Source organism: Solanum dulcamara, chromosome 10 (assembly GCF_947179165.1).
Source record: "Solanum dulcamara chromosome 10, daSolDulc1.2, whole genome shotgun sequence".
Lineage (NCBI taxonomy): Eukaryota > Viridiplantae > Streptophyta > Magnoliopsida > Solanales > Solanaceae > Solanum > Solanum dulcamara.
Genome location: NC_077246.1, coordinates 39,525,934 through 39,598,022, shown reverse-complemented (window position 1 = coordinate 39,598,022; position 72,089 = coordinate 39,525,934). Strand labels below are relative to the sequence as shown.

Below are 72,089 nucleotides of genomic sequence, written 5' to 3'. Positions count from 1 at the left end.
GGTTACTTAGAAATTTGAATCACCCAATTTGGAGAATCCTATGAAAAGTTATGCCCAAAATATAGAGGTTGTATCATTTTTAGGCGAGAATTGAAACATCGTATACAACGTTTTTAGGGGATGTTACAAAACAGATCAAGAGGATGCATTACAACTACGAGCCATTAACCAAGCTACAATGTAAAGCAATGGAACATCTTCTTTTTTTTGTACTCGTAAGTCTTGTAAAAGTTTAACAAGAGCAGATAATAGTAGTAGTGGTACTAATAGTAGGTTAAATAGTAACCGGCAGTAGTCGTAAAATTATATTGTGCAATGTCGCGCATCCTTTAGCTCTCCTGTATCAGTTACTTAAATTAATATAATATTATCTTTTTTATAATAAAAAAATCAGCCTTGCGTACAAATTTTCATCTCGCTTATTTTTTGATGGTTGAAAGTATAATATGAATTCCAATCAACAATATTATCTTGTACTTGCTCTAATATTAGAAAATATCATGCGAATATTTTCTTTTGAAGTTTTCTTTTACTGAATTCCTATTGACGTTAACTGCTCCTCTCCTGAGCATTCTCCATTAGCGTTGTTGTCTGCTCCTCTCCGAAGCATGAAGCTTTCTTATTTTCCGTAAGAATCGTGACTATTAACATTCATATGAAGCATTTTATTGTGTGTAGCGTTAAGGTTTTTTTAAAAGGAGTGGGCGATGATTTGTTAAAAGGGTATATTTTTCATAATGTAATTGTTAAGTCTACATGGAATTATGTAATGCACAATTTCATAAATTAGTATCATATTATTAAAATAAAGTCTTGATAAATAATTTACTTAAAGATTAAAGAATAAAGTACAAATTTCAATAAATAATAAATATGAATCACTGTTTGATGACTTATCATCATTTTCTTCCGTGATTGAGTTATGCCTATATGCGAGATTGACTTGTTCCAATCTTTGTTTAATTTGTATTTTCTTTGTTTCAATTTATTTGTCACACTTTTTTAGTTCATTTAATTAAAAAAAATGTCTCTTTCTTAAAATTGTAAAATAATAATTAAACAACGTACTTGGCACACTAGTCTTTATATGTAGCAATTAAAATACTACCAAATACGATATTAGCAATGCAAATTTATACATAAATAATTTATATCATAATCAGGTATCAAACAACCATTGATACCAATGTGCTTTAGCCGACTCTGAATACTCCATTAAGGTTTCTATGGTAGACTTCTTCGGTGAATTGATTGTTACCCAAATATATTTTTTCCTTGACAACATATCATTTTTTTGGTTTCCTCTTGAAAACCTCAATGTTATTTTCTGCATGAGTTTTGAAATGGTTAATATGCCATGATCCAAGCTTGATCCAAGCTACACCCTACACGTGATACGGTGAATAGGATTCTAAAAGATTCTAAACAAGCCTCTTGGCATAAGCATGACTAAAGAAAACACGAGAAATAAAAGTAAATTGAAAGCAAAAGCTAAGTCTCAAAATAACAAGCTCAACATAAGGAAGAAATATGAGTATAAAATCTAAAAATGTGGAAAAGAAAAAAACATACGTCTGACAACAAGCCTCTAGTAACATAAGTGTGGCATAGGACAAGCCCTAACTCACAAAATAACTTGAAACTAAACCACATGAAATAAAAGACATCAAATGTGGTCATGCCCTCAAACCATGATGAATCACCAAACAGTGCAGCATAGATAGGATTCAATACTAACCGTGAGCGATGGGGAGCGTCTTGACCTATATTATAAAACAATAGAGAAAAAAGAAGTATGCGGTCAGCACTATGGGATGTACGGAGTATGGAGAATGTGCAATGTATGACATAAAACATAGTAATGAAATGACCAAGCTAAACATGAAGAAAGCCTTTAAAAAGATCATTAGAAACATAAAACATGGTCAATGCAATATTTGTAAGTAGATCATAATCAAACATAGCATAATGAGAGATACCGTAACAAACTTAAATCATGTGAGCTATAACATTGAGTCCGGTGTCATTCTACCCACACCGAAAAGAGATTGTCTCACTTTCCAAGGTAAGGGTCATTAACATGAGCCATTTGTGGATCTACTACCTTAAACTGTAATTGTTCGCTTGGGATATTCTACAGGGGCACGTAGTTATGAGACCTAGATGATTGCTCCTAGTCCACTCGGTGCTAGGTAAACTCACAACAAGAATAGTCATAATCATAACATAGTTTTTGAAAAAAGTAATAATCTTGTAATAATATATATAATCATGGCTTCCATACCATATTTCCAACTATTAGTGAACTTTGATTTATATGAAAAACTGATCCACGATCAAGAAAATGGAATTAAAAGAGAAATCCTAAACCCGTCACATATACAATTCTAATTCACATGCAATCTATACTAAATATTATCTAATAGAGTACAATCTATTCAAAGTAGATCGTAGCCTGATACACCCAAATTATACCTCCCCAAAAAAGTATAAAGTGGTCGTTGATCAAATATAGAATCTAACATAGGTTAGAGTCGATCCCACGAGGAATATGATTTAGACTTAGGTTAATCGTTTATTATTTATTTTCATAATCGAATTATTTTTTTAAAGGGAGGGTGTTTTATAAAAAATAATTGATTGATTCAATTGCAAGTATCAAGTAGCAAAGTAATAATTTAATGTGATTTATTTCAATAGAAGACGAAACTAGATTATGTGTGTTCCCCACCAATCGTTAACTAAGTAGAACCTTATATTGGTAATTCTTGACTAGTGTGTTACATGCAATATTGGTAAGTTAATTTCACCTAGGTCCTTGGTCCGGTAAATAAGTAATTATCACCACGCAACTTGGTCCGTCTATGGGTGTATGCCTTACTAACCCTTACCAGTGATCCAAGATTAGATATCCCTCGTTCCTCTCTATTAGATGAGGGTTGATAGCCTTAAATCTCATTGAATAATCTCTTTTCCCATTTGTTACCTCCTTGGTACTGAAAGTAAAGATAAGGCGAGTTCTAACGCGTACATTCGTTAAAAAGAAATCAAAGCGAAGGGAGAAACAATACATGTATGCACACTATTTAAGAATTATATTTTATTAGGTCTACATCGTTAATTTTTTATGGTTCCCACAACCCTAGCTGTGAAATTAGCTACTCATAATTAGGGGATCACAATTCATAATAGTTTGGTTTAAATAAATCATGCACTTACAATAATGAGTATGAAAACTCAAAATTTTCAATTGAATCAGAAAGTAAACTTCGATAGTAAAAATCTAAGAATTCAAGAATTAAATCCAAAAGTAATTTATGCTTCAATATGAAACCCCAAATATGCGTAACATAATAAAAAAAACAAAATACGTATTTATAGAAAACTAATCCTAAATTAAAAAAAACTAGAAAAAATAGATCTGTTAGGATTCTACTACTCATTCCTACAGATCGTAAGTGACTGGATGAGTCGTAGACCCAGTCCTGGTCATAGCTTCAAGCCAATTGATCATCTCTTTTGTACGGGCTACTTTCTACGACTCATAGGAAATACTATGAATTGTAACTTCTAATCGTAGGCCAAGTCTTTATATTTTAGTCATTGCTCATCTTCTATGGTTCGTTCTACAGTTCGTAGACACCTTTCATACGGAAAAATACCATCAGAAGATACAACCAGGAAAGCACGCGAAGGCTTAGACTATCACTAACCACCACCAGTTCGCATCTCCATAAGAAGGGTAATCAATAGCTATATCACTATAGAAGATGAGTCTGCTGCTTCCAACAAAAGGTCTTAAGTATTTGATCGACTTGGAAAATCAACCGCAAAAACTTCTGTGTTTGAGAAGTTAGGTCCTTTGAAGAAGAAGAATTAGCAAGCACCAAAAAAGTTACCTAAGAGTGACAACGCTTGCTTCACCTATGATTTAGAAGGATTTCAAAAGTTTGATTCTTTCTAGAATGAGGAGTCGAGTGAAACTTATGGTTTTATGTAATGAGGTGCTGAAGGAGAAGACTCACACTGTGGTTTACATCAAGGAGAACAAGGAAGATGAAAAAAGTGTAGGCTTCACATATCATGTTACTTACAACCCCGAGTGAGCATGATACCTCACCTCAAATGAGGATTGATGGAGAGTTGGGAGATATTTCCTGGTGCTATCATATATTTGTTAATGAAATTGATCCTCAAGAAGAGGAAGATGCTGGAGATGCTCTGCCAGAAGTTTAAGAAGGAGTGAAGAGCACAACATATCCCTTAAAAGAAATTAACCTTGGCACTAATGAATATCCAAGGCCAACTTACCTGAGTGCCTTTTTAGAAGTTTATGACAAAATTGCTTATATAGATATACTCAAAGAATATAGGAATGTCTTCGCTTTGAGTCATAAGGAAATGACTGCTTGAATTCTAAAGTAGCACTCCATCAATTGGCAGTCAAGAATGGTGCTTGTCTTGTTAAGCAGGCCCAAAGACATTTTAGACCAGACTTGATTCTATTAATAGAGAATGAAGTTAACAAACTTATTGAAGTAAGCTTAATTTGTGAAGTCAAATAGTTTGAGATTGTGTAAATCCCTTAGAAAGTTGTGAAGGGGAAAACGTTGGCAGACTTCTTGACAGACCATCCAATACCAGATGATTAGGAGTTAACTGATGAGCTTTCATATGAAGATGCGATAGTTATTGAAATTCAACCTCCTTAAAAGAAGTACTTTGATGGAGTTGAACATAGTGGAGGAAATAGTGCTGACGTGGTGTTTGTCACTTCACAAAAAGAGGTTCTACCATTTTCTTTTACTTTGAAACAATGTTGCTCCAACAATATCGCTGAATATCAAGCATTAATACTTGGACTAAAAAGGCTATCAACATACAACAATTATAGTTATTAGTGTTTGAGGAATCTTAGTTGGTGATCAATCAACTTTTGGGAATCTATTAGGTAAGAAGCCTGAACTATACCTCTATCATTGTTATGCTCAGAAGTTGATAGGATGGCTTGGAGATGTGACCCTTCCAACATGTGCCAAGGAAGGAAAACAAGAAAGCTAACGCCCTACATGCCCTCGCTTCAACTCTGACTCTTTCAGATCAAATGCAAGTTACTATCTACCAAAAAAAGGTAGTACCATTGCCTAATGAGGATGAATATACAGAAAATGAACTTGAGCATCTCGTCTCTGTTCTAAGGCTGCAAAAGAAGATTGACGACAACCTATTACTGACTATCTTCTTCACAACTCGAAAAATTAATAAGTGTTATAAGATACTTCCAGAAAATTCAAGGAGAAGGACTGCCATTCGTCGTCATCCGCCTCGCTTCCTATACTACAAGGACACATTATATGGAAGATCATTTCTAGGAGTACTCTTGTGATATTTAGAAGAGTAAGAAGTAGTCCAAGTTCTCCAACAAACACATTTAGGAGTATGTGGATCACATCAATCTAGACCAAAGTTCCACTGCCACATAAAAGAAAGGGGTATTACTGGCCAACCATGGTGAAAGATTGCTTCGACTATGTTCGTAGGTGCAAGGCTTGCCAATTTCATGCATCAACTGCCCAAATTATTACATATGACTATCACATCTTGGTCATTCGATGCTTGGGGATTGGATGTTATTGGACCACTGCCAAAATCTTTTAGTGGACACTTATATTGCTTGGCTACAACAGATTACTTCTCAAAATAGGCCAAAGTTGTCACTCTTAAAGAAGTGAAGAAAGAGAATGCTACAAATTTCATTCGGGTGAATATTATCTACCGATTTGGCTTTTACACTCAAATCGCAATAATTGAAGACAAGCCCAAAAATGAGTTAAAACAAAATTATAGGATTGACTCCGTCATTTGTTCTCAAATAGCTCAAGAAACTTGTACCCTGAAAATAGGCACAATTCAAGCTCAAAAACTATTTAAAACAATTCATGCAACAATATTAACCAAAAATCACCATTAAAGAGCTATGTGAGGTCTTTGGAGCAATAATTTACCTTCAAAATGAGCCCATGATGCTATCTCGATGACCCCAACCCGTGTCCTCGACAATATCCAATAAGTAGCAACGGAAATGACCTCAGTCAGAGCTCAAGTTACAGTATTTAGAACTTAGAGGAAATGACTAAAATTTTGGGACTGATCTGATTTAATAGAGGCTGACAATCGCGGCTAATTTGCATGATCGAGCTGAACCAGGACCAGCACTCCTTCGGGATCGCGGCCAAGACGTGTGACCACACTTAAGGAACTATGCTTGCACTAGATTTTGTATCAGTTGATTCAACAAGTTAGGAAATTCTTCGATGGGGTAATCGAGATTTGTTCAAAATTCCATGCACATAAATGAACTATGCTAGTCCATTAAATTCGATATTTCAGACTCAATGAAGATGTCAAAATTTCCAAAGGAGGTCATCTTGATAAAAAGTAAGCCCCACACTCAAGATCAATTTAAAGCCAAAATCTATGAGGTAGCTCAGAATGAGCCGGAAGTTTTGAGATACATAAGGTCCTTCTAGACGAATCTCAATGTTCCAAAGTTAACAGAACTGACAGAATTGTATTTTGAGGCCGTCTACCTAATGTTTTGACCATAGTCAACCATTCAAACTTTAGAAGCTCCAAAATAGGAAAACTTGCACAAAACCCAAAGAAATGACCAGGCGACTGAACTGTTATTCTTAGGAAGTCATAAATGACTTGGAGTCACTTTAGAAAAGCTCTAAATGCTGAGAAGATTTGGAAACAGAAGAAATGGCCTAGAGGGTCATTGCATACACTTATCGGTTTTAGTCCTTCATATATTTAGAAATTTATCATGTTCATTGTCAGTCCATTTTTATACAAATTGTTTAGGTTTATATTAACGTAATTCATACCTTAGTGAAATTAAATCATTAACCCATTTTCTCAATTTTTTCTCCCTCTCCGCTACTTTTTATTCAAATTACTCTTATTGAAAGATTGCTAATCTCAACGATTCAAAATAAAATTCACAAGAAAAGAAAATATAAGCATTATTTTATTCCATGGATGATAAAATAAAGCATATTATTGATGCTAATGACTTGTATATGCCAAAGTATTTTTATAAAAAGAAAAAGGTTATTACCAATTAGGTGTGGGAGAGATATATTTATATTTAAAAAAAGGGACAGCCCGGTGCACTAAAGCTCCCGCTATGCGCGGGGTCCGGGGAAGGGCCTGACCACAAGGGTCTATTGTACGCAGCCTTGCCTTGCATTTCTGCCAGAGGCTGTTTCCAAGGCTTGAAACTTTTTATATTTAATAGAAACAAATTTCTTTCAATTAAAATAAAATTAAAATTTCTTTTCTCATGGGTGTAATCATTTAAAATTTATTAAATATAAATTTATAAATAATTCGAATTATATTAAATTCAAGATATATTAGTTCAAATACGCATTATGGATTAATATAATTGAATTAATTATTTAAGTTCAATAAATATGGATTTAATTAAAGTCCAAATTCATTGATTTGGGCTATAATAGATGATCCCACTTGGCTAAAGTCCAATATCATCTCATCCTAGAGTTCCTTCTTGGTGCCACATGTCAAGTGATGTGTCATGTCAAGTCATAAAAATAAGACAATAGGATCAAGCCATATGTCCAAGTGATTTATCATTCCAAGTCAAACAAAGAAACCAATAGCATCATGACATGTCACTTAAATTTAGTTGGCTGAAGAAAACCTGTTCTTATCACTACTCCTCCGCCATGTCACTTAAATCTGATTGGTTGAAGGAAAGCCTATTCTCATCATAACTCATCCATTCTACAACTATAAATAGGGGTCCTCACAATTCAGAATTCACACCAAAATTATAACAACAAGCCAAAGAGAGCTCGTGGATCAAACACCGCAGGTTTCTTTACAAGCTACAAGTTCAAGAATTTAAGCACACAAGCATTCAATTTCAAGAACAACTCAAGATCAAGACAACCAGATTAAAAAACAAGCTCAAAATCTCTTGCATTCAAGTATAAGTCAATATCAAGTTCAAGAACATGTCGAGATCATTTTCATCAAGTTCAACCAAATTCAAGATCAAACTTATAAGTCCTTGAATTTATATTTTAAAAGTTGAATCAAAGGATTCATAGAGATCATAACACACATATTTGAAATCAAATACTAAAATTGTTGCGATACTTTTTCGATCTTGATTATTATTTTCTTGATGCATATTTTATTATCTGTAAATTTTGGCATGCATGATGGGACAATCTTTACCTTTTATCTAAACTTTTCAAGTATCAACGAATATCGAAATAACTTTCAAGAAGATTAAATCTCAATCAACTGCCTCTAAGGCTGCTGACTCCAAGTTCTCTACTGAAGTATAAGAGATCCTTAGTGTTACCTTTAGAAATTTTTGAGTTGTTACGAGAAGCAAGGCCACTATGCTGGAACAACAAACACTTCGAGTGTCATCCACATTAACTCCTTTTTTTGGGTCTTCAAATCCAAAAGGTTAAAGGTCCTCCATAAATACTTCAGAAGGAGGAATCAGTCTGGTTCCAAAGACTCTACTACAAAGGAGAATTATGATTTAACTAGTAGATCCTCTCCACATGCATCACATAATATGAGTCCATTGAATATAAACTTATGCAATAATACATGCTACTCTCTTATATCCCTAATGATCATGAAAACAATAGTAACAGACACTTCATCCATTGGAGGAATAACTTGCAAATCTGAGAAGCAATTAGATCATGCAAAGTTGGTTGAAGGATTGACAAAGCATGTATACCACCAAGAATCTAGAATTGATAAGTTGAAGGATAGGATAGATGGTTTCTTATATGGAGAATCCATTCATGCGCCTGGAAAGGGTATTGAAGTATAAGAAATCAAAAATCCTATGAAACAAGCATTGCTTGTCATGGAGATACCGATTTCTTCCGAAGGAATAATCCTACTAGATTGTTTAAAGGAGTTCATCGAAGGGACCATAAAATATAAGTATGAAGTCTCCACCAAGTCTTCTCATATGTATGACAATCCATAAACTACAAGGGTTGATAGCTTCAAAATGTCTGCAAGTTATCAACCTTTCAAATTTCAATAGTTTGAGGGTAAAGGAAATCTGAAGCTACATATTGCACACTTTGTGGAAAGATGTAATAATGCTGCAATCTATGGCGGCTACCTTTTTAAGTAGTTCATACTCTCTCTGAAAGAAAATGCCTTTAATTGGTACACCGAACTCAAGCCCAATTCTATCGATAGTTGGGAGCAACTAGAGCACGAGTTTCTTAATTGATTCTTTAGCACAAGGTGCACGGTGAGTATGGTAGAACTCATGAATGCTCACCAAATAAAGGATGAACTGGTTACATATTTCATGAATCGATGGAGAAATGCGAGTCTAAATTGCAAATATAGACTTAATGAAGCCTATGTAATAGAAATGTTTATCTAAGAATGTACTGGGAGCTTATTTACATCTTACAAGGAATAAAGGCAAAATCCTTCAAAGATCTTGATACTCGCGCTCATAATATGGAGTTGAGCATGTCCTCTACTAGAAAGGATATGGTGTTTGTCCATGATGCTCACAAAGGAAAGGAAAAGCAGGAACCCAAGAGGTGGAGAAAATCTATGCCCAATAAGGACAAAAAAGAATCCATGAATGTCAATGTGTCTTTGGTAATGTAACAAAGGAAAGCAAGAAGCAAAGTATGAAGGTGACTTTTTCAGAGTACCCAAATCAAAAGTCGACCTTGAGGGAGATGCAAGAAAAGTAATATCCATTTCTAAATTCTGACGTTTCTAAAAATTTTGATGAGTTTCTCAAACTAAAGCTCATTGAGTCATCAGAGATGAAGTGACCTGATGAAGCTAGAAAAATATAAATCTATCTGATGAAGCTAGAAAAACGAATAATCCAAATTGGTACAAGTATCATATAATTGTGAGTCATCCTTTTGAGAAATGTTTTATCTTCAAGGATAGAGTTATGCAATTGGCTAACAAAAAGAAGATTTTCATTGATTATGAGAAGTTTAGTTCTAACCAAATTTCTATCACATTCGGCTCGCTCGATCCAGTTCAAATATGTATCTCTAGAAAGCATGAAAAAGAATCTTTGAAACAAGATAAATCCCAAGTTGATATAGACAGTGATGAAGGGTGGATTTTTGCTACTAGGCAAAGACGCAACAAGAGAAGTTTGTAAAAAGAATTGCCTGAGCAAACAATCAGAAGAAAGATGGTGAGGAGACTAGAGAAGCAAAAATTAGTCAAGCATCTGAAAAGGGCAAAGGTTAAAGTGCATCACCACCAGAAACCTCGACGTCCTATGACTTTAGGGGAATTCTTACCAAGTTGGTTTTGTGCAAAAAATAATCAAGACAGTATCGATGCGTCATGTTTCAATGCTGATAAAGAAGAAAAAATGAGTTAAACCTCACCAAAGGTGTCTCCTGCTGACAAAGAACAAGCAACAAGTGAAATCTCATCAATGGTATCTCTTTCACCTTCTGAAAATCCTATTGAACCCTCTTCACAAGAAGTATATACGTGTGATACAAGAATCACATTTATAGATGATGATTTTCTATTATGGTGAAACTATATTGACCTTGACAGTTATTTTTAGAAATTCTTGATAAATTATCATTTTACCCCTCTTGTTAGTTTCCTAGGTATTAATTGATTAGATTGTGTAGTTGGTTTGGTAGATTCTTAAAAGGATGTGAATTGAGGGAGTTTTTGAGGTTTAGAGGTTTTACTGGATCAAAATTAGTTTTTGGTACCAACCAGAGCTATAGGTCTCAAAACAGGATTTCATGAGTTCCATCAGCTCTGAAATATGGAAATTGGTCTGTAAGAGTTGTCGGAATTAAATTTGGGGTTAATATGTGGATTTGAGGACTTAAGTTGGAAAGTTTGGTTTTAAATGAGCCAAATTTAACTTTGGCTAACAATTCAGGTTTGGAGACATGGATTGGATTTATAATCATTCCTTTGGTTTTAGTGGGTTATTTTAGGCCTAAATGAGGCTTCATTATATTTTTCAAAAGTTTCAACTGTAGTTTGGTCTTTTTGAAAATCAAGTTAGTTTAGTTGTGACTTATCGAGTTTTAGGTCAAGGAGACCTCAAATTCAAATTTCAATAGTTTCATTGAGTTCAAAACGTCGAATTTAGTTAGAGTGCATATAAGGTTTGTATGTACAAAATTCCGAACGAATCTCGAGGATCCAATCGGAGGCATTTTCTTTGTTGGTGATCTAAAGTTTTCTGGTTTTGGTGCAACACATCTTTGCTTATCGTGATCGCGAACATAGGCCACGTAATCATGAAGTGTCAGGGCTAGGGCTGCTTATCAGGTGGATTGGATGGATTATTATGCTTAATGATTTGACTTAACGGTTATCGGCTTTTAAAAGTACTAATCCACTAGCCAACCTATAAGATATCGGTTGGTTCGGTATCGGATTAGCAATTATCGGACGGTTATCGGATGGTGTATCAGTGGTAACATGTAAAATTTCTGCCATTTACTTCAGGTAAGCAATATGTGAACAAATTTGATGCCAGTCAAGAAGATTAGAAGAGTAAACACACCTACGCTCATGTAGCTTCAATACAGAGATGAAGACAGAAATGAAAACAGATAAGTTCATGTTCTTTCTTTAAACCATAGAAAATAGAAATGAAAACAGAAAAACAGAAATGAAAACAACATCCAGTGTCCACAACTTTCTGCTCATTTTTTTTTCTTTTGGAAGCACATTCTTCTCCTGCATTCAACAAATGATTACAAATCATATTAAATCAAACAATTCTCAAATGTCTACTCCTGTTTCAAATTAGATAACACAATGCTAAGGAATTTCAACAATGTATGACTGTATGTTAAACAAAAAGAGTACTCATTATTAGATAGGACTGAAAGGAGTAGCAAGTGCATTAGTTTAATTTAATAACTCCAAAATCAGTGAAGCACATACTAACATAAAGAACAACAACATACCCAGTAAGACAACCCTACTCTACCTACTTTTTTGTAAACATATAATAGCAATATATCTTAGAAGAAGAGAAATTATTAGGAAAAGTGAGAGCGGAAGAATCAAGACCACAATTGGATGGAAAGCAGCAAAATCACATGTTGAGGCCTATTTCTCTTTCCCCTGTACATAAAAATTCTGTAATAGACTTTGAATCGTCTTTAAGTTCTGCAGACACATCTCGAGCTGGTTCAAAAATTGAGAATCTTGAACAAGATACTCGTGATTCAAGATCTGCTGCTTTAGCTTCTAAGGTATGTTTAGTGGTTTCACAATTTAAATAAAGCATGTTAGTTTTTACTTACCATTTGAAAATTAATTAATTATAAAGCATCTGCTGGCCTGGCCATTGTGGCATACAGGTTTAATAGATACACACTAATTTTCAATGAATTACAACCCTTCATTTTTCAATGAATTACAATCTTGTAGTGAGTATATCAAATTTGTTGTTGTATGAAGTTACTTTTGGCACGCAAAGCTACTTATGGATCTGCAATGTAATGAACATACATTTCTCCCTAGATTATTATTTAATCTCATGATTATTTAAGAAAACAAACCTAGACTAAAACGGATCTTTCCAGATCTATCTTTAACATGCCGAAATCTCAGGCTATAGTCTAGGTCGGCGTTCACTAGCTGTCGCTTTCTTATTGCTGTGATGGTTGGCTCCACTGGAGTCGTATTTGCTGGTTTTTGCTACTGATGTTGGCTCACCAGGGTTTTGCTAAATGAAGCGTTACGAGTAGAGGAGGACGGAACGAGAAGAAGTGCAGGCGGCGACATGGTCTTGCTTGTCTCGATGGTGAAATTTCGCCGGAGACAGTAGATGAGAGAATGAAAGAATCTGAGAATGGAGATGAGACAGAGAAGTAGAGCACAGAGGCGAGTGTAAATAAAATTAGGGTATAGACATTAGACTGTGTAGTAAAAATAATATAGTGACCTAAATTCTAATGTCTTGGGCTTGGCTATTTAACTAAATGGGCTTGGCCTATTTAGTTAAATGGGCTTGACCTATTAAGATTTATTTTTAAGTTTATAAATTATAATAAAATATACTAAATTTTTAACGGGTTAACGGTTTACCCAATAACAAAATTGAGTAATCCGTCCCCTACACCGATAAGCCGTTAATTATAAAATTTAAATCCATTCCCCACCCTTTAATCCGATAACCCAATACCAATAAGCCAATAAGCCAATTATGTGGTTGGGTTATCGGTAGCGGACGATTTTGAACAGCCCTAGTCAGGGCCATGGTCTTCACAATCTCGAGTGGGGGGGTTGTGATCCTGATAGGTTTTCTTTCCCAGTACTCTTCGTGATTGCGAGGGGGTTGTCTGCGATCACGATTGACCAGTCCCTAGTGCTTCGCAATTGCGATGCATACTTCTCGCCTAAATAATGTCAAACTCAAGAAATTTCCCCATTTTCTTCATTCCACCATTTTTATCAAATTGGAGCTTTGAGAAGGCGATTTTGAGTCAAGTTCTTGAGGAATATTATGTGGATAAGTTCCTCTTTCAATCTCACATCATTTATTTAGAAATTCCTCTTCCTAAATCATTGAAAAGTCAAGTTTTTAAATAACATTTTGGGGGTTTTGTTCTTAAGTTTCAAGTTTAATTTTCCATTGATTTTTACCTTGTTTCTTGGCCTATTTCTATGGGCTTTGCACCCACAAACTCCCCTCAACGAGTAAACCATATGTTTTAAAAAAAAATTAGATTCGACCTTTTTTGAGATTAATCAATTTTTGGGCCATTTTATCTCCAATTTCGAAACCTATCAATATGGGTGTCATTGAACTCCTTGTGACATATATGTTTTATTATTGATAGTAGGTTTTCATTCTAGGCCTTGAATTCGAAGGTTGTTTGTAACACCCCCAAAAAACGCTGTATATGATGTTCCTATTTTCAATGAAAATGATACAGCTTCTATATTTTGGATATAAATTTTCATAGGATGGTCCAAATTAGGTGGTTCAAATTTCTGGATAACTCCATCATTATTACCTACAACTTTTGTGAATTATATTTTAAGTTTTGGAGGTTAAGTAGGTCAAATAAATTAATTATTGCAAGACATGGTGTTATGATAAAATAGAGTATTTGTAGAAGAAAAATCATATCTCACTGCAGGATGATCCAAATTGGTTGATTTTTAAATGACATGAAAGTAGACTTCTAGATTAATAATTCATATGTAGACACCAAATCTTAATGAGAAATTTATCTTATTCAAACGCAATTCCGAAAAAGGGTATTCCGTTAAAAGAAGGTTCATCTTGGTAAGATCTAGATCCATTTGACATCACCCATGACATCAATAGTCCTCCATTTGACATCACCCATGACATCACAATCTTCCATTAAATTTTCAGATTTTTCTTTATAATTATTTTAATTATTGTTAGGTCCCTCCTTCACACCTATAAATACACACTTTATTTCATTATTTTGTTAATCAAACTTTCTCAAGTAACTTTTCTCTCTATACACTCCTTTTTTCATTCTGAAAATATAGTTTTAGTTCTTAGTAGTGTAGAAATACTATTCTGGTGATTCATATTCTCTGGATAGTACACAAAATGCTCCAACAAGGAGAAAAGGCTAGGATTCAAGAGTATTCATTAGGTCCTTCGATTCTAAGCAATGCCTCAGAATCCAGATATGTAAGGTTTTAATGAGAGTATGCCTTCCACTATCATGCCTAAAGTATTTTGATTATATGATAAATTATATTTATTTTCTTTAAGCTTTACTCTAAGGTATGTGTGTATTGATTCATGGATCCTTTCATCCATTAAGACCAAATGAATAATCAAAGTCTTTTATTTAATTTAAGTATGAAACTTTATGAGTTTTCATATCATGATTTCAAGTGCATAGTTTATTAAGTATTTGAAGTTTAATTATCTATCTTATTAAGTTAGCGTATGTAAGGTTTCAATGAGAATATGTCTTCCACTCTCATGCCTAAAATATTTTGATTATATGATAAATTATATTTATTTTCTTTAAGCTTTACTCTAAGGTATGTGGGTATTGATTCATGGATCCTTTCATCCATGAAGCCCAAATGAATTATCAAAGCCTTCTATTTAATTCAAGTATGAAACTTTATTGGTTTTCATATCATGATTCCAAATGCATAGATTATTAAGTATTTGAAGTTTAATTACCTATCTTATGTTAGTGTATGTAAGGATTCAATGAGAGTATTCCTTCCACTCTCATGTCTAAAGTATTTTAATTATATGAGAAATTATATTTATTTTTTTTAAGCTTTACTCTAAGTTATGTGGGTGTTTATCCATGGATTCTTCCACCCATGTAGTTCAAAACTCTTTCAACTAAATCTCTTGATTTCAAGTAAGATTTTCTTATGGGTAAATTCTTATTTCTACTTAATAGCATAAATCATGGTTAAACTAATAATTATTGGTCTATTTTGATGCAAAATAATTTCATATGTATGAATTAGTGGTTTGAAAGTATTTTCTCTATTTAGCTCTTTAAAGGTTCTTGAAATGCATGGTGAGTTGTTTAAAAAATAATTTTTAATTGATGGATTTCAAAGTATTTATGTATAATTTCATTTACATTCATGTTTGAAAGTTGAAGTTATTTGAACCCACCTAGTTTTACTATGTTTTCAATAAAGTTTGAGCTGAAAGTTTTGACTCCAAATAAATATTTATGAAAGCAATATTTATGATCAAAAGGGAGTCTTATGAAATGATATGAATGATGGATTCTTTATGCAATAAGGTCAATTCTTGCATATTTGAATTTCCAAAGGTTTTAGTGAGCTATTCTACCGAATATGATGTTTTGAATTCTCAATCTATGTGCTAAAACTATTTTAAAGTATTAAATTATTCCGTGGGATTGACTTAGCACCGAATAGGTCATTGAGGTAGAATTTGATAAGAGAATCCTAGTAGAAACCCTTTGTCTCATTAACTATGTGCCAACATAGGAGCCCTTGTAGGCTTAGAATAATGGATCCACAAATAGCCCTTATAGTTAAATTTTAAAAAATGAATGAAGTTGACGGAGTTCTACCCGGCAAGTAGTCTCCCCGGCCAACATAGGGGGTTATGTTGGATTCCATGTGATAGCTCACATGGTCTTAAATGTCAGTTATGGTCATTTTTCCACAAAATGAATGTTTTAAAGGATATATATATCACAGATTATGCATGCATTGCATTATGTTTCATATTACATAAATGTTATAATATTTCCTCAATGTTCATGCATGCTTACATTCTTAGTATATTCAAAGTACTACCGCATACTTTTTTGCCTTGATATCACCATGTAGGGACAAATGCTCCTCCCCATTCTCCTCTACGTGGCTAATTGAGATTTCGTTTGAAGACTACTTTTGGTGAGTTCCCATGTTCCGAGAACAATACTCATTTCTCTTTCTAGCTTATGATATGTTGAGATCTTTAGACACTTACTATGGCATTTCTTTCTATTATGATTGAGGGTGAGCTAGAGACTTGTCTTTTCCCCATTAAATCTAAAAGTTAGAGGTATTATTGGACATATGTAAGTTGAAAATTTACTATTAAGATTTCCTCTTGTTTATTTATTATCATTACCTATGAAAGGCTAAAAGAATGCTAAGAGGTTTGTTTGAGATAATTTCGGTTTCCTCATTCTCCATGTCATGTCTAGGCGCTAGGCTTGGGTCGTGACAATCATCTAGTAGAAATATTCGGATGCGGCTTCAGAAATTGAGGTAGGTTTGGCTAACTTTCTTGAGATTAGATTGGGGTAATTTTTTAATATTATAAATAACTTCCAAGAAAAGATGTTTAATAGATTCACAGAAAAAGATATCCATTACAAACGAGCATAATTAAGAGACTTCTCAAACTCAACTCATGCCCAAACTCTTTCTCAATCAAAGATGAAAATAGTCATTATTTAAACTCAAAATAATGCATAATTTAATAAATGCAAAACGTTCACAAATCATTATTTAAAAACTTCACCAATGCATAAAATACAAATAAAATGTCACTTAGGGTCATGTGAATACAAACACGAATTCATACTCTCAACAATACTCAATTCAAGAAACTCATCACGAAATATAATACATATACAATAACACAATGGAATTCATATACCAAAACTCAATAGGAATTATAAATAGTTCAAGAACTCAATTTATGGAACTTTGAAACTCAACTAGGGTTCATGTGATTGAAACTATGAACAGATTTCTCAAGAATTCGAGGTGTCAAATCAATAATAATATCAATGCATAATTAAATAGAATTCAATGAACGAAGAAATTACTCATTCAAAAATCAAGAAACTAGGGCTAAAACTCAACTCAACTGTTTAATGATAGAATCTAGATGTAGGGCACGTGGACAAACTCAATTCAATGATATGATTAGCCTTCCATACCTGGAAGATTGATATTGCAATCGAACTCGAAAAACAATAGCTTTATTTGAGGAAATGTTAGATCTTGGAACCTCGATGCTTGATCTTAAGGAAAAAACTCTTTTATGAAGTTCTTAGAGTGGAATAACTTGGGAAAACCTTGGGTGAAGGGCTTCTCTTTGATTCTTTAATTTTTGACTTGAAAGGCTTAGAGTTCTTGATGAAGAACAGGAACCCTAGGTTAGCTTTTAGAGAGTTTGTTGAGACTAGATCATTTAGATTGATGATTATGAGAGGAAAACTAATTAGATGGATGATATACTCAATTAAAACACTCAAATATAGATTAGAATAGGGCTAAAAAGCTTGAGAAAGGATCAAAATAGCCCTGAAGGAAGTGTATGACTTTTCTGAGGATTTGGCTTCTATGGCTCATAGAAAACTTTACTGGTCGTAGATTTGAGTCGTAATTTTTGGTTTCAGGCAGCCTCTAGTAAAACGTTCAGTTTTTAGTCCTAACTCAGAATGAGGAAAACTTGGTGGAGTTAGAAAGAGGACTCAAAGAGCTTTAATATGATAGGTCATGGCTACCTAATTCTTTATATTCTAGGAGATATAATCATTTGACGTTGACCCACGTATAAGCTTTTATCAAAACTCAATCCGTAAGGAAGCTGTCAACTCTACTTTGTGTTAGAGGATTCTTATGACCTTTAATTCATCTCCAAATCTATTCTCACACAAAAGAATTAACCTCCATATATGCACACAATTAATAATCATTCGGTACTGCCCCATATCCCTATAAAGTATGTCTTGGTATTAGCTTACAAAAATTTTGGGGTGTTACATTTATGTCGAGCTTCAAACTTTAGAGGGTGCTATGATTGTGGAGAGTTTGATCACTGGTCTAGGGACTACCCCAGGAGGGAGATGATTTTTCAAACATTGCATACTTTTCCTACTTCCCAGACTAGCGCAGTTGAACCTTGTTGCATCTACGGGGAGCTTGGCCACCAGTCTAAAGAGTGTCCCCGGTGTGAGACTAGTGTGAAGTTTATGTATCCAAGTCAGTCTCATGGGTTTATGTAGCCTCCAGTTAGTGGTAGTGCTTAGAGTGTTGCTGGTAGTACTTCATGTGTTCAAGCCGAGGTCGGTCATAGTCTATTCTATGCTTCTATAGGCCGGTCAGAGGCTGAGGATCCAGGTATCAATTATATTATGCAATTTTCATTGGTTTACAGTTCACTGCATATATTGTGTGGTTTTGGATATTTTCATACCCACACGTGCCTATTTGTTTTAGATAAAAGAAAAACAAAGTTACAAGAAAGGGGACATAGACCTAACCTCCAATCCTATGGTGGTTCCTAAGTCGGCTAACCTACTAAGATCGGCTAACTCATCCCCGATATAGTAAGGTGTCTTCTAAATACAAGAAAAGAGAAAGAACCTATGAGAGGACTCCTCTCTATTCAAAATATCTAGAAAAGCATTAAACGAGGGAGACTCTCCCTTTACATAAACAAGAATAGAAGATGATTGCCTATTCCTATCTGAGTAAGCTATATCCTAATCAAAGACATAGCTAAATTGAAAAAGTAAGTAGCAAGCAACTTCTTTGGAACATAAGTCGACTAACTTATTAAGGTCGCTCGACTAATGTCTCAAACTAAAGTGAAGGGTGAAGGGACAACAACACATCTAATACTGCTTCCACTATGCAGTTATTGTTGTTGTTTGGGTGTTGTTGCTGATGGATTAGTGTCTTCAGCATAGCATCACAGCAAGATGGGAGCTCTTGTTGGTTTCTTTATCTTCTTGAGTATATGTTTGCAGTGAAGAAGTTCCAAGAGTATCTTCAAATTCAAGGATGTTGCAAATCCTTAGTGTACCTGCACAAGCAAACAACCAAGAAAGGACCTCCAAAAGTGCTTTAAAAATGTTTGTAGCTTCATGATCAGTTGCTGCTTCTCTTGATGTTGTTGCTGGTTCAAGTGTTGCAGTTGCTTAGTGTATTCAGTATTCTGCATAAAAAGGAGCAAACAAATCTACAGCTCTGCACAGCATATGCAATGGGAAAAAAATCTTACTCTATTCCTTAATTTTAGTCTTAAGTTGATATGTCTAGGAAAATAATAAACAAGGGAGACTCTCCCCTTTACAAAATCCCTAATTATGAAATCTTCAAAGTAACTATAACTATAAAATAGATACATTCAAGTTGAAGAATAAGTTAGAGCATAAAAGATAATATGCATAGGGGAAGTCAGGTGGTTTCATGATCCTCTTGAGCCTTATTCTTCTGAAGTTAACCATGCCCAACTTGTCTAATTCAAGATGAGCTCTAGATTCCTTGGGAAGTTCCTTCTTAGTGAAGTAGATCTCTGAAGATATACATTTGTGACAGTGTTTGGATAAGGCATCAGCTTTGCAGTTGGCTTCTCGAAAGGTATGATTATAATTGAAAGTTTGAAAGTTGTTGATGATGTTGGTCAGTTCATCCAGCAGCTCTTTGATGGTCCAAGGTGGTTTAAATTGTTGCTACAGCCACCTGATTAGAAGATGAGAATCAACCTCCAATAATACCTAGGAATATCCAAGTTGCAGGCACCAAGAAAGCCCAAAAATTACAGCCTTAATCTCTACTTGATTGTTTGTACCTGCACTTAAAGGGATAGCATACGCAAAAATAAGATCAACATGTGTATTCCTAAGGATTCCTCCTCCTCCAATGTTGCCAGGGTTTTTACGGGCATCGCCATCTATGTTCAGCTTCACCATATGATCTGATGGTTTAATCTAGTAGACAGCAGTGATTTTGATATCATGGGAGCATTTATCAACCCAAAGGACCAGTTTCTTCTAGCTGGTTGGCCAATTAATATAGGGAAAACCAATATTGAGCAGGTTTGAATGTCTTTTAAGACTGAGAACTTGACTCTTGCAAGATTAGATTGTTTCTCACCATATTTAGCAGCACACATGTTCTTCCAAAGGTTCCAATATATGAAGATAGGGATTGTTTGTAAGATGAGTTTGTGAGCCTCATTCTTGTGTTTTGAGGTCCACCACCTCAACAACAAAGTTCTAAGAGGTGTGTACTTTTTGTTGATCCCAAAGAATCAGCAAACACCTTCCAAGTGCTCTTGGCAAAGGCTCCTACAACAAATATATGATCTATATTGTCCTGTCCAGGTCTATAGCAGCAGTAGCACTGTGAAGGATCTTTTCCAAAGATGGTAAGCTTCTCATTGTGGGTAATTTACTTCTAAGAGTTCTCCAGACCAAAAAGGAATATTTGAAAGGGATTACCTTATGCCAAGTATTAGCATTGATAATTGTGACAACTTTCCTTTTTCTGATTTGCTCCCATGCTGAAGAGCATGTGAATTCTCCATTACAATTAGGTTTCCATATGGGTTGATCACTGAAAAATGACCTGCAATTCTAGAATATTGGATACCATCTGGGGTGGAGCTATTCTAATAATTTTTTCAACATCCCATTGGCCCTCAATCAAGAACTGTGCAACTCTGATATTATTAGGTCTAGTGTTGTCTTCTCTATGCCAATCTAAGTTGCCATTTCCCAACTAGTTATCCCACCAGAAGTAGCTAGAACCTGAATGTATTTTCTATTAAATATGATCTTCCATTTGGTATTTGTTTTTCATCCTGTGTTTCCAAACCAGAGATTGTCTATTGTCCCATTTCCTGTCTATAGGATTGGTTCTTTGACAATAATTAGCTCTTAAGAAGTCATCCCATAAAGACTTCTTGGTTATGAATATCCACCATTATTTGTATTGAAAGGAAAGAGCTACATCAGATAGATTCCTTACTCCAATTCCTCCTTCATTGTAGGGATAACTTAGATTCTTCCATGAGGACCAATGATATTTTTTTCTATTATTTGTCCAGCCCCAAAAGAAATCTGCAGTTATGCCTGTATCTATTTCATGATGGTGCTTGGGGGTGAAATTGCAGAAAGAAGGTGTATAGGCATAGATTGAATAACATGTTTCACTAGGGTCACCCTTCTTCCATAGCTTAATATCCTGGATTGTCATTCTATAAGTCTTTCCATGATCTTGGATACTAACTCAGAGTAGTAACTCACTCTTTGCCTCCAAATATTAAAGGCATCCCAAGTATGTAATGGAGCTATTTTTCTGCATAAAACCAGTGGTTCTATTAATTCTTCTCACAGTACCTCTGAAAGCATTTGAAGGAACCATGAAATGACTCTTACTCTTATTAATGAGTTGTCCAAAAACCATTTCATACACTATAAGGGTTTTCATAATAAGTTTCAGAGATGCTTTCTTACCTGATGTGAAGATGATCACATTATCAGCAAAGCTTAGGTGACTGATTTGAGGTCTCTTTTGCTGCATGTAGAAGCCATGATATTGAGGGTGTGAGTGCAATCTATTCAATAGCCTAGATAGCACCTCTGCACCCAAGATGAAGAGAGCTAGGGAAAGGGGATTCCCTTGTTTAAGGCCTCTCTTAGAATGGAAAAATCCATGTATGACCCCATTGGTAATCACTGAATACCAGTTATTGGCTATTATTCTCCAGGTCATGTCAATAAATTGTTCCCCGAAGCCCATTTTTCTTAGAACTAGACATGTGTAAGACCAAGATACCCTATCATAGGCTTTGTCCATGTCCAGTTTAATCACAACATTGCCACCCTCATTTGGTTTTTTAATTTGATGAATAATTTCCTGTGAGAGCATGATGTTCTCATAAATACTTCTATTATTCACAAAACCTGATTGATTAATAGATATAAGATTGGGAAGAATAGGGGCTAATCTTCAACTTAGGATTTTGGAAATTATTTTGTTTGTAAAGTTGCTGAGGCTTATTGGTCTGAATTTAGATAGTTTGTTGGGGTGATTCACTTTTGGGATTAAGATGAAGCATGCATGAGAAAAATATTTGGGCCTGGTGCATCCACAAAAGAAGGAGTGAACCACAGTTATCAGGTCTTTACAGATGATGTCCCAACAACCTTGAAAAAACTTGCCACTCATACCATCAGACCCTGCTGTAGAATGTGGATTCATTGATAAAACCACTGTCTTTATCTCCTCTAAAGTAGGACTAGCTTGTAAGATAGTATTATGATCTTCAGATACCAACCTAGGAATGCATTGTAGGATATCCTCCTTAATATAATTTTCTTCCCCTGTAAAAATATTCTGAAAGTACTCACAAGTAGCTTTGGCTAAATCTTTATCACCCTGTATCCAATTACCATCTTCATCTTGAATTTTGTGAATATATAATTTTCTCCTTCTCCCCCTAATCAGAGCATGAAAGTATCTGGAATTCATGTCTCCTTCTTTGAACAACTAAAGGTGAGTTTTTTGCTTGAGTATAGAATCCTCCTGTTTTAGATATATAATATATTCAGCATTTAGTGCATAGAGGTTAGTTATGTTCTCTTCCGTATTTAGGTTAATGAGCTTTTCTTCAGCCAATCTAATTTTGTCCTTATATTCCTTAACTTTTGCATAAAATGTACCCAAATTCATTTTTGGACCACTTAATAAGAGTGGAGGCTACACTTTTCAGCTTTTGATGAAAAATCCATATAGGATCACTTTCCATACTACTGTTCCAATAGGCCTTGACTGTTTCTAAAGAGGAGGTTTGATCTGTCCAGCAGTTAAGAAACTTGAAATATTTAATGGGAGTAGTATGTTGATTTTCCATTACCATTAGAAGGGGGCAGTAATCAGATCCTACTGAAGGTAGGTGAGTGATAGAAGTGTGAGGCATGATTTCTAACCACATTTTATTAACCATAGACCTATCTAATATTTTCCATATTCTGAATGCAATTTCTCTCTTGTTTGACCAAGTGAATTTTTGACCACTAAATCCAATATCTATCAATCCACAAGCTTCTATTACTTTGATGAATTCAAGGCTTTTCCTAATATTATAGGAAAGGCCTCCCAACTTTTCTTCAGCATTTGTGATCATATTAAAGTCACCAACTGATCCCCAGGGCATAGTAGTATTAGAGTGTTGCATTAGCTTGTCCCACAGGGGTCTTCTCAGTGGATCCTTGCATTTTACATGCACAAAATTAATTCTGTATAAGTGGGGGGACAATACATGGCTGATCTCACAGGTAATTTGCTAATCATCTTTGTCCAGTATCTCACACACCACATCCTTAGTCCACAAGATCCAGATTTTACAATTTGGATTATGAGAAGCATGATCCATATTTAGTTGGATTCTAACATTGTTGAGATAAGAATTATCAGCAAAAGGTTCAAGTAAGGTAATGAAAGAGAGATGGTAAATGTTTGTACCATTTTTTAGTCTTTTCATGACCCCCTGGGTGTTGACACTCCTTACATTCCAAATAAGGGTACTAATTATTGGGGGGTTTTGGATAGAAAGAGCCTAGTGTTTGGTCTACCAATTGAGGCAGAGTTTGTTGGATAGACCACTTTGTGACTAAGGCTGGTTTTGAGAAGTCCTCTAGGTGATAGACCTTGGTTGTTAGTGATTTGTTGAAACTCATCATCAAATTCTATATCAGTGGGTGGACTGAGAGCTCTTCTTAAGTGTTTACTAATCTCATCCTCCTCCTCTTTTTCTTCTTCAAATTGATTATCACTGTCTATTTCATCTTTCGATTCAATGACCCTATATACATCAAGGTCAGTAAGAAGGGCATTATCTGGGGGTTGTTTATCAGGAGATTTGGCATTGGAATGAGTTTGAGGATGGCCTATATCCATTCTAATTCTATCATGACATTGTTCAATTTGTTGTTGTTCTTATTGAGGAGCACACATCTGAGAGTTTAGATCCTGAATAGTGGATGTCCTCTACTCCTCTATCCTCTTCTTAAGGACCTCTCTTTTCATTTTACTAAGCTTATTTTTCTTATCAGTAACACCCTGGGCACTTGTGATAGCCACTGAACCTAAGTATTTAGCCATAGATCCCATATTAGGAGTTTGGATATTCAGATTCTTAGCCCTGTCAGGAAGGTTGTTAAGTTGTGGGGACGTTCTTTGTTGCTGTACATGCATGTTGATTGGTGTATTCTATATAATGGGGGACTGGAAGCTTTGAGAGTTCTGGCTATGATGCCCTACCTTAGGACTTGCAGGGTCATTAGTGCTACTCCTACAACTTTGACTTCCACTCCCAACTTTTTTGTTACTTTGTCTATCCTCTGATTCTCTGATGTTAACATTATCATTGGTTTGTTTTTGTACATGACTTATGTTTTAATTGGTAGAAAGGGCTCTACAGTCACTGCTAGGGTCAGCCAATAGGTCTTTATGTAATACTTGAGACTCTTCCCCCCCCCTTTGGATACCCCTTCCTGTAGGTTAGTAGGTTCCTCCTTATTCCCTTCATCCATACCTCCAAGAACCTCATTAGCTAGTACAGTAAAACAATTATTAATAGGGGGTTGAGGTTATGGGAGCATTGAGTCAATACCTGGTCTTTTTTCATGCTCATTGTCTTTGTTGTTCTTCTTTTATTAAATGGTAGCAGCTAAGTACTTCTAATCAGATTTATTCATCAGGTAGGGGTGGGAGAGATAAGTCAATACCTGGCTGCTTCTCTTGTCTCAGAAGCTCATTAACCTTCTTGCTGATTTTGTTTGTTGGTTTTTTTATTAGTCTAATTTAGTTGAGTATTATGATGATGCTCTTTATTTCTTATTTTTTTCTGAACCTGCCACTTTTATTGTTCTTCTTTATCTTTGTTTCTATCTTGGTGCATTTGTTGCTTCTGTTCCAGGTCTCCTTTTGTACCTGCATTGATGAGAGGTGTATTATTTTCAATTTGGTGTGAGGAGGTTGAGGTACTTACCTGATTTTCTGAAGAATGGTTGGACTTGTTCTTCCTTGCTTCTTCTAATTCTTTTCTTTTTTTTGTATTCCTCATCTCTCTTTTTAACAGTGCAACCAATCACATTATGCCCTTGATGCTTATAGTATGAACAATAGTTAGGTATACTTTCATACTGTATAGCATGCTATCTACCCTTGTTGTGATACTCTTCATCAAATCCTATCCAAACATGAGGGGGCCTTTCTTTGGTGATATCCATTTGTATCCTTACTTTTGCAACACTTTCTCTAGTTTGAGTGAAGCTGCATCCAGGTACAGAGTTTTACCAATAAGATATAGAAGATTAGTTATGAACTCCTTTGTTGTAACAATGCCAAGGTAGTTCAGGTAAGACAACCCAAATTGGAACTATAGGTGTTTCCTCTTCAGGTCTGAAGGTTGGAGTCCACAGTTGAAGTCTCATAACTTTCCCTTCAATATACATCTTCTACTTATTCCATATAGAAATATGATCTTCTGTATTATCAAGATCTATGTAAGTGTGTCTTGCATTAAAGTAAGCAGCTGGTAATCCTTGTCTTGTTGTAATAATAGGTGTTGAGATATCAATAAGCACCTTATTTCTAGCTTGATTGGCTCTCAATCTAGTCGCATAGGTTTGTATGACTGTGAAAGGCCCTAGTTCAGGGGAGATACCCATTTTGGAACTATGAAATTGGGTAGGATGTTTTGGGTTAGGGGTTTATCATTAGAGGTCTATCGGTGTATCTGATGATAGGGGGTCTGTTTGTCAAAGTTGGATGTAATTTTAGTGAGATCATGAGGAACTTGAGTATTGGTTATAGTAGAAGTGTTGTGATTAAGGCTGATTATTTTACTTCCAGCAGTTCCAACATCTTTAGTGTAGATACTATCAGCATCAATGGAGATAGGATTTTGTTGGTTTTCTCCATTAGTCATAATACCTTCTAGTTGAGTAGGAATAACAGTCATTCCTGGTTTCAATTGTATTGAATTTTGAACTCAATTTTGCGCCTGAGAATGTTCATTATTAGACTTAACCTTATTTATCTCATTTCCCTTGACAGTTTGGCACTGAACTTGACCTTGTTGGTACGCCAGGCAAGGCGAATGTAATAGCAGATGCCTTGAGTCAAAAGACAGTGAGTATGGGTAGTCTAGCCTTTCTTCTACTGTGGAGAGAGCCTTAGCTTTGGACATCTAGTCCTTAGCTAATCAGATGATTCATCTTGATATTTCTGATTCACAGTGTGTTAGCTTATGTAGGGGCTCGGTCATCTCTACTGAATTGGATTCGCAGCCGTCAGTTTGAAGATGAAGATTTGGTTGCACTTCGAGATCGAGTTTTGGGAGGTGATACCAGCTTGGCTACCTTAGATTCAGATGGGGTTTTGAGGTTTGGTGGTCGACTTTTATTCCGAGAGTTGGAAGTTTGATTCAGATGATCCTTAGCGAGGCCCATAACTCCAAATATTCTATCCATCCAGTCACAGCTAAGATGCATCATGACTTGATGCAACACTACTGATGGAGCGACATGAGGAGAGATATTGTGGATTATGTGTCTCATTGTTTGAGTTTTCATCAAGTTAAAGCCGAGCATTTGAGTCTTGGTGGCGAGCTCCAAAGATTATCCATTCCTGAGTGGAAATAGGAGAGAATCACCATGGATTTCATTATGGGGTTGCCCAGCACTTCTTGTGGTCTTGATAGAATTTGGGTTATTGTGGATCAATTGACCAAGTGAGCATACTTTCTTTCGGTTCATACTTCCTACAGTGCTGAGAGATTAGCCGTATTTACATCCGAGAGGTGGTTCGCCTTCATGGTGTGCCTATTTCCATTATCTTAAACTAGGGCCCACAATTCACATCTAGCTTTTGGAGGACCTTTCAAGAGGAGTTGGGTATCCATGTCGACCTTAGTACAACTTTTTACTCATAGACTGATGATCAGTCGGAACGCATGATTTAGGTTCTCGAGGATGTATTGCGGGCTTGTGTTTTTTGAGGGTCAGTGGGATCAGTTTTTTCCCTTGGCAGATTTTGCGTGCGACAATAGCTACCACTCTAGTATTCAAATGGCCTCATTTGAGGCATTATATGGTAGGCGTTGTCTCTCTCCAGTTGGTTGGTTTGAGTCTACAGAGCCTAGGCTGTGTGGTACAGACTTGGTGCAGGAGGCCTTAGATCATGTGAGGGTGATCCAAGATAGTCTCAAGACAGCTTAGAGTAGACACCGGAGCTATGCAGATCGTAGGCGTCAGTCGTTGAGATTTTCTATTAGTGACAGAGTATTCCTCCGTATATTGCCCATGAAGGGCGTGATGAGGTTTGGGAGGTGGGGCAAGCTTAGCCGTAGGTATATTAGTCCTTTTGAAATATTGAGGGCAGTTGGGGAGGTTGCATATGAGTTAGCTTTGCCTCCGGCATTTTCAGCTATTCACCTAGTTTTTTATGTTTTGATGTTGTGCCAGTATGTTCCAGACGAGTCCCATGTGATTCAGCAGGATGCGGTTGACTTGGATGATTGTTTGAACTATATTGAGGAGCCAGCTGCTATTTTGGCTAAAGATGTTAGACAATTGAGTTCCAAAGCCATTTCTATAGTTAAGGTCCACTAGAGGCATCTTCCAGTCGAGGAGGATACCTGGGAGATCGAGCATGAGATCTGGGCACTGTTCTCCGACCTATTTAAGCCTTCAGGTACTTCTCGACTCTTACTTTTGCGGACGAAGTTATTTTAGTAGTAGATGTTGTAATGACCCTCCAGGTCATATTTGAACTTAAGTATTTATTCCATTGTTTAGATCATTCCTGTAGTGACCCCAAGTCATTTATGACTTGCAGGCACTAACTGCTCGATCGCCTGGTCGTTTGTTTGGATTTTAGGCCCATTTCCCTATTTTGGAGCTTTTATAACTTGAAAAGTTGACTTTGGTCATAACTTTAGGAAAACAACCTCAGAATAGAATTTTGATGGTTCTATCAGCTCTGGGGTGGCTAAATTAGGCTAGAATCATGGTCGGCATGAGTACCAAGGCAATCAGTGCGAGTTTAGGACCATTTGGCGCTTTTGTCTTTGAAATTTGGCCTACAATTGACTTTGGTCAACATTCTTCGAAAATGTGCTCGAATGAAAATTCTAATAGTGCGGTTACTTTTAGAATATCGAGTTTGGTCTGGAACAATCCTTTGTTCACTTCCCGAGGTTTTTAATCTAGTCCCGATGCCCGCTGTGAAATTTAGCTCAAAATAGCCTTTGGGTGTGGGATCCACTTTCAGTCGTAACAACATCGTATGGGAATTTTGACTGCATCATTGAGTCCGGAAAGTCAAATTTGATAGGATAGCATATCTCGTTTACGCGCACGAGGTTCTGAATGAATCCTGACCACCCCGTCGGAGGTTTTGGCATGCTAAGCTTGTTCTTGCACCAGCTGTGTCTGGTGTCGTCACTTAAGCGACCCCTAGTCGCTAAAGCGAGTATCGCTTAAGCGTCCAGAAGCTCGCTAAAGTGACCAGACCTATTGGACGGGTGTCGCTAAAGCGACTAATCGCTTGAGCGAATAATAGTCAATAAAGAGAGAACTTCCTTTTAGGTAGGCGTCGTTGAAGCGATACCCAGGTGGTCGCTAAAGCGACACTTTAGGGTCTTCTTAAGTCGTGATTTCCAGATTTTGAACTAAACTTTAATGGGGGATTTCTTCTTCAATTCTTGGGCGATTCGAGTGATTCAAAAGATTATATTGCTTAGATTTTCGAGGGGAATCCTTTGGTGTGTTCAGAATTAGGAGTTGAGGCTTCCCTTGAGGTAAATTCTCCATTTTCCAGCCTTTCTAAGTTCTAAATCTTGAGGTTGATCTTGAATGCATGTTAGTGTTGAGGCTGATTTGAGGTGTGAAATGTGTTCCTTCTTGGAAAATGAGCTAGGGGTAGTAGTTAGTGGCTATTCTCGGAGTCAATTCCATGAATAACAGAGTGGGTCCCACAATTTCTGATTTTGACTCCAAAATTAGTCTATCTTCGAATACGATGCTTTTAGTGTCATAACGATCGCATTAATATTGTGATTCTGTTTTTGATATAGTGGCAGCATTCGAAGGCCTCTCGGAAGGGAAAACCTTTGGTTTCATGAGTGGGAGCGCGCGTGGTCAGCTTTGAGGTAGGCTACAGTTTTTCCCCTAGTAATACTAAAATGTTTAGACAATTATACATTGATTTGTATGAGTTTAGAGGGGTTTGAGTGTCGAGCATGCTAATTTCCTAGAATCCATGTCCTAGGCCTGATTTCGGGTAATTAATGGACTGTGTAAGCATGACTCCTATTATTGTTGATCCATTCCTTGTGGTGAATACTGTGCCTGTGGTTATATGTTTGGAAGAATGTTGGCCTTAGTCTAGGCTTAGACTAGTCTTGCCTTAGATTTGCGCGAATTTGATGTCTTGGGCCTTAGAGCTTTTCCGATGTCGTTTCGGACGGTTAGCTCCCTATAGACTGATATAGTAGACTTGAGTCTGATAGTTTGAGCCTTACCTAGGTAGTAACTCAGCTTGTGATTTTACGTCCATAATGCCCTATTCTTCTATCTGCCCTATATCGTTCGGTCCTTGATTTTTGGATGTTTCCTCGGCGATTCAGGGTATATTTGGTTTGGTATGGAAGGACATATTTATGGCACTCGATTTGGGGGTACTTCCCGTGACGCATGATTTTAAGCGGATTCTGAATCGGTTCGATCCCTTCGCTACAGTTACTGGGTTAAAGTCTGTGGTCCAGCTCACTTGTGATCAGTTCCTTAACTACAAATACCCGATTCCAGTCTGTGGTACAGCTTACTTGTGATCGATTCCTTAGCTACAGATACCCGATTCTAGTCTGTGGTCCATCTTACTAATGTTCAGGCTTAGCTACCGTTAGCCGGTTCCAGTCCGTGGTCTAGCCTACTTGTGTTCAGACTTTTAGCTACAATTACCCGGTTATAGTCCGCGATCTAGCTTACCCGTGCTCGACCTTTGGCTGCAGTTACCCGGTCCTAGTCCGTGGTTTAGCCCACTCACATAGACTCATTAGTTACAGTTACCCAGTTTTAGTCCGTGGTCCAGCTTGCATGTGGTTAAATTCCTGATTTCTTGATGAATCTTCGATTAAATCTTCGACTACTCTCAGTTGTGGGTTGAGGTGTTACAATTGGAGATTGTTCGATTCAAGTCCGGGAAAATAGTGGTAATAATGTAATCCTTTTTGGCTCCGTTCGTCTTCCTTCAATTATTCTTGCATCTATTGGGCTTATGGGAGTCCGTGCAGGTGGTTAGTCTTTATTTGTGCACGAGCGTACCCATCGGGTTTATGGGAGCCCGGACGAGTTAGTTAGATTCCTATTATTTTGGTACTCATACTACACTCTGCATCTGTTTTCATGATGCAGGTCTGGGTACTAGCTATTGGCATTGAGTTCGAGCCAGCTGCGGTAGTGTTCGGAGGCGTGGGTGAGCACATTGCATCCTGGATTTTTCCATCTCCTTCTGTATATACATTTTGCTTGTCTTTTCCTTTTTCAGATAACTTTGCTCTGTGGTCCACTTTTGGGACTTGTACACTTTTTACTAGTAGCTCTGTACAGGTGACTTCCAGGTTTTGGGAGGGATTCATTTTGATTTGTATATATTTAGTTGCTTCCACCGTTCATATAAGCTCTTGTTATTTCATTACTGTTTTAGATAGATTTGTTAGTCTTCTACCATGACTTCCCATTACTTACAGTTCCAGAATATGGGTCGGCTTGCCTACTAGTGGATTATAGTAGGCACAATCATGACCTGAGAAATCGGGTCATGACACTTTTAATACAATTATAATACAACTTTGCAAAGATGCACCTCTTATTCTCTGGTTATTCACCACCATTGGACTCTCAATAGCTCAAGTCAATCCCAAAATAAATAACCACGCAATCCACCCATAATCATTAAACTCCCTTTTCCTTAACTTTTTGGTCCAAACACCACCACCAGTTTCGAACGTCGGAGAATTTTCTGCTCAAATCTAAACATTAATTTTCATGAAGCTCATAGAATCAATGAACACCATTAGTTTTTTGTTCAGATTTAACAACATCACAGATTTTATGTTCTACACTTCTACTCAAGCAACGAGCATAGAAACTGTCATCTTCTTTGATTTTAATAGTTACAAATTGAAATATAAAATAAAAATTGGAGTAAAAAAAAAAAGAAGAATAGATACTAGACATCATCGATTTCATGAAGCTGGCCAAAGCTCCTAATTTTTCGTTGGAATTTGATGATTTTCCGATTCAGTTATTGTGTCGTTTGTTGTTGTTTGGTCTATTTGGTGGGGGTGTGAAGGTGAGAACGAAAAAATGAGAATTAGGGTAGTTGTTGTTCGTTATTGTGTTCGCCAGAGAAGTCATCTCCAATGAAGTTAGTCGGAGAAGGAAAAAGATGAAGTGTTGGAGAAGGAGGGAGATGAAGAGAGCAATGAGTGATTCCAAGATAAATTATGCTATAGGCTGTAATAAAAAAAAATATTCCAAAAAAAGTAATAATTAATCAAAAAAAATCATTAATGTAGAAATTCCTATTAGAAAAGCAAGCAAGCCTTCATCAACATGTTATGCCAAGAATAGTTTGATAATTTTATATGTTATAATTTTATATGTTTTCTTCTTTAAGATTTTGTATTTTTATATATATAGAGAGAGAATAATATAAAAATATTATAAATCATAATAACTAACTTAAAATATCTATAAAAAAAACTAAAAATTTTGATCGACTCTTAAAATCCATCAATTGAAACAATGAATAACATATATTATGTGAAAATTATGAAAATATACTATAAATCATAATAATTCACAATTTAAAATAATTTTTAAAACATATAAAAATTTAATTGACTACAAATTCCAATCCGTATCACATAAACTAGAATATTTATTGAGCAGGAATATAACAGGGATGCTATTTCATTATGCTTAAATGACAAAGCGGGATGCCGCAGCAAAAAAAATGTTAAAAGCATACGATTACTGGAATGCAATGACTACCCTCAACTCGTAAAGATTGCAGAAGATCAAAATAGGAACAAACCAAAATGTGATGGCATTTCAGTGCGTAGAAAATAAAAAGTTGTATAGAATCCAATTTAAAGACGTATCAATTAATATTACAAGAGAAACCAATTAATTATACAAATTAACAGCAATGATTGAAGAGAGTCTAGACAAAGTATTCTTGAACCTCCAAAGACAAAATGTAAACCCAAAATCTCCTTTTACCTGCAATCACATAGAAATTCCAAGTATTAAAGCTTTGAAACAGCAAAAATAGAGGGAGAGAGACAAGAAAATGAAACAAATCTTTTGGAACTGTTCAATTTACGTTATCTGTTTCATATCAAATTAAAAGAAGGAAGAAAATTACTCGTGTGTTGTCGTGAACTTGCTTACAAACCCCATTACTTTCGGAAAAGATAAATGACATGAAAACATTAAGGCGAGCTTCCATGTAAAATGATTCTGGATAGTTAATAAAAACTTCCACACATTACAATTTTAATTACAGGAAGAACTACCCAACGAAAAGGAGGTGTAATTTAAGGAATTCAATTAATAGAGATGTTGTGGGCTATGAAATATCGTGACTGAGGAGAAAATTAATTAATACACGGGATGCAGTGGGAGGGAATACAAAAATGGAGTATTGATATTCAACTTCCTTTCCAACAAAACTCAATCAACACAAATAACAAACAAACAAACCGGAAAAAATTCGAACTAAGCTTTAATGGTTCTTTCAAGTCTTTATTTTGGATATATTGATGTGAACACAAAAAATGAAACATCATTCAACCCAACAATTAAGACGCTGAAGAACTGAAAATTAAAGGAAAAGTGGCAATATAACACGAAATCGAAAAACTAAACAACATTTCTTAGCCGAAAAAGGAAGTCAAGCGATTTGGACAAAAAATATTGAAAGATTTTGGCTGAAACTGTAAGGAAAGAGAGAGGGTATTCAAGATATAGTGTTAGAGAACTTTGAGGAATTTGGGGGAAGTAATTTATAAAATATATAGAAGAGAGAATTCGAAAATTCAAAGCTACATAGTGGTGGGAATAAATATAAGTTTATGTGGAAATTTTCAAAAACGCAAGAATCACAAGAACGGCACAATAAAACAAGTAAAAATATTTTACATCAAACATAAAAAAAATAGTAGTAAAAATAATATTTTAAAAAGAAAACAAGAACTCGTCTCCCTGTCAATCGCGGAAACACTGTACAGATCTGATTCAGAAGCCATGGAATGCAAATGTAAAATCTTAATTACACAAGATAGTATGTCGGGTAAGAAAAAAATAGAGAGTTTAGGAGTCATCTTCTCAAAATTGGAATCAATATGTTCAGTTTCTTTTTCCCTAATTATCGTTACTTGAAAAAGAAACAGCTGGCACCCTTAGATCTTTTCGGTTATGAGATACTCCATCCATCCCAATTTTATGTGACACCATTTGACTAAACACAAAGTTTAAGAAAGAAAGGAAACACTTCAAATTTGTGGTCTAAAACAAACATTAGATAAATCATTTCATTAAATTAAAGATAAAAGAAGAATTCTAAAGTTAAATTGTTTCTAATTATAGAAAAATGACATTCTTTTTGGGACAAACTAAAACATAAGTGTGCCACATAAATTGAAACAAAATGAGAACAAATTTTGTAGCCTGAAATGTGGGTATCGGTTACAGGATGCCAATTTATGTGCTATAACGGAGCCAAATTTCCCTTTATGTCTTTCTTGAGCAGATTATGGATTTCACAATCTATCTAAATTCCTTTTGTGATTTGTCGTTTCCAACATGTTTTGGTTCGAATGTTGGGCGTCAATCACAGCACTGGTGATTTGGGCAGTGACACTTGTTGTTCTAACTTTGTGAATCAACCAGTCCATAAAGCTCCATCACATCATTGTTTAACAGCGGAAGAAGAAGGGACAGGAAACTTCATTTTTTGGACTTTGTTTGCTCCCTGCTCTTAGCAATCCACAGCACTCTCTTTTGGATGCATGCCATAAACTACTTCATCAAATAGACTCTCATATACTGATACGGACAATCACTAGCATGGTGGAATTTAGCTACTTTAAGAGATGAACCAGTCAACTTTGAGCTTCTCTCTTCTCGTAATTGGGAATGCCATGCCATTCGATACTATCACTCTCAGTAGCATTTCTTGTTTACATTTCCATTAAACATGCAACCAATTTCACCATTTACTATTCTCAGCATAAAATGAACTAGGTTAGTATTTACACCAGATATAGCTATAAACTTAAATAACCATATACTCCACTAGTCCCATTTTGTGATGCATTTTGATTAGGTATGATGTTTAAGAAAGAAAGATTGACTTTTGAAATTTTTTCTCTAACAAAAGTCATAGATATTTGTGTGGCTATAAATCATTTCAATGAAGGTAAAATGAAAAATTTAAAGTTGAAATTATATATGAAGGTTCTTTCTCTTTTAGAAAAAACTAAAACGGAAAGTGAATCGCATAAATTGGGATTGAGTAATTTGTTCTATTAATAGAAAACTCAACAAAACAAATCCTATTACTTTCTAGAAGCAGGCAATAATAAGAGGTGCACCATCTCTCTCCTCTCACCCTCGCCCGTGTCCATACTTCTCCTTTTCATTTCTTCTCTTTTTTTAAGCTTGCTCTTCCTCTTCCTCTTCCTCTTCCTCTTCCTCTTCCTCTTCCTCTTCCTCTTCCTCTTCCTCTTCTTCTCACTTATTATTAAGTTTATCTATTTATTTATTTCGTATTTTGGTTTAGTTTCCTCTTTTGTTCAACCTTTCATGCACCTATCACTGGTCTAGCAGCAAGCACTCCCCAGGATCCTAACTTGCATAACTTTCCTACATGAACTTTCAAGTGCCTTGAGAAACATCACCAGGTATTTGCAATTTCAATAACATGGATGGTATAAAGATCCTTGCAGGATGAAGGAAGGAGAAGAATATCAAACAACAACAGGGGTTCAAGGAAACCAAAATCAGGAAGTAAAATCCAATGAAAGTGCTGTTTGACAATAACAAGAAACAGAAATACACTTATATGGCAACTTTTAGCTGAAATATACACCCTTTTGGCCATTACTTTGTACCTTGCTATTATGAGTGGATTTGAGTGGCAAAGCTGAGCATATGGCACTCAAGATTTCTGATATTCAACTGCAGTAACAGAAAAGATAAGTTCATATGATTCTTATTCAAAGGAGTATAATGAAAATAAAAAGGAAATTAAACCTAGTATTATTGTAGAAAGGAATGTCATAAAAAAAGATCTTCTGACCACATCTAACATGACCATAAAATAAAATAAAAATAAAAAAGGAAAAACAACTCTTACTCTTCCCGTTTCAAATTATATATCTTACTTACTTTTCTGTCTGTTTCAAAAAAAAAACTATATTTCGTAAATTTCAACTTCACTTTTTAACTTTAATGACACTTCCATATAGGAATGTGAAAGATTTCCGAGAAGAAAAGCTTCTTTGTATATCTTGATAATTTTACATCTCATAAGAATGGATTCTTGTACAATGAGTCCTAAGATTAAATAAGAAAAGGTAATATTCCACAATCAATTACATTTAGTTAGAATACCAATTTACTACTATAATTAAGCTGGGGAATCGCTAATCAATCAATCAACAACGTGGTTCATTTTAGACCGTTACACTTACAATGTATTTTTGGAATGTTATACACACCTTAAGTTTAAGACCGCAAAATTCAAAAGTATTCATTACAATCTTAAATTTCAAGCAGTCAAACTAGGACATCTAAAACAAATGGTGGAACTATTATTTTAGAAGGATCTCATGCTCATGTTTAGATCGAAGTGTCTTCGTTGTGACAAGGCCAAGCATTACCCAAAAAGAGACAAAATGAAGAGAAACTCATAAGTTATAACCCACATCCAAATTTACTTATTTTACTTTACAAGTACACAAACAACAGCAGAAATTTGATGTCTATTTTATATAGTGATTTGGATAACCAAACTTAGTTTAAATGCTTGATTCGTGAGCTACTTTTATGTCATTCGGTGTGTTTAATCTTGTTCTATGGTTTCAGAGGCATTGGAGCTTAAATAGACTTAAAAACAATCAATTCTAGCTCAAAAGTGTTGCAAAAGAATTGAAAATGCAAAAATTGTGTGTGTGGGGAAGTCTAGTCTCCCCGTGCAAACACCGAAGATCTTGAGATTCAGAGAGGTAGTCCGAAGTTCTGGTAATGTGGGAGTTCGTGTCCTTGGTTTCTGATGCACCATAAAATTCAAAGAGCTTAATAATTTTACTTCCAATAATGTTTGCTGCAAAATTCAGTTTTCCAGCACACGTATAGAACTTCATAGAGGTGATCTTACTGCTTCTGCAAATGCATGTGGTGACTACCTATGTATGTTGGGTAGGGTTAGAACGACAGGGCCAGACGAGATCAAGGTGGAATTGTGGGAGAGTATGTGAGGCAGGTATGTAGTGGTTGACTAAGTTGTTCAATGTCGTTTTCAAGACGGCGAAGATGCCTGAAGCACGGAGATGGAGTAAAATGATTTGTTGTACAAGAACAAGAGTGACATTCAGAATTGTAATGACTATTTCCCAGAACCAGTTTGGATTCATGTCGAGACTCTCAACTACAAAAGTCATTTATCTCGTAAGGATAATGGTAGATGAGTACAGGTAGTGGAAGGACTTACACATGGTATTCATCGATCTAGGAAAGGCTTACGACAAAGTTCTCAAGGAGGTTCTTTGGAGGTGGTTGGGGCTAGAGGTATACTTGTGGCATACACTAGGGTGATCAAGAAAAAGCACGTTGGAGCCAAGATCTAGGTAAGGACAGTGGGAGGAGACTCGGAGAACTTCACAGTTCTGATATGGTTGCACCAAGAATCAGCCCTTAGCCCATTTTTATTTGTCTTGAAAATGGATGCATTGACGTGACTAATTCAAGGTGAGGTGCCATGGGCATGTTATTTGCAGACGACAGTTTCATTTGACGAGACTCGCGATGGAGTTAACACTAAGATGGAGGTTTAGAGGAGACCTTGGAGTCTAAAGGGTTCAGGTTGAGCAAGACCAAGACAGAATATTTGAGTGTAAGTTCAATAATATAAGGCATGAGGCTAACATGGAAATGAAGCTTGATACACAGGCCATCCAAAAGAGAGAGTGCCAAGTATCTTAGGTTTATTATTCAGGGATATTGGTAGATTGATGAGGATGTCACTCACCATATTGGTGCAGAATAAAGGATGTCACTCACATCCGAAGCCTTGTGTGATGAGAAGGTGACGCCAAAACATAAGGCAAGTTCTACAGAGTGGTGGTTAGACCAACTATATTGTAATGGGGCGAGGTGTTAGCGAGTCAGAACTCTCACGTGCAAAAGATAAAAGTGGTGGAGATGAAAATGTTTTGATGGATGTGTAGGCATACTAGGAGAGATAGGATAAAAAATAAGGATATTCGGGACAAAGTGGGAGTGGCTCTGGTGAAGGACAAGATGCAGGAGGCAAAGTTAAGATGGTTTGTGCATGTGATGAGGAGAAGCACAAATACCCCAGTGCAGAAGTGTGAGGTTGGATATGGATTATTTCAGAAGAGGCAGAGGTAGACTGAAGAAGTATTGGGGAGAGGTGATTAGAGAAGACATGATGCAGTTTCAGCTCACCAGGACATGGCCATAGATAGGGGGTTGTGGAGGACATGAATTATGGTAGAGGGTTAGTAGGTAGGACTGCATTGTCTTATTGTTCCTCCATACTAGTGGTCGTAATATTTTTTTTAAATGGTAATGTTGTATTCTTCATCATTAAGGATATGCTGGTGACCTTCAGAAAACAGAGGGGAATAAAAAGAAAAGAAAAGAAAAAAAAATACTTACAAGGATCCTAATAATTCCATAATCTGCTATGTTTCCTCTAAACCTTTCTCTTCACACCAAAAATAAAAAGAAACAATACAATTCAATTTAACCTTCTGAAAGGAATTGGACATATCTTCAAAGTTTCTACTATTTCTTTCTTTCTAAACTGTCCACCAAATGCAATGTGGATTTATCCTCCACCATGCCCTCTGGCTCTTGCTCCCCCCTCTTCTTATCCAACAACCTAACAAGTATGATGGGGCATGGTCCAGTTTGTCTTTGTGAGACTAAGGAAGATGGCCCAAATTTGTGTTGTAAAGTTGCAATGCAAGAATAGATGCTTGTTGGTCTCCTCTGCCTTCCCGCATAATGAACACCAAGATACTATAATCTTTCCTTTTCTCTTCAACACTTCATGCATCAGGCAAGCCCGTCTAGCAACCAACCACCTAAAGCATTTTATCTTAGTTGGTGCTAAGGTTCTACATGCCTTTCTCCACAAACTTTGCTTAGAGTTGCCTTGTCGGGGGCTTTCTATTTTGTATGCCCTGCTCACAGTGAAAGCCCCATCTTTATTATGTTTCCATCTCAAAGAATCAGGAGCATTGGTGGTGCCAAAGAATTTTTCTAATAACTCTAGCAATTTGGCCACACTCTCTACTTCCAAGTCATTCAAAAACCTTCTGAAGTTCAGATTCTACCCTTGTGCTATCCAACATTCATTGATATTTGCATATAGATTACTACATAGTAAGAACAGATCTGGAAAGGATTCTTTTAGAGGGACTCATTTGTTCCACGCATCTGCCCAAAACTTAGTTCTCCTGCCATCTCCCACTCCAATGTATATATTAGCTTCAAGTTTTTGCCATAAGTTTCTAATAGTTCTCCAAACCCCCGCCACATAGACATCAACACTAACATTACTACACCAAGGATTGTACTCACCATACTTCGATCTAATGACATCCTTCCATAAGGCTTGCCCCTCTTCATTATATCTCCATAACCAGCTCATCAAAAGGCTATTGTTTTATTTCCTCAAATCTCTAATGCCCATACCCCCTTTGTCTCTGCAGTTCAAGGTTATTTCCCATTTGACTAGGTTATAACCTTTAATTTCGTTGCATCCATGCCAAAGGAAGTCCCTCCTTAATCTATCCAGTTTCTTCCAAACTTTGGGGGCCTAACGGAAATAATGACATGACATAAGTAGGAAGAGAATCTAAAACTGAATTGATGAGAGTGTCTGCCTCCCAGAGACAAATATTGAGCCTTCCATCTGGCTAATTATCTCCTTTATGTACAATGCCATCCCAAATTTCTATACCCATGTGCTTATTGCCTAAGGGCATGCCTAAGCAAACTGTTAGCATATTCTCCACTTTGCATCCCAAAATATCTGCTAGATTCAAAATGTTGGTCACCTCCCTGATTGAAAATAAATTGCTTTTCCCCCAATTCACTTTCAGACCCGAGGAGGCTTCAAAAAACAATAAGAATGTTCTGATGAATCTTATCTGGTCCTCCCTAGGTTCACAAAAAATGATAGTGTCATATGCATATAGCAAATGACAAATTTCTTTAATTTGTCCACTGCTACCCCCTATTTGAAAACATTTGATCCATTTGTTTTGTATTGCTATTCTCATCAAACTAGTAGTCGTAGTATTACTCTTGTAGTTTCTTGTCCTTCAATTTGTATTACTATTTGTTGTTTATTCTACTTCGACCATCAAATTGTTTTGTTGTAGTATTATTACTATTTGTTGATTTTGTTATTATTTGTTGTTTCTTGTACTTCCATTATTTCTTTTCCTAGATTGCTTTGGACTATTTCTTGAGTCGATGGTCTATCGAGAACATTCTCTCTACCACTGAGGTAGGGATAAGGTTTGTGTACACTAAACCTTCCCCAAACCCCACTTTGTGGGACTACACGGAGTATTGTTGTTGTCATAGATATAGTATGCATCTTAATTTGTTCCCTTGTAATTATATGGTAATTATGTATTGATTTTCTTTCTTTTCTCGGACATTTAAACTTAGTTATTTAAACACCGATAGCTTAAGGGAATAATCAAGTAGAGTTTTCTCTTCTCATCTTTCTAATGGTACAAGAGCATTGGTGAGAAACACCTAGAAAGAAAACACGATCACATAGTTGGTTGACTTTCTAGGGTTGTTTTGTGTCACCACCTTCTCTTTCAATGTGGTGTGAAAACTAACATCATCATTAAATCCCTAACCCTTCAGTGAGCAGACCCGAGTCAGCCTCTTCGGAAGCAAACCTTACACGCACCCTCATGCATAGTCAAAAAGAATTTTCCAGCCAGCGCGTCAACTCCATGTACCGAAGTGTGTGAGCTTTTTTGGTCAAATTCTGACAATCACCTTTCTGTTGTGGTTTCACCAGGTCATTCTGAGGCTACCTTACTAAGTACCTCCTCATTCCGACCACCAAACACCACCCTCTCATGACCATCTTCAATTTCCGGATGAAATCTAGCTTCTCAAAAAACTATTATTCAGTTTTCCGACTCATGACAGATTTTACTCTATTGTTTGACATTGTTAGCACCCTGGTAACACCTACTTAATCGTATATTTGGTCTTTAATTAGATTTTGCTTTGACTCATCATCGTGTCTCTCAAATTAAATACTTTGTGCTAAAACTATGGTTTCCAGAATCCTAAACTATTCTATCACCGCAAAACCTTGGATGGGTAGTGCAAACTATTTATCTTGGTCTTATTCTATTCAATTATGGGGCAAAAGGAAAGGTGTTCAAAATCACTTAATTAAACAGGCCAAGGATATTAATGAAAAGGATAAGGGAGAATGGGAAAACATTGATGCTCAATTGTGTAGCCAATTGTGGAAATCTATTGATTCGGAGTTAATGCCTCAGTTTGGTCCATTCCAAACTTGCTTTTTAATTTGAAAAAAGGCTCGTGGGTTATACACAAATGTCCTCTCGCTTTTATAATGTGATTTTCTTAGTTGACTAACATTAAAAAATAGGATTTGCAAATGTTTACCTGTCTAGGACAGGTTCAGGTAGTGATGGAAGAGTTCAATGAGTTGATGCCTGCTACTACAAATATTGACAAAGCAATTGGGTTAACGTCGGAAGATGTTTTTAGTTTTGACACTTTCCAGGCTTCCATATGAACTTGACTAGGTGCAAACCAAATTTTGGCTAACCTTATTGTCCCTGCTGTGGATAATCTATTCTCTCAATTATTACGGCTTGCTGCACCACCGATTCATCCCGTCATACAGTGACATCAACAGACTCTTCTGTTCAAGAGTCTCAGACCGGAAATTTGAATGAGTATCGTTCTTGGAAAACTTGGTCAAGATGTAGCTATTGTAACAAATTGGGCCGTACTTGTGAAGTGTGCTATTATTTACATGGTCGACCTCTCAGAAATGCTCATGTTGCTCGGACTGAATTCACTGATAACAGAAAGGATATCAGTGCTCAACCGATGTCCACTAATGTTACCTCCTTTGAAAGTCAAAACCTACTTTACACTCTCCTCTACTGAGAAACTCGGCATTCTAAGGATTTACCCTTTCCATCGTCTCGATATTCTGCCATTGTCTATCTTTTCGCTCTATCTGCCAAAGCTCCTACTCCACCACTCTTAACGTATCATCATCATCTGCACTCTTCAACCGGTCCAGACAATTCACATGTGACACTAGATTCCTTCCCTGTTGCAGACTTGTCCCCAGAGAGTCCTCTTGTTGCCACTCGAAAAGGTTTTTGTTTGATTCGTAACCCTAATCCTTTATATACTTGTCAAAGTTATCATCGATTGTATCATCACTATCATATGTTTCTATCCCTAAGACTATAGGTGAAGCTCTTTCTCATCCAGGTTAGTGACAGGTTATGATTGAGGACATGATTGTCTTACACTCTAGAAGTATTTGGGAGCTTGTTCCTGGATCTTCGGGGTAAGTCTACGGTTGATGTTTGTCAAGAAGACAAGTCTTTAAAGTATGGACTATAAGGAAGGGTAAGACTGTGGTAACAAAAGAAGTATTTGGCATATCCATTTCTAAGATTGCACGACAAACACATGATATAGTCATCCATTACAACTATATGAAACTTGATGTGGAAAATGTTGGGGAAATTTAAAATACAGAGTGCTTGTCCTTGAAATTTAACAATTTAAAAAGCTTTAAGAGAACTAGCTAATGGTTAAGAGCCCGTTTGGATTGGCTTTAAGTTGGTTTTGACCAACTTAAAGCCCCTTTTCAGCTTTTGGACGTGTTTGCCTAATGCTAACTTTAAGCCAGAAAGTTCTTAAAGTCAGTCAAAAATGAAAAGTTAGGATTCCTAACTTTTTTTTTCTAAGTGCTTAAAGTCATTTTCTTTGACCATAGAAATTACTTTTATATCCCTTATATTTTAACTAAATTCCCAAACTACCCTTTTTATTCTTTTAACCTTAAAATTCACATATTTTTCCTCATTTAAGCACTTTTATCCAAACACTCAACTGCTTATTTATAAAAATAACTTTCAGCACTTTAAAGTTCTAAAAGCACTTCATACATAAAAGTTACTTTTTTTAAGCCTATCCAAACGGGCTCTAAATCTATATCTATATGAAACTTGATGTGGAAAATGTTGGGGAACTTTAAAGTATAGAGTGCTTGTCTTTGAAATTTAACAATTTAAAAAGCTTTAAGAGAACTAGCTAATGGTTAAATCTATATCTATATATCTATCTATATCTATATCTATACTACCTTAAAAGCATGAACTCCCTAACTTGAATGTTAAATTATTATAATACCCTCAATTAAAAACACCCTATAACTTGAATGTTAAACTACTATAGTACCCTCAACTATAAACACTCAAATTTAATATATCTTCTATATTAATTATTTATTTATATTATATTATATTAGCAGACACCTTTTAAGAACACCCTCTAACTTGAATGTTAAACTATTATAGTACCCTCAACTATAAACACTCAAATTTAGTATATCTTCTATATTAATTATTTATTTATATTATATTATATTAGCAGACACCTTTTCACATTGAAGGGTGATGACTTTTCAAAAGAATTGTGACTTTTCCAAAGGGCTGTGACTTCCCAACTTAAATGTTAAACTACTATAATACCCTCAACTATAAACACCCAAATTAGTACATTTTCTAATGAGTTGTAACTTTTCTAATAAGGCAAAATAAGCTCATGTTCATACTACCCTTTGTAGGCTAAAAATAAAGGGGTTTTCTCTCATTTTTAAACACACACACATATATAAACTTAAATGTTAAATTACTATGATACCTCCAACTAAAAACACTCAATTTAGTATATCTTTTAAATTCACCGCTAAACTTGTCTCTAAAAATCAGTTACACGCTTAAACTATCATCACGACCTATTACACACCTTTAATATTTAAAAGTAAATTTATTTACCCCCTAAAACTGACGTGGCAAAATAATTAAAAAATAAATAAAATAAAGCGCGTTTGATAAAAAATAAATCAAAACCCTCTTTTCCACCACCACCCTACCCCACCCCCACCCCCACCCCACACCTCTTCTTCTTCTTCACACCCCACCTACGTCGTCTTCTTCATTATTTTTTTATTTTTCATCACCTACCATACCCAATTTTCATCCACCCCACCCCCACCTGAATCCTCTTCCCCTCCACCCATCATATTCTATTTTAATTCTTTTCCAATTTTACTATCTTCATTATACTCGATTTTTCTCTTCGATTCTGTTGGTGGTTGATAAAATTGATGATTGAGTTTAAAAATAAAATATAATGGTGGATTTGTTGGTGATGGGTGGTGGGTGGTAAAGAGAGGGAATTGAAGGTGGTGGTGAAGAAGAAATTGATATTGATGATGGTGGTGGTGATATTTGGTGGTGGGTTTGTACCTTTTGATGGTGATGAGTTTGGTTATGGGTATTGAATTTTGTGGTGATTCTTTACAATTTTTGTGGGAACGATGATGATAGTGTGATTCTGATGGTGAGTTTAACCGTAGATGGTGAAATTTGTGGCGGCTACTTTGATTTTTGATAATGAAATATATAGATTTGGTACTAATATGGTGGCCATGGTGGTGTTCATTGAAGAAGAAGCAATTGAATGACATGGAGATTTTTTTTCTTGAAATCAGACATGGCATCTTATGTGGCAGTGAGATGGCATTGATGTGGCACGAATGTAATACACCTCCCATTGTGAGAGTGGTGTTATACGTCTCAGGAGTAAATAAATTCACTTTTAAGTAGTATAGATGTGTAATAGGTTGCCATGATAGTTTAAGCATGTAACTGATTTTTCGAGACAAGTTCAAGGGTGAATTTATGCCTTTTTCCTATATTATATTATATTGAGAAAATAGTCAAATGTCCCATCAATCTATTATCGAATTCTCAACTACACACTTATACTTCACAAGGGTCCTATTACATCCCTGAACTACTCTAAAGTGGAATAAATAAACCCTTAAGTGCTGAGTTGGCACAGAGAGTGTACTTCACTCTCTTTGAGAGAGTGAGAGGCAAAAAACATGGTAAAAAATATTTTTATTACATTTCTGTTATAAGCAAATAATCTATATTTTATTTTTTCTATTTCTATTAATTTCTGGAGGTAATTACTTTTCCTCACCCACTTCCATGGTGAAGAAGAAACAACTGCCAAAATACTTCCATCTCTAATGGAATATTGGTTGTGCCAGCGACGGAGAGGAATAATCGACGCAAAGAGGAAGCCAAAAGACTAAGAAGATAAATTTGTTGGGAACTTTTCATCTTAGTTTACCTCACTTTCCATCTTTTTCATATATACAAATCAATCTTTCAAGTTACCCAAAAATAAACATTAGATCTATAATTATATTTACACACAATTTACAATCAGAAAAGAAATAAAATAAACCCAATTTCTTGTTCATCCTTTGCAGAAAAGTTGATTTTTTTCTTCAACTCATTTGATGAATTTGTATTTTCAGCAAAATCGATTAATGATTTTTGTTCAAATTCATCATTAGAAGAAGATTCTTGATAAGATTTTTAAAATATCTAACCTTTTTTTACATTTTTTGCTATCACTAGAAGAAGTTTTGATATTGCTTTAATGGTGAAAAGGCAGTGGAAGGTGATGAAGAGAACAAGAATGAGGAAGAAAGTAAACAAAAAACAAATTTAAATAGAAAATCCAACTGTAAAATATGGGTTGGTGCTCACATTTCACCACACACAACAAATCTGGTATTGCAGTTTAGGGTGAAATTAATTCCATTTTGAAATAGTCTAGGGGGGTAATAGGATCCCCGTGAAGAATAGATGTGTAGTTGAGAATCCCGGAATAGGTTAGGGGGGCATTTGACTATTTTCTCTATTATATTAAAAGTAGGCACCTTTTAACAGTAAAGAGTTGTGACTTTTCCGAAGGATTATGACTTTTTTAAAGGGTTGTGACTTCCTAACTTGAATGTTAAATTACTATAATACCCTCAACTATAAACACCCAAATATAGTATATCTTCTATATTTAATTATTTATTTATGTAAATTATATTAAAAGCAGACACATTTTTACATTGAAGAGTTGTGATTTTTCCGAAAGGGTTGTAACTTTTCAGAAGAGTTGTGACTTTTCCAAAGGGTTGTGACTTTTCCGAAGAGTTGTGTCTTTTCAAATAAGGCACAATAAGTCCATGCTTAAAAATAGAGGGTTTCCTCTCATTTTTAAACACACACACATATATAATTACCTTAAAATCATGAACTCTCTAACTTGAATGTTAAATTACTATAAGATTCCCAACTAAAAACACCCAATTTTAAACAAATATATATATATATATATATATATATATATATATATATATATAAAAAACTTGAATATTAAATTACTATAATACCCCAACTAAAAACACCCAATTTAGAATATCTTTTATATTTTATTTACTAATTATATTATGTTATATTATATTAAAAGTAGGCACGTTTTTGACATTAAAGAGTTGTGACTTTTCCGAAGGGTTATGACTTTTTCTAAGGTTGTGACTTTTCCGATGAGTTGTGACTTTCCCAAAGGGTTGACTTTTTTGAATGGTTGTGATTTTTCTAATAAGGCACAATAAACACATGTTCATACGATCCTTTGTTAGCTATAAATAGAGGGGTTTTGTGGGCTCAATTTGCTTATTCTATCACCTTGATTTATTATTATTATTATTATTATTAAATATTTTTGAATATTTTTTTCTTCTCTATTTTTTTGTGTGTTTTCTCTCTATAAAATTTTGTATTTTTATTTGGACTAAAAAAATTAGTTCATATTCTTGAACTTTTAAAGTATTTATACTATTAAGCATGAGATACACGTGCAATACACGTGTTCGGGAACTAGTTAACTTAAAATGATAAATATCCGTCAAACAACAATTTTTGAAAAAGCAAATTAGCACCATAACACTCCCCGTTCACAGGAAATATATTGGAAAGCTAGAATTTATTATGCATCCGATTCATATTTCATAGAGAGACATCCCATTATGCAGAAAAAGTTGATATCTGTCTCAGAACAGAACCTCTTTCTGTAGTTCCCTTCATTGCAAGAACAGTGAGAAGAGACTATATAATTGATAAGCTTATGTTAATTTAAACATGCTGAGGAGACAGCTGATAAAAACAGTGGAGGCTTACCACCGCTGCGACTCCAGTCTCTGCAAATCTAGGAATGCAAATAAGTGTTACCATCTGCCCTTCTGATCCTGCAGATAGTAGTAATGATCACATACATTCTCCAGGAACTTGAACAATTCAAAAATTCAGAACATACCTTTTATCAAGCGAGATTCATATTTATCCTGATTGCCAACAAAATAAACATGGGGACATGTTTCGACATAGAAAGGATCCCTATCAGTGAAGGGATAGCAACCTGGAAATGTAATGGATGAATATACCAACTCAGCTGGAAGAAATATATGCAATCAAATTGAATTGCAAACTCTTCAAAGAACAAAAATGGCCATTTTTTTAGCTCTTTCTTTTCCAAGATCATATATTTTGTGTCATCAACTCAATTTGCAATCTAAAAGCATGACTTTGTAAAATTAAAGAATAAAGTGGGCAGAGTAGAAAACTTTAGGCATGGAAAACCACAATCATAAGTACTTCCAAGTGTAGCAAGGTAAAAAGTTTTGACCAAGGGTATTTGGTGCTGTTGGTGCTAGGTGTCTCCACCTCAATGTTCTCTCCATAAATTCAATATTGTTGTTTGCCTCCGAATACTTGCCAAGATCATCAATATTTTGACCAGATGTACCTAGGAACCTGATGATCATGCAATAACCGTGCAAACAATGAATAAATTTCTTTAACTAGTAAATAATCAACTATTGGATCTTACCTGATGTTGTCAAGTTCAAAGCAATGTGGATTCGTGCAAGATCTGAAAGTGCTGTAAGCTGATGATCCAGGGAAAAGGCATCTATGGAGAGGCTGAAATTTAACAGATGATCACTGAAACCAATTAAACCTCTGAAAATCTAAAGAAAATGAATTTAGGAAATGCTGACTGGAAGTATTCAAACATGTGCTAAGCAAGGAAGACCTGCTGTGGCAGGGCGAAATTTGCTGGATCACTGGACCCTGGCATGATATCCAAAGGTATACTTGCTGCAATCTGGAAAAGGAGAAAATCATTTGCTTAAGCCATATTGTACAGTTTGCACTACTATGTTGGTTCCAATTTTAGGATAAGAAGACCTGAGTTAACAAAATATCAAGCTCTTTAATTGGCTCAAACAATCTGGACTGGTCCTTTGACCCCATATTCTGCAACAAAATCAAGTTTTGTTAGTGTCTTGATGGAGACTAGGAAACTCGTCGTTTGCAGCTCCGAGGAAAACCAAATTATAAGAATTTGCAGCACATGGAAAAAGAATTTCCTTTTATCACTTTTTAGGGGAAGACAGTAAAAAAAAAAATGAAATGAACCGAAGACATGAGTCCACTAAATGATCCTGTACTGATTAAATACTATTATCTTGAATCTTTTGATTAAGTATCAACTAGTTTTGCACGACCATCAAAGGTTTAAGAAATTCAAGATCCAAAGCAGCTAAGTTAATAACAATAATAGAAGCAAGACCTAATTTTGTATTCTTAATAAGTAATTATTATTGGAACATTATTTGTTAACCCTAGCGTTTAATGATGACAAATATATTTGAATAACAAATGTGCAGTCACTAATGAAGTTGTTCTTTGACCAAAGGCACAAAAATATACAATGAAGATATGGTGCAAGAAATTCAAGATGTACAAGAATCCGAGCCTTGTTTGTCCAAGGGAGATGGACTAGTGAAAGGCAAACCACTCCTAAAAGGGGAAAGATGAAGCTGCCAAGATTCAAAAAGGAAAAGATCCCTCCTATAGAGGGAAGATTTGAGAAGCCGTGGCTCAAGGAAGAAATATCTTCTGAATATGGCAACCAAGGATAGGACTTGATTCCAGGAAATGCAAAAGGGGGAAATCTTTATTTCAAGCCTTCCTTTTTTCTCAATGGAAGCTGTCCACGAGCACTCTAAAGGAGACCTTTTTTTCCAAAATCAAGGTTGAACCAAGACTACATCCAGGCTTGAGTATAACGTCAAAAAGTTGCTCAAGATTGGAATGATGCTGGACTGTAATCAAGGACATGGATCATACAGGAATCTCCAAGAGTAATCAAGCAAGTCAGAAACTGATTTCCAGAGCAAGAAACCAGTAGAATTAATGAGGACTAAGAGTCAGAAAATTCAAGAGGAAGATCTCAGACAAAGGTTTAAGAGAGAATCGGCAACAACATAAAGTACACAGCTTACTCCAGAAATCTCGCTTGTGCTTCTAAATACATTGTAACAGTGTATTGAAGTAAGAAGTGAGGGGGGAAAAAGAGTGAGATGTGTGGGTTCGTTTGGGTGATCAAGTGAAAACTAAAGGGTGTGTTCATTGTTGGAGAGCAAGTGAAAACTAAATGATGGTGAACATTATTGGTGATCGAGTGAAAACCAACTTAGTCATGTCAATAGAAAACCACCCATGTTGTAGTCAAATAACAAATCCTCAAATTGCTCTTAATATAACGCACTTGTAACCCCAGGAAACTAGGCTAGGCACAACATTTATGATTTGAACAAGCATAAAGATCCTTGTCTCTTTCTGCTCGGACTCGGGTGCGGGTGTCCGATAGGGGTGCGGATCTAGAGGTCGGATCCTCTACGATCTAAATTTTAAGATTCGGGAATATGGATTCATGTATGGATACGGGTGTGGGGTTTCAGCTAAAAGTAATCCAGATCTATTAATAGAGTTATAAACCTAAATGATGAGATATTATATGGAAAACTTGAGAAAATATTGATCAGGAGAATCCTGAAAAGAAATAAAATCAAATGGGAGTGACAACAGAAATTTTTATATGAGAGTTGCTCCATTTTCTTCAATTTCACCTTAGTATTTGTTTTGATTACAGAAATCATTGAATTTGTCTAGATCTTCTCCCTCAAATTTGACCAAAGTAACCAAAAATGGTTGATCAGATTGGGTATAGATCCCACACCCACGTCCCGAGCAACCTAGTTTCCACATACTTTTATACTTTTCTTTTCAAAAAAATGAATACGGTCCTTGGGCCGGATTTTATTTTATCATAAAAAAACAAGAAATAGAAAATTGTTTGTCCGTAAAAAGGGCCAAAATCCAGCAAAACAAAAGGCGAGGGTAAGAATTAAAAAGCAAAGTGTTACAACAAAAACTAAAGTTGTATCTAGAAAGCTCTTATGGATGTTGTCCGTGTGTTCTGTAGCTTTAGGAAAGTCAAGGCCTTTCTTCTCTGGTAGGTGTTTCAAGACGCCAAAATCTTCGGGGAAGTTGGTTTTCCTTTGCAAGAACCTAAGCTGGTTTTGGAAAAAGTTGATTGCCTCTACAGCCATATCTGGTTGATTATTTATCCATTCCCCTTGTGAATTTTGTATCTTATTCAACCACAATCTTTTCCTTTTCCCATTCACATAAGCATGGAAAAACTTGTTGTTTCTATCACCATCCTCAAACCACTTCATGTTGTCTTTCTGTTTCCAATATTCTTCCTCCGGGTTCAGGTATCTGGCAAGGTCTCCCTGGGATTAGTGTAAGCTTTCCATGTTCTGTTGTGTAGGAGCTATTTCAAACTGTCTTTCCTGAACCTGAATCACTTACTCAAGAGTAGGAGCCCGTTTGGATGGGCTTAAAAAAAGTAACTTTTATGTATGAAGTGCTTTTAGAACTTTAAAGTGCTGAAAGTTATTTTTATAAATAAGCAGTTGAGTGTTTGGATAAAAGTGATTAAATGAGGAAAATTATGTGAATTTTTGGGTTAAAAGAATAAAAAGGGTAGTTTGGGAATTTAGTTAAAATATAAGGGATATAAAAGTAATTTCCATGGTCAAAGAAAATGACTTTAAGCACTTAACAAAAAAAAAGTTAGGAATCCTAACATTTCATTTTTGACTGACTTTAAGAACTTTCTGGCTTAAAGTTAGCATTAGGCAAACACGTCCAAAAGCTGAAAAGGGGCTTTAAGTTGGTTTTGACCAACTTAAAGCCAATCCAAACGGGCTCTAGATATTATTTGGAAAATGTTCCCATATACAGAAATTTAAAAGGTATGGCTATCACTCATATAGTCTGAGAACATTGAACTACCATAGGAGAATGATCAGAACCCTTCTTAATAAGATGTTTCATTTGAATGGTAGGGAATTCATTAAAACCCCGTCCAGCCTCATCTGAGAACAATGAACTTGCTATCTTTGCTTAATGAGGGTCTCTTCCACCAACATCATGCCTTCCTCATTTCTGATGCACTTCACTTGATCCAGGTCTCCGGTCTTCCTCTCTCTCCCCTTTGCGAGCCTGTACAGTTTCTTATCTCTGACTTTGTCCCCTAATTCAACATACAGTTGTTCAAAAGTTGACGTCTTTGTTGTTGTACCGCTAACTTAGCCTCCTCTTTGCCGCCTTATAAATTTCCTTATTCGCCTATTCTCCTCCTCATCCTTGCATTCCATCAACTTTGCGTAAGCAGCCTCCTTCGCTTCCACTTTGCCTTGGACTTCTCCATTCCACCATCAATCCCCTTGTTGAGCACCAAAGTTACTCCTTGACACCCCTAGCAACTCTCTAGTTACTTCCCTAATGCAACTATTGTCTTATCCCACATGGTGTCCTCCAAGCTTCCATCACAATCCACTTCTCCCTCATTTCTTGAGAAAGGGTAGGGTTTTAGCCACCCCATTTAATCTTTGGCCGGCCATATAAATCTTCCCCCTCCATCGCATAATCTCCAATCCCATCACCAAAAGCTTATGCGGACTAGTAAGATTCTCACTCGGGAGTTTTTGTTTGTAGGAGTTTCATTTGTTACTGTATTCTCTTGTTCATTCTTCTCATCATTCATGTTTTCTGTGCCTTTGTGATGGACCCTGAGTCCTTATCATCCCCCCTTTCCTTCACTCTACAGGTGAGGTTCCTTCTGCATTTTCATTGTTGCCTCAGACTGATGACATATCGTACTCAGAAACAGTTTGAACCTCAGGAGCATCTGTGTGTTCTTTTGTGACCCCTTCCCGTGTTACATTTGTATCTGTCGTGATCTGTGGAGTCTCACTCAATGGTAGTGGCATGTTCTCAATGTTTTTCTCCTTTGACTTGTCTGTAACCTTTTCTGGTGCTTCTTGCCCTTTCTCTATGTTGCCATCAACCTCTAGGACTGTTGTATTTGGTGCTTGTTCTCCCAGCTTCTGTTTGCCTTTCTCTGGAGACTTCTAAGTAATCTAACCAAAGGCTGATTCAACCCAATCTTTGCATGACTTATTCTGTACTGCCTTAGGTTCCTTTTCCACCTGTTCCTCTTCTTTGTTGTCCAAAGCAGCAAAGGTATCTACGGTTTGAACCTTTGTTGCCTTGTCACTAGTCTTTCCGATATGAAGTCTTCTCCCTATATTTGGAGTGAAAACTCTCATGTCCTTAGTAGCATTCCATGTCTGCTTTGTGTGAGTTCCCTGCTGCCTTCCCCTACCTCTGTATAGGCTTTCATTCTTCTTTGTTTCAGTGTTGGTCATATCATATTCTTTATTCTGAGTGTGGTGTCCTACTACCTTACCAATTGATAAGGTTTTTGTTCCCCCCTCCTTTTGTTGGCTTTCAACAATTAAAATCCTCCTCATTCATAATCCTCAACTAAGGATGAACCGATGAAGAACAAAGAACTGTCTCCTTATGCCCTTGAAGCTTGCAATTTATGCAGTACTTAGGCATATGATCGTACCTGATGTTAATCCATGTCGAGATGACTTCCCAAGAACTGGTCTTCTTGATTCCAACTTTGATTCGCTTGAGAAAATCTCTCAATAGGTCAACTTCCATCTTGACCTTCATACAAAAATTGCAAGCACTTAGGCATATGATTGTACCTGATGTTAATCAATGTCGAGATGACTTCCCAAAAACTGGTCTTCTTGATTCCAACATTGATTTGCTTGAGAAAATCTTTCAATAGGTCAACTTCCATCTTGACCTTCATAAAACTCGGTCTAGATTATTTTTAGTAGCCAAATCCATATGTAGAGGTTTACCTACTGCCTTCGCCATCGTAAATAGAGATTCCTTAACAAAGAAAGGAAACTAGCAAACCTAGCCATTCGGATGAAAGGAATACCATTCTAATGAAAGCCTGATTTCCCTTATCAATGTTTGAGATGCCTGGTTGTGCCAATTTCCCCAGTTGACAATATGACTTTTACGCCTAGTGGTAGGTGCCAAAGCAGGAAAAGAAATCCATGCTAGTGCAGTAGTTGTCTCTGCGTCTGGGTTAAACCAGGGTTCCCACTTAAGGGGTCTCATATGGTAATGTTCATCCTTGGCTCAAAGAAAGTATGCAGGTTTTGACATTACTTGTATGTAATCCTCCATGGTGGTGAGTCGAATAAGTATATGCTTATCTCTTAAAAAGCTAATTTTGCATTCTAACTTGATCTCGCATTGAAGAGGCACAATTTCACAAATTTCCTCTAGTTCAGGCCACGCGTAGGAGAATTTTCCTATGACAGCAAACTGCAAATTTTCTTGTACAATCATGTTGTCCACTTCTTTTTTCTTCCCATAGAACTATTGGTTCACCATGTACATACATTATATCCTTGATGGGAATAGGGTTTATAGGTTTAGAGATTTCTGTGGTTAACAAGTTCAAGTATGAGGGTATTATGAGTGCTGGTGGTGGTTCTCCACCGGGAAGATGCAGCCAGCACTTGCTGGCAATGGCAATGGCCATGGCGCCTTCCAGCGTGACTTGAAGACAAATATTAGAGTTCCGGTGGGCAAATTTCTAGAGAGCCCCCAAAAATTCCTTCTAATGATCCACTTTTAATTTAATGATACATTTATACTTGCTTAATTTGAATAAATAACCAGTATCTTTTGCAGTTCTTGAACCTCAGTATATAGTCAGCCTAATCGGACTAAATAGGCTACAGTTTAATTGCTTATAACCCCCCCCCCTGTGTTTTCAATATTCTCCTTCACCATATAATAACTTAATCCAAACAATGACTTGGCTGAACAGCTAAACTAAAATCTTACATCTAATTTTAATCATTAGACAAAAAAGAGAAATTGTTTAAATTCAAGGAATTGAGGGTGTTCAACAAGGCCTTGCTAGGTAAATGGATTTGGCGGTTTGAAGTGGAGGAGCAGGAATTATTGGAAAGAGTTATCACAGGGAAAAATGGCACTCATCAAGAAGATTGGATATGAACGAGTTTACTATACCATGTAAGGTAGCTCTTTCAAAAAGCATTATGGAAGTGTCGGAGAAGTATTACAGCAATATACGATATAGAATCGAAGATTGCACCAACACATACCTTCATTTGATGGTTTTGAGTCTGTTAGAATTTCTGGTCGGCAAAGGAGATGGAGGATAGTTCTATTGAATATAGAGTTTAGGTATCTGTTAGGAGAAAGCTACCAGACTGAGAGTGATAGCATCCACGTTGGCATACTTCCACTAAAATTGACGGACTTCAATGGAAAATCAAGAATATATTTATGACGAATGAAATGTCCAAATTCAATCCCAAAAGGAAGAAGATTAAGCCACTTGAATCCTCAAAAGAGAGCCCAAAAAGATGGATACTCAAAGTCAAAATTTCCTAGTTTAAAAGTTTTGGGCCACTTGAATCCCCAAAAGAGAGCCCAAAAAGATGAACATTCAAAGTCAAAGTTTTCTAGTTTAAAAGTTCCTTATTTGAAAGTTTCCTAGTTTAAAGTTTCCTAGTTTAAAAGTTTCCTAGTTTATACTTTCCTAGTTTAAAAGTTTTCTAGTTTAAAGTTTCCTAGTTATTATTTCCATAAAAGTAGGAATTGAATCCCATTCTATTTTGGGATAGGTTTTCCCTATATATAGGGGTAGGTTTTATTATTTTAAAAGAACACACATGATTAATATTATTTGAGAGTTTTCTCTTCTTTACACCTTTGTGTGTGGTGACTATGGATTTATCTTACAACCTTATAAGAACGATTCTTTAAGAGGTAAGATTAATTCTTACTTTGATATCTTTGGTTCTTATTCGTAAATTAAAGAAGGTGGTTAGTCTTATACTAATTGTTGTCTCTACTTTCTTCGAAATAGGGGTCTAGATCACTTTTGATCTAAGTTCTTGAATTGACTCTATTAATATCACAACTAGTTTAATTCGCTAATTTTGAATATTAAGATAAATTAGAGTTCTTAGCACTTTATCTTGATATTTGGAGATTTTATTTTCGAATTTCACATATCTTTCAATTTCTGTATTTAATCTTTATAATTTCGCTTCCGCATTATTTTCTAGTTTATTCAAGCAACCGGATTCTTATCAGAGAGGTTGAAAAGGTTAACAATCTTCTCAGGCTGTTGTCAAGGGAGGAAAGGGAGTTCCCCTATCATCAGTAAGGATCCTCTGGAACCATTTAGGACCAATTTATTAAAACTAAATCATTTGTCTTCAAGTAAATTAGGGTTCTCTATAAGTATAGTTTCTCTAAATCTCACATTGACATGAGGTGTCTAACTAAACTGAAAAGACTGGAGAAAGCTGGATCTGATGCAAGTGCAACAACAAGAAGTCTTGACACCAACCAGTTACTAGTGTTGTTTCTTCTTGACTTTCATTTTTCCATTTTCTAATGAGCAAAAGCCATAAAAAGTAATGTAGCACTTATAATCATAGAGCATTTGACGCATTAAAATGAGCAATTGCTCAAAACACGCTTCTTGCTATTTAATCTACATCTGGAACAGCAAAATGCCTGCTTTTATCAACAAGTTTAAAGCCAAGGAGTGATGTCAGCAATTCTGGCATGTGACTGCGAAAATTCTTCCTATGTAATGAGAGGTAGCATTTCCCTTAGGTACACAGGGAAAAGCTAATGGATAGATAAGAGATGGAAAGTCAGAAGTTCGCTACAAGGACAAAAGTAAAGATTAGTACCTGTCCGTTGAGAAGTCCATGAGGAACTTCAACAGAGTTTCCAGCAATAACAACTTGAACTATTTGAGCTGCAATATTTTGTTCCTTTTGGAGTGATACATTTACAGGATAGCATAATATTAGTTAGATTTTCATGCATCCAATACTTATTAGTAGAAAATAAAGCATAGAATACTACTGAACCTTCTCATCTCCTAAATGTCCAGTAATGTGATCAACAAACAGCTGAAATTGGAGAGGATTAGAAGAGCTTCTCCCAACACTCAAACCAGAGATGAAAACCACATATTTATCTTCACCTGTTAAATCCAACAGAAGATAGCTGGTTATGTTCCAGGGAAAAAAAAGGAAATGAAAAAAAAAATGTTTTTCCTTTAGTTGAAGTGTATTAAAGAATTTAACACTTTTCTTGAGTCTAACAATCTTTAGTTATGGAAAACATCATATATAATTGATTATGCAATTACACTGAGCTTCAAAATTCACCTGGACAGGCTGATGAAAATCAGAAATGAGCCCATACATAGATGAGACATTACCAAAAATAAATTCAAGACACTCTGTTTATTGATGCTCAAAGAAACAGATATATTCATTATAGTTGAGCCAGCGATGCATGATGGAGTTACCATTATAGAGAGGTAACTAAGTAGTAAGGGGACCTTGAAGGAAGTGAAGGTCCAACAAGATATTAAAGACGTGAAAGAAAATAAATTTAAGTTCAAAAAATTGAACAGAATTTTTATTTTATTTTTTTTGAGATAAAGCTAACCGCATATTCACACAAAAAATACATCATTCAAACTGATGAGGTGGGATCATACAACCCACAATGGGCATCCTCAAAAAACATAAAGAACTTTATAGTTGCCCTATGAGATCAACCAAAGCTTCTGCTTCCCCCATCATATCTTGTTTACACCAAAAATAAAGAAGACAGAGACAATTTCATCTTGATCTTCTGGATACTACAGCTCTTTCCTTCAAAACATCTTGCATTTCTTTCCTTCCATAGAGTCCACTAGATGCAAGCTGAAACACTCTTCCTACGGTCTTCCTTGGCCCCTCTTCTTCCAATTCCTTTCCAGTTGTTTAGCACTTCAAAAGTAGTCTTGGGCATTACCAAAGTCACCCTAGTATACACAAGAACATGTTCCACAGATTTACATCTGTTTTGTAGTGCAATAATAGATGGTCATGGACCTTTGCCTCCTCCACACATATAACACCGTGAGCAAATCTGTACACCTTTTCTTTGTAACACTTCACGGGTTAAACAGGCTCTTCAGATCACCGGCAATGTGAAACAAGAGATTTTGAGAGGAATTTTGACCTTCCAAGGCCAAACTACTGTCAGTGATTGATTGTTATTCATTCTCCAGTAGCACAATTTCACTTTTCACGGTGAATACCCCCATGTTGTGCAAATTCCGAACTGTCTTGTCAAAGCTACTGGAGATGCCTGAGAAAGTATTCAGTACCTAAAGCAAACTTGCTACTCTACCAACCTTCCAATCATTTAAGGCCCTTCTAAAAATTGGGTCGGAACCTTGAGGACTCCACACTTGAGAAACAGTAACATTCTGTTGTAGGCTAAAGATGATATAACTGGGAAGAGATTAATCAACTTATCTTCACATATGCATTGCTCATTCCAAAAGCTTGTCAACCATCTCCAACCTTGAAGGTCAAGTTGGTATTGAAAAGAGGCCACAATCTTCTGATTTCCGTTTTCCACACATAACAGCCAAAAGTTCCAGCAACTTCCTTGGTGATATGTTGTTCAGAAGCCCATACTTTGGTGAGATGAATCCTCTCCATGGGGTCGTCTCTTCATTGCAAAATCTCCGTAACCATTTCCGTAATAGACTAGTATTTTGTAGACCGAGTCTCTTTATACCCAAACCTCCTTGCTTTTGCTAAGAGTTACGAGATTGCACTTTACCAGATTGTAGCTTTGTTTCACCTTGTTCCATTGCCTTAGGAAAGTTCTCCTCAGCTGATTACACTTCTTTTCAATCCTCCTTGGCATAACTCATCATCTATGTGGGAAGGGCATCCATTACTGAGTTTTAAGTTTAAGTCTACCCCCCAGGATAAATATTGACTCTTCCACCTTGCCAGATTCTTTTCACATCTTTCCGGCACTTCACTACAGATTTCCAGCTCGTGTTCATTGCACCCAGTGGCATGCCACGGTATTTAGTAGGCAATGAGGCTACTTGGCATCCTCGGTTCTCAACTAAGCTTACATAGTATCAACTTGGTTAACTGGATAAAGGAAGCTCTTATGTCAGTTAGCATGTACTCCAAAAATATCTTCAAACATGGTTAGGATTGCCCTTTAATGTCTGACATATATCACTTCTGCTTCAGATTAAAAAAATAAATCATTTGCATATGGTAGATGTGTAACCTCCATAGCATTACCCCTGTATGTGTGTGCACAGAAACCTTTTATCCATCCATTTTCATTTGGTTTTCTGATCATGCAGTTAAGACCCTCCATAACTAAAATAAATAGGAAGGGTGACAGTGTCCCCTTGCCTCAGTCCTCTTTATGACTGAAAAAAACCTTCGGTGCTTCCATTAATGATAAGAGAAAAGTTCACACTGGATATGCAAAATTTAATCCAATTGATCCACTTGTTGCCAAAACCCATGTATCTCAATATTTTACGAAGGAATGTCCAGTTGACGTGGTCATATGTCTTCTCAAATGTCAAGTTTACAGAGAATTCCTGGTGTGTTCTGCTTCACCCTAGAGTCCACCAGTTCATTGGCCAATAAAGTTGTACCCATTATCTGTCTTCCCTTCAAGAAAGCCATTTGATGCTCATCCACCAGATTTCCCAGAACTGTCTTCATACTTTTCAGCAATAAGTTGAGATAAGATTTTGTATACTTCACTAATCAAGCTTAATGCTGAAATCTTTCAACTCTTCTGCTTTAAATTTCTGTGGGATTAACGCTATAAAAGTAGCATTAAAAGACTTCTCAAGAAATTCATTTTGATGGAAATTGTGAATAATCTGCATCAAATCTTCTTTCAGGGTCTCCCAACAGGCCCTGAAAAGACACATAATGAAGTCATCTGGCCCAGGTGCTTTGTCACCATCACTATTTAACAATATATAACACCACTGCTTCTGTGAAAGGCCTCTGCAGCCACGCTTGTTCCTCCTGAAAAAAAATTGGCAGTCCACAAACTTGAAAAAGGGCCGGCCTCCACTCTTCTGATTCTGTAGAGTTTCACATAGAATTTCATCATGATTAACTTGATTTCTTCTGAGCCTTTTATTACCTCCCCTCTTACCACCAATCTATCAATTGGTGTACCTTCTATGAGTTGTTGTCATTCTTGGAAAAAATTCAGTGTTATTATCTCCCTAATTCAACCAAAGAACCATGGATTTTTGTCTCCAACTGGACTCCTCATTTTTATTTTTATTTTGGTCCTATCATCATCTCATCCTCAGACAAATCTCTGTTATCCTGTGCCACATCAATATCAGCCAATTCATTGAGAAGACTGTTTTTCTTGAGCTCGCCCCCCAAAGGCTGTTTTACTCCATTCTTTAAGTTTTTGTTTCAACATCTTTAGCTTCATGTTAAATTTGTACTCAGGGCAGCCTACTACCAAGAAGCCATTCCACTAGTTATAATTTAGATCCTTAAAACCTTCCACCTTGAGCCACCAGTTTTCAAACTTGAAATAAGATCTCTTCTCTTCCCAATATCCACATTGCAACATCATAGGGATGTGATCAGATATCAGTCTAGGCTTCATTATTTTTATTTTCTTTGATGACCAAGGTGTTTGGGTCAGCTTTCTTGCACCTCGATTAATTCCGCGGGCAGTGTTGTGAAAAAGCGCTGAAGCGCTCGCTTTAAGCGTGAAGCGAAGCGAGGCGAGGCGAGGCATTAGCACTTCAACACCGTGAAGCGAAGCGATTTCAGAAAAGCGTGCGCTTCATGGGAGAAGCGAGAAGCACGCTTCATCTAGAAGTGAGAAAAAAGCTCGCTTTTTTGGAAAAAGCGACACTAGGGACTTACAATTTATTTTTCCAAGCTGCTGCGACTTCTTCTTCAACTTCGACAGTTCAACCAGGTTAGTTTTTCTTCTTCTCTTCTTCTCTTCTTCTCTTCTTCTATTTCTATTTCTATTTCTATTTCTATTTCCATTCAGCAGTTCTGCCGTCTGCGCAACTGTTGCGATGTTTCTATTTCTATTTCTATTTCTATTTCTATTCAGCAGTGAAGATAAAGAATTATTTCTTTTCAAGTTTTATTCAGCAATTTGGCCTTCTTTTTTTTTGAAGATAAAGCATATGCTCTGGGGGGGTTTTCACATAGTCTGGCTGCTTTATTATTTATTTTAAATTTTTCTGCAGCTGCACTTTTAATTTTGATGCAGCTGCTCTGTTATTGTTTTGACAATTTGACTAGTGTGACTGAATTATTATTCTATTTTTTCTTTGTAGTAAGTTGTATTTTCTTAATGGCACAAAAAAGGGATCCAGCTTGGGCATATGGAATTGCCATGGGAAGTAACACAAAAATCAAATGTGTTTTTTGTAATATGACATATAATGGCGGAATATTTCGTCACAAAAAGCATCTTATTGGTGGTTATAAAGATGTTAAAATGTGTCCAAAGGTCCCGAATAGTGTGAAGGAAAAAATAAAAGAGTATTTTACAGAAAAAAATGAATTTAAAACTCAAATGAATCCTGAAGCATCCATGGTTAATCTTGTTGATGATGATGAAATGGATGATGAAGTTGAAGTGAATATGTCAATGGGGACTCCCTCAAAAAAGAAACCTTCAACTAATGAAAGTGGGTCATCCACCGCTAGCAATGTCAAAGGTCCTCTTAATCTCTATTTCTCGCAAAAAACAAATGAAAAGAGAAAAGGTGGACCTATTGATCTAGAGGCTTCTAGCAAGATTTTACGGGATCGTGCTGTATCTTCTTTTGCTAGGTGGATGTATGATGCAAGATTGCCTTTCAATTGTGTTAACAACACCGAAAGTTTTGGTGAATTCATTGAGGCAGTAGGCCAATATGTCCCTGGAATGAAGCCCCCCACCTATCATGAAGTAAGAGTTCCTTGTTTAAAAAAAGAGGTGGAGAAGACAAATAAAATTGTAGAAGATCATAAGGTTCAATGAAAAACGTATGGTTGTTCCATTATGATGGATAAATGGACAGCAAGGAATGGGAAAATGATCATCAATGTTTTGGTGAATTCTCCAAAAGGGAGTGTGTTCCTTGAATCTCATGATGCTAGTGACTCTTCTACCGATTCTAATAAGATGTTTAACTTGTTTGAGAAGACTATCTTGAAAATAGGTAAGGAAAATGTGGTACAAATTGTGACTGATAATGCAAGTGAGAACAAAAAAGCGGGTGACATGTTGAAGGGAGTGTTCCCGCATATTTTCTGGACTCCTTGTGCTGCTCACTGTATCAACTTAACGTTTGGTGACATTTTCAAAGAGGCCCCGTATTCTACAGGTGAACTTGAGTCTTGATATTTAATGTTCTTTTTTAATCTTCATGTTAGTTTTCTTACTTATTAACTATTAATTTTTTTTGAATAGTTTTTGGTAAGGCTGTTAAGATACATTCTTATATCAGTCAAAGAGCATTGTTGTTGAATATGATGAGGAGATACACAAAGCAAAAAAACTTGGTAAAACTTGCTAAGACAAGATTCGCAACAGCTTTTTTGACATTGCATAGTTTTTATATGCAAAAGAAAAATCTGAGAACTTTGTTTATGTCCACTGAATGGAATGAAAGTGTCTATGCAAAGGAAACTCTTGGGAAAGAACTTGCGAGACACATCATTAGTCCATATTTTTGGAATGACACTGTTCAAGCACTTAGAGTAGGTGGTCCTTTAGTTAATGTACTTTGTATGGTGGATGGGGAGAAAAAAACACCAATGGGCTACATTTATGAAGCCATGGATAGGGCCAAAGAAAGTATTGAAAAGGCATTCAATTATGATGAAAGGAAATATATGAATGTTTTCAAAATCATTGATGCAAGGTGGACGGATCAACTTCATCAACCTTTACATGCAGCTGGACATATTTTGAACCCGGGGCTCTATTATAAAAATAATGAGATGAAGACTTTAACTAAAGAAGTGTGGTTGGGATATCATGCATGTGTTGAGAGGATGATCCTAGATAAAACTTTGCAAGACAAAATAGGGGATGAGCTTGGTGTGTACATGAAAGCTAATGGGCTACTTGGAATTGAGTCGGCCATTAGAGCTAGAACCTTAAGGTCACCACCAACAACAACAACAAATCCAGTGTAATCCCACCATGTGGGGTCTGGGGAGGGTAGATTGTACGCAGACCTAACCCCCACCTTGAAAGGTAGGGCGGCTGTTTCCGAGAGACCCTCGGCTCAAGAGAGGAAAACAAGAAAACAAGAAAACAAGATACAAGGTCAGATAGGGCCAAGCATATCGAAAAGAAGATGAAAACAAAGAATAACAAAAGCGAGAAAGTCATGGTAGAATTGTACGAAAAGAAAGAGGCATCAACTACTATAAATAAATAAGATAATCAAAGTACAACGGCAATAAAATGCAGAAATCAAATGGCAATAAACAAATGAGCAGAACTACAACTACTATGGTGTAATGATAAGTCACCTAGTCTTTTATCCTAATCTGAGTCCTCCACAACCTCCTATCAAGGTCATGTCCTCGGTGAGCTGATATTGTGTCATATCCTATCTAATTACCTCTCCCCAATACTTCTTTGGCCTCCCTTTGCCCCTCCTGAAACCGTCCATAGCCAGCCTCTCAGACCTCCGCACTGGAGCATTTGTGTCTCTCCTTTTCACATATCCAAACCACCTTAGCCTCGCTTCCCGCATCTTGTCCTCCACCAATGTCACTCCCACCTTGTCTCGGATATCTTCATTCCTAATTCTGTCCCTCCTAGTATGCACACACATCCACCGCAGCATTCGCATTTCCGCGACTTTCATCTTCTGAACGTGAGATTTCTTGACTGGCCAACACTCTGCCCCGTACAATAAAGTCGGTCTGACCACCACTTTGTAGAACTTGCCTTTAAGTTTTAGTGGCACTTTCTTATCACACAGCACTCCGGAGGCGAGCCTCCATTTCATCCACCCTGCACCAATACGATGTGAAATATCTTCGTCGATATCCCCATTTTCCTGTATAATAGACCCAAGATACTTGAAACTTCCTTTCTTTTGGATGGCTTGGGTACCAAGCCTCACTTCCTCATCAGTCTCACGCTGTAGGCCACTGAACCTGCATTCCAAGTATTATGTCTTGGTCCTACTCAATTTAAATCTTTTAGACTCCAACGTCTGTCTCCAGCCTTCCAGCTTATCATTAACTCCATTGCGAGTCTCGTCAATCAGGACTATGTCATCAGCAAACAACATACACCAAGGCACCTTACCTTGTATTTGTCGTGTCAATTCATCCATCACCAAGGTGAATAGAAATGGGCTAAGAGCTGATCCCTGATGCAACCCCATCTTAATAGGAAAGTGCTCTGAGTCTCCTACAGTCCTTACCCTGGTCTTAGCTCCATCATACATGTCCTTTATCTCTCTAATGTACACCGCAGGCACACCTTTAGAACCTTAAGGCCATCAGGTGAGCATTTCAACATTTAACTTTAGAGCTTTAACTTTTATGTTATTACATATTAACTTTGAAAATAATTCTTCTACAGTTGAATGGTGGATGCAATATGGTCATAATGTCCCAAACATGCAACGATTTGCTATTAGAGTGCAAAGTTTAACTTGTAGCTCATCCAGTTGCGAGAGAAATTGGAGCGTGTATGAACATATGAGAACCTATATTACGTTATTACTAAATTAAATGGTATCTTAATTGTCCAAAGTCCTCCCATTAATTACTTTCTATGAATTCTATGCAGATTCATACTAAAAAGAGAAACAGGCTTGAGTTAAAACGCCTGAATGATCTAGTGTTCATCAAATATAATAGAACATTGGTGCGTGGCTACAATGCTCGCAATACCATTGATCCAATTTTGTTGGATAATATTGATGATGCAAATGAATGGTTAACTAAAGCACCCCAAAATCTTAAAGATGAAGAAGTATATGAAGGAGAAGGTCTCACTTATGGTGATGTTGCTACGGCTAGTGGTATGGAGGAGAATATTTATGGTTTTAGGGGGAGTACTTTAAGGTTAAAGGAAAAAAGAGTAGCTACAGGTTCAAGTTCATGTTCAAATAGAAGTAGAACTCTTGTTGATGAGTCCTCCGATGAGGAAGAAGATGAGGACCAAGTAGAAGTAGAACCCTTGTTGATAGCACTTCAAGAGTTTGAGGATCTTGTTGAAGAATAGGATTTTGCTCTCTTTGTGATTTGGTTATGCATTTTCTTTATATGTTGTTACTTATGAGGATTATTGACTATCTAGTTACTTTTTAATCTAAGTCTTTTGAGTTCTTGATTATTTATCTATGCATATTTTATATTTTATATTTTTATACTAAATAGCGCTTTTTCTGAAAAAAGCATGCTCTTCGCTTCATGCTTCTCGCTTCTATGAAGCGAGCCGCCGTCGCTTTTTTCCGCTTCTCGCTTCTCAAAACACTGTCCACGGGATACCTGTCACCTCCCACCAGCAATAGGTACCAGGTAACTCTATCCACCAAGGCTAAGACAGATGAGAAGAATCACCTGATTTTTGTTGTCTCCACTGAGTTTTGAACCTGAGACATCAAGGTTCTCAACCACTTCATTGACCACTAGGCCACACACTTGGGTGCCAGTCTAGGCATAATTTGTTGTCTCGTATTCTTAAAAGTTTCTTCTCATTCCATAGAATAGAGAAACCTATCTAATCTAGCTGCACTGTGATGGCTAACCCTATGAACCATGCAGAACTCCCACCATTTAAATAGGGATCATGCAATTGCATGTCCTCTATCCAATTAGAGAAATTAGTCATTACATTAGTAATTCTGCTACATCCTCTGCTCTGCACCATAGATCTAACTATGTTGAAAGGTTCTGCACATAACTCCTTAGCTGCTGCAATTTCTTCCAAGCACACCAATTTCTCACTTCTGGTATGAGGGGCATAAACCCAGTAAGAAACCAACAAAAAGAGCTTTGTACTGATCCAAATTTGTAAGTGATGGAGTATCGACCTGTCTCCACAAGACTCCCCACCCAGACTATGCAATCCCACATAATTAGGATCCCACCACTACTTCCATCAGCTTCAATATGCCCACACCTCATTCATATAGACAGCGACAGTTGCTTGGCAATGGCCTCCACATCCTTGTTCACCTTTGTTTCTTGAAAGCAGTAAACATCCACCTTCCATGTTTGTAAGGAGATCTTGATAATTCCCTTTACATTTCATGTGATTAGTTTTACTTTCATTTGTAAGTCAAGGTGAGAGGTCTCCCTCTACTTCCAACTCCTTCCACCTCCTCATTTAAGCTGGATTGTAGGTTCTTCTGCTTCAACTCATTTTTCCCTATCCCTCCGCATCTAGGTGTTGAATTGTTTTTTTCTTTCCCCTTTTCCTACATCGCAACCTTTCTTTCATCGAGTCTCATAAGTCGAGCGAGTTTTCCTCCCTGAAGCCCTCAAAGGCTACTACATATGTGCTACTCAATTCCAGGATGTGGAAATTAACCCATCTGGATGGGTCAATCTCATAATCGTGCTGATTGCCCGGAATTTGAGTGGCTACTGGTTCAACATCAGGAATTTGTTGTATCTGCATGTTTGGTTCGTCAATTTGAGACTTGCGTATTTCTAAGCAGTCCCCTTTTCCCTCTGTTTGATTAACTAACCTTGCTCTTATTTGAGCTGCTATGCTCTATATCTCCTCTTTGCGTGCTGGATTTCTCTCTCGGAGAGGCATCTGACGTAATTTCTAGAGTTGTTTGCATAAAAGAGGACTCCCATTCGTTGTACGCATCCAAGAATTGAGAAGCAAAGACTTAAGAGTTAAGACCACATGGCCAGAATTTTAAAATAAATTATGCAGCTTAAATGATGTGTTGGCCAGGATCTACTCTATTTTCACCATTCAAACTCATATTGTTCACATAGAATAAAGCATGCTTTCAACAAAACAATCCTAGGAAAAAGAGTAGGCTAAACTAAAGAAATTTTAGCTCGACTTTTTGTGCAGAAACTTATATAATGGCCCCAGGCATGCCAATCAAAGATCTAAAATGAAAAAAATTGTTGCCTTATGGATGCAGTATTCAATGAACACAAGCACATATCACTAATGTCATCGACAACTAAACAAAGAGAAGTTAGGTATTTGATACCTAATTGAATTGGCCGCTCTATTTGTTGTGGGAGGCCAGCCTCTAGGACATCTTCAACTAAAAATTCACCAGCACTAGTTTCTTTTCCATGTAATGCAATAATATTTCCTACGAAAGATTCTCATGTATAAAAGCAAATCATTTCATAAGTCAAATAAATTACCCATGCAAAAAGGAGAAAACATTTCTCCTATAGAAAAGCAGTGTCAACCAGTGACTACATCTCCAACCAAAAATGTCATTAGAGAACCAGCTAAAAAGCCCTTAATTATAGAACCAAAATCAGTTACACAACAGTCCAGCCACATGACAGGATTGAGTAAAGCTACTCACCTGTTACATAAGTAGACGGCAAAAGCATACAACCACTTAGTTTGACTCTTCCGCTCTCATCTTCCAGAACTAAATTATCATCTGGGTGCGTAAAGTTATGACGCTGTACAAAGAGTGAAGCAGATCTCTGTATAACCGAGTTTGATTAGTAACCGTTTAAAGAAGGGATACTTAAGCACAAGTACAAGACATATCTCCACAAGAATGGTGCTAAAATAAAACTTTAGATATGAAAATCAACATATTGCATGATCAACGTTTTATACCTCCTTAGAGTACTCATCCAGAATAGAAGGTTTAAGCTTCATGTGCTTGTAGAGTGTCCCAACTATAATGCATTCTTTGCCTTCCTCTAATCCCAGAACAGTACAGACTGCAAGGATACAGTAACGACGAAAACAAAACACAAGGAAAAATGTAATATTTGAGTAAATATTATAAGCACCAATAAGTAAGCTCTAAAAGATTCTACAGTAACAAGTGAAAACCCCAAAAATTCTCTTTCTTGAGTTTCCACCTTGTGTTCTGAGGAATGAATTTAGCCACTTTTTGAAGATAAAATCACCATAGGATCACCAAAAGTTACAGTTAAATAATTAAAAAAACCAGGGGGAGAGGCATCAGGGATGGAAACAATAAATAAAAGAATGAATTAGTTATCAAAATGGGGGAGCTTAATATTTTGAAACTCAGAGAGTTCACATTTGGCATTTGCAACATGTACCTTTATAGTAAGCATCGCCAGTGCATTTTATACGTCAAACTGTATTATTTGTTGCCTCAGGAAATCAGGCCAGTTTTCTTTTAAAATGGTGGCATACATGGAAGCATAACCCCATCAAAGCACATGGATTAAGCATTGGAAGCTAAGGAGATGTAATACAAGGTTGAGGGCTTCAATAGGAGATCAAGAAGATGCTTATAGTGGAAGAAGAGCTCAAGACTTGTGGAGAAGATTGAGCTAAGTTCTACACTTGTTTCATGGTCCAAGACCAAATTTTTGGGCTTTCTAGGATACCTAAGGTATTTGTTGAGGTAATGATCTATACTCTTTTTTCTTATGTTTAGTGACTTTATTAATTTTGAGGAAGATGATATTTTGTTGTATATTAAGTCATTAACTGCCATTCCTAAGTCCACATGTAGGAGTGATTTGGTTTCGTTTAAAATTGAGCATGACATAGTTGATTTTGTGCTCCAACTTGTGAAAGAAAGTGTATTGTCTATGACAGGAGGTTTGCTTAGGAGTCTGACATTTCTACTTCCCTTATTCAAATGTCTAATGAGTTTTCATGTGATAACTAATCGGAATGTAATTCTTATGGAGAGATAGAGTAATTATTCGAAACTTGTTAACTGTGGGCTTGTAAAAGTATTTAATAATAGTGATGAGGAGATACATGTTTATTTTGAACTAGTAATCAAATACTCTTTCAAGAATATATTCATGACTCTTTAGGTGATGATATGACCTATTAATAGCTTAGGGTTCAATAAGTTTGGGAATATTATTCAATGTGGAAGAGTTTCTATCTCTAGATTTACGAGTTTTGCTAACCATCTTGAAGGTTTAAGTGCGTATTTGAAAAGTTTACATGTAGAAGAGGTAGGGATAGGCCGAATAAATATTGGGGAGAGGTGATTAGACAGGACATGGCGCAGTTACAGCTTACCGAGGACATGACCTTAGATAGAAGGGTGTGGAGGACCCGCATTAGGGTAGAAGGCTAGTACATAGTCTCGTTATTCTTCCCTATTAGTAAGCACATTAGAGCACTATAATTTTCTTTGTGGAGGACTCAGATTAGGATAAAAGGCTAGGTGACTTATCCTTACACCATAGTAGTTGTAGTTCTGCTCATTGTTTATTGCCATTTGATTTCAGCATTGTATTGCTGTTTATAGGTGTGGGGCCGTTGTACTTTGATTATCTTATTTATTTATAGTAGTTAATGCCTCTTTCTTACGTACTATTCTACCATGACTTTCTCACTTTTGTTATTCCTTGTTTTCATCTTGTTTTTGATATGCTTGTCCCTATCTGACCTTTTATCTTGTTTTCATCTCTTGAGCCGAGTGTCTTTCGAAAACAGCCGTCTTACCTTTCAAGATGGGGGTTAGGTCTGCGTACACTTTACCCTTCTCAGACCCACATGGTGGGATTATACTGGGTTTGTTGTTGTTGTTGTTGTACATGTAGAAGAATCCTTGGGCATGAAATTGATGATGCTTGGCTCTACCATAAAAGTGTTAAACTTGATGCATGCTGTAGGGATTTTATGTTTTCTTTGTTATGCATAATTTAAAATGTGTTATTGATAAAACTAAATTGGGCTTACGAGTTTCTGTCCTTGATGCATAGAAGAAAGATTTTTGTTGTGCTTGTTTAGGTAGGAATAAACTTCATTAGGATGATAATGTCCACATGCTTTATAGGGGAGTATTTATACCTATTAGACTTAATTGAAATTAAGTGGACACATGATCATTATCTTGTTTTATTCCTACCATGATTGCTTAAGATTAATGGTATGTTGTTTACAAAGACATGTCTTCTTACTCCTGAGAGGTTTAAATTCGAGGACGAAATTTCTTCAAGAAGAGGGGAATGATAGTATCCAGGGAAGCATAACTCCATTAAAAGCATGGATGAAGCTTTGGAAGCCAAGGAGATACAATACAAGGTTGAGGGCTTCAATAGGATACCACGAAGGTGCTTATTATGGAAGAAGAGCTCAAGACTTGTAGAGAAGATTGGGCTAAGTGCTACACTTATTTCATGGTTCAAGTCTAACTCGAAGTCTAAGATGAGGAGGATTGGGACCCACAAACCAGCCCAAACTGACGCCTAAAAGAACCCAAGTCACAAGCTATATTGGAGCCAACTTGACACGCTATTTAGGTCTGTTCTTGTGAAGACCATGTGCTACGTTTTTCCTTTAATTTTGTTGACTAGTATTGAAAAAGGAGAGTGAAAATAATTTTACTTGTTTTCCTAGTCAAGTTCCCTCCTTTTACATGGTTTTCTAATTTCGTTTCCTAGTTAGGTTTTACAACTCCTAAAGGACTTGTGTCCAAAGTAGTACAAGATTTGAGCAAATAAAAGACAAAATTCAAGAATAAGGTAATTTGACAGGAAGTTTATGAGGTAGAAGTTAGAAGGCATAAAAAAGTAATTACCAGGTAAATGGGGTTTCCAATTGGGAAGGAGAGAGTAAAGGAGAGTTCGCATCAAATGGAGCCTAGCAAAATATATTTGGCTGTATTGTTGACCCCTGTAAACCTCCTTCTGAATCCCAAAACTCTTATCCTGTTTTGTGCAAATGAAAGATGAAAAGATTAAATTGAAAGAAGAAAAAAGAGGGAGATATGTAGATTATAGAAGAATGAAGGCAGGAAGATGAATAAATACCAAAGATTGGTAAATGGATTGTTTTCGCTGGAGAAGCTTCTTCTCTGAATCCACTTCCATTGATACCATGCCAACAAAATACTCTTCCCACTGCTTCCGCTATATTTAACTTTCCTCTATGTACAATATAGACTAGATGACACAGGCCCAACGTTATGAACTTGAACCCGACTATCATTCCACGAAATTATAGAATCTCCCTAATTTTAATTTGAGTCTTTTTCTTGTCTCCGTAACAACAGTTTTTAAAAAATGATTTTCCCTCTACTTTTAACTAAAGCAAACTAAGATGATGTTTCATATCACCGAGGATATAACCTTAAATAGATAGATGTGGAGGTCATGTATTAGGGTAGAAAGATTTTAGGTTGGTCATAGGACTATTCGTGCCTTTATGGTTATATTGTTGTTGTTCGATTACCACATTATTTTTCTACTATTATTATTTGTGTGGTGTAGTATTTACTTTACTTTTCGTTTTAGACACTATGTTATATCTATTATTTTGTCTCGCTTGGAGCTGATACATTTGAGCCGAGCTAGAAAATTTGTCAAGAGGTGCCAAAATATAAAGTAAAAAAATAAATGCTGCTAACAACGGTTTGAGCCGAGCTAGAAAATTCGTCAAGAGGTGCCAAAATATAAAGTAAAAAAATAAATGTTGTTGGCAATGGTAGAACACACAACCTCAAACAACTTTTACAACTCCTTAGCCACTATACTAAACATTCAACTTATGTTAAGAGGTGTCAATACTTATATATATATTTATTAAATCAAATTTTGACCTATATATACAATGTAATTTTCCGACGAAGGAATGTCGCTTCGCTTGACATCCCTCGGACAAGAGTAGCTCCGCCCATGCCCCAGACTCCACTCGTAGGATTTCACTGATATGTTGTTGTTATTGTTGTTGTTGTTTTTTAACTAGAGCAAACGTATATTTTTGCTTTTTTACGCTTCAACTATTTTTAAACAATTCTTCATGTTCAATTGTCTCTCAACTTTTTTTATTTTTTAATTATTTTTCTCTTTCTTTATTTTTCCTTTTATTTATTTTTAAAAAAAATATTTTTTCCTTATTCGTTTTCTTAACTTTTATTCTTTTTGTCTTTCTTTGTTTTTCTTTTCTTTATTATTTTTTTAACTTTTTTCCTTTTTCGTTTTCTCAACCTCTATTTTCTTTGTTTTTTTCATTTTTCTTTCATTTTTGTAATTTCTATTTCTTAAAAAAATTACTCTCTTTTTTTCTCTTTGCTCATGGGATTTAACTTGTTGTTTGTAAGTCATTGGGCTAATAAGTATTACATCTAAGACAATAATTATAAAATATCTCATAAATCAAGACATCTTGTCCATGTCATGTATCTTATTTTGTAGAAGTCATTTGGTTAAGTCTAGTTTATAAGACGAGTTATGGTGCATCTGATAAATTAAGACACAAGGTGGTAGTGTCAAGTCTTTCGCATTAGGTATGGCTTATTCTTTGGAAGATCTGGTTAAGTTTGTAACACCCCAAGATATTCTAGCTCAAATCAGGTCAGAAAATCCCAAAAAAGAACTCAAGTTTTTTTGAAGTTTGGGTTCTACAGACATCATCTACTGCCCGTAAGCATAACCACAGACCATAGATGGGCTCGTGGAATTAGACTTCTGGAACTTGAAATTCAACCTGAGTTTCACGAGTCAATCTACGGGTCGTAAAAGTGTTTACGGACCGTAGATTGGACCGTGAAACAAAGTCCTGAAACTTGGATTTTTGGTCTGACTTTCACGAACTATTCTACGGCTCGTAGAAGAAATTACGGTTCGTAGATTTGCCCATGGAGTGAAGTCTTAAAACCATGCCCTAAGCTTGATTTTCTATAGATGTGTAGGACGGTCCGTAAAAGTGGTTACGACCCGTTAAAAGGGTCTATAAACCGAAAATCCAGAAACTCAAAAATTTCAGCCAACTTTCTATGATTGACTTCTACAACTCGTAGAAGTTTCTACAGCCCATAGATGTCCCCCATAGACGGCTTCTATCAGTTTTTAAGGGGGGTTATTTTAGTCTTTTT

The 72,089-nt window shown here is 36.2% G+C and overlaps 1 protein-coding gene across 2 annotated transcripts; it reads right to left on the bottom strand.

Annotated features, from left to right (window-relative positions):
• Positions 1-32,425: 32,425 nt before the first annotated feature.
• Positions 32,426-70,227, bottom strand: LOC129870134 (DNA polymerase delta small subunit). Of its 2 annotated transcripts, XM_055944748.1 has the most exons (15): positions 70,027-70,227; positions 69,795-69,924; positions 66,881-66,987; positions 66,615-66,741; positions 66,282-66,389; positions 56,107-56,222; positions 55,924-56,007; positions 48,131-48,199; positions 47,976-48,047; positions 47,772-47,863; positions 47,568-47,695; positions 47,199-47,300; positions 47,063-47,130; positions 35,561-35,627; positions 32,426-32,666 (listed from the first exon to the last, which is right to left on the bottom strand). In XM_055944748.1, exons 1-14 carry the CDS (start codon positions 70,093-70,095, stop codon positions 35,568-35,570), a joined length of 1,332 nt encoding a protein of 443 aa, XP_055800723.1. In that variant the 5' UTR covers positions 70,096-70,227; the 3' UTR covers positions 32,426-32,666; positions 35,561-35,567. The 2 variants fall into 2 exon arrangements, with proteins under 2 accessions (XP_055800723.1, XP_055800724.1); XM_055944749.1 differs by lacking the exon at positions 66,282-66,389 and having other exon boundaries at positions 70,027-70,222.
• Between the last annotated feature and the right edge of the window lie 1,862 nt (positions 70,228-72,089).

What these genes read in the sequence shown, in the direction of transcription:
- LOC129870134 (XM_055944748.1), bottom strand. Translation starts at nt 70,095, where the DNA reads ATGGTATCAATGGAAGTGGATTCAGAGAAGAAGCTTCTCCAGCGAAAA. An exon ending in TTTGAACTTGACAACATCAG is followed by an intron (nt 47,696 to 47,771) that starts GTAAGATCCAAT and finishes CATGATCATCAG; the next exon opens with GTTCCTAGGTACATCTGGTC. An exon ending in TGAATCTCGCTTGATAAAAG is followed by an intron (nt 47,131 to 47,198) that starts GTATGTTCTGAA and finishes TACTATCTGCAG; the next exon opens with GATCAGAAGGGCAGATGGTA.